The 72,089-nt window shown below is 31.0% G+C and overlaps 7 protein-coding genes and 1 pseudogene across 10 annotated transcripts; 5 read left to right on the forward strand and 3 right to left on the reverse strand.

Annotated features, from left to right (window-relative positions):
- Window positions 1–5,383: 5,383 nt before the first annotated feature.
- Window positions 5,384–7,005, reverse strand: LOC11417249 (40S ribosomal protein S25-2-like; annotated as a pseudogene).
- A 1,851-nt stretch (window positions 7,006–8,856) lies between these two features.
- Window positions 8,857–10,489, forward strand: LOC11417250 (uncharacterized). The gene has a single exon (XM_039832202.1). It carries the CDS (start codon window positions 9,228–9,230, stop codon window positions 10,026–10,028), a length of 801 nt encoding a protein of 266 aa, XP_039688136.1. The 5' UTR covers window positions 8,857–9,227; the 3' UTR covers window positions 10,029–10,489.
- An 11,363-nt stretch (window positions 10,490–21,852) lies between these two features.
- LOC11415340 (probable caffeine synthase MTL2) lies at window positions 21,853–24,020 on the forward strand. Its single transcript, XM_003603913.4, has 4 exons — window positions 21,853–22,023; window positions 22,108–22,512; window positions 22,743–23,003; window positions 23,509–24,020. Exons 1-4 carry the CDS (start codon window positions 21,949–21,951, stop codon window positions 23,875–23,877), a joined length of 1,110 nt encoding a protein of 369 aa, XP_003603961.1. The 5' UTR covers window positions 21,853–21,948; the 3' UTR covers window positions 23,878–24,020.
- An 8,696-nt stretch (window positions 24,021–32,716) lies between these two features.
- On the reverse strand, window positions 32,717–39,337 carry LOC11415341 (bifunctional dihydrofolate reductase-thymidylate synthase). 4 transcript variants are annotated; one of them, XM_003603915.3, is made up of 12 exons: window positions 38,938–39,337; window positions 38,534–38,718; window positions 36,328–36,845; window positions 35,846–36,242; window positions 35,730–35,774; window positions 35,495–35,560; window positions 34,831–34,892; window positions 34,665–34,739; window positions 34,413–34,578; window positions 34,183–34,306; window positions 33,292–33,398; window positions 32,717–33,161 (listed from the first exon to the last, which is right to left on the reverse strand). In XM_003603915.3, the coding sequence occupies exons 2-12, from the start codon at window positions 38,570–38,572 to the stop codon at window positions 33,051–33,053; spliced, it is 1,710 nt and encodes a 569-aa protein (XP_003603963.1). In that variant the 5' UTR covers window positions 38,573–38,718; window positions 38,938–39,337; the 3' UTR covers window positions 32,717–33,050. The 4 variants fall into 4 exon arrangements, with proteins under 4 accessions (XP_003603963.1, XP_024635005.1, XP_024635006.1 ...); XM_024779237.2 differs by lacking the exon at window positions 38,938–39,337 and adding an exon at window positions 38,807–38,934; XM_024779238.2 differs by lacking the exon at window positions 38,534–38,718 and having other exon boundaries at window positions 38,938–39,336.
- A 7,951-nt stretch (window positions 39,338–47,288) lies between these two features.
- Window positions 47,289–53,237, forward strand: LOC11422791 (phosphatidylinositol/phosphatidylcholine transfer protein SFH3). Its single transcript, XM_003603918.4, has 14 exons — window positions 47,289–47,427; window positions 47,603–47,757; window positions 48,096–48,348; window positions 49,130–49,229; window positions 49,337–49,603; window positions 49,890–49,967; window positions 50,525–50,626; window positions 50,725–50,774; window positions 50,934–51,033; window positions 51,138–51,296; window positions 51,489–51,585; window positions 51,923–52,284; window positions 52,661–52,738; window positions 52,836–53,237. Exons 2-14 carry the CDS (start codon window positions 47,712–47,714, stop codon window positions 52,851–52,853), a joined length of 1,710 nt encoding a protein of 569 aa, XP_003603966.1. The 5' UTR covers window positions 47,289–47,427; window positions 47,603–47,711; the 3' UTR covers window positions 52,854–53,237.
- Window positions 53,238–54,236: 999 nt separating this feature from the next.
- On the reverse strand, window positions 54,237–58,962 carry LOC11421532 (phosphatidylinositol/phosphatidylcholine transfer protein SFH8). Its single transcript, XM_003603920.4, has 14 exons — window positions 58,593–58,962; window positions 58,205–58,508; window positions 58,015–58,114; window positions 57,417–57,683; window positions 57,247–57,324; window positions 57,015–57,116; window positions 56,874–56,923; window positions 56,687–56,786; window positions 56,501–56,599; window positions 56,265–56,378; window positions 55,864–55,993; window positions 54,983–55,380; window positions 54,697–54,771; window positions 54,237–54,598 (listed from the first exon to the last, which is right to left on the reverse strand). Exons 1-14 carry the CDS (start codon window positions 58,624–58,626, stop codon window positions 54,578–54,580), a joined length of 1,872 nt encoding a protein of 623 aa, XP_003603968.1. The 5' UTR covers window positions 58,627–58,962; the 3' UTR covers window positions 54,237–54,577.
- A 4,112-nt stretch (window positions 58,963–63,074) lies between these two features.
- Window positions 63,075–63,732, forward strand: LOC11420439 (lamin-like protein). The gene is made up of 2 exons (XM_003603922.2): window positions 63,075–63,276; window positions 63,369–63,732. Exons 1-2 carry the CDS (start codon window positions 63,096–63,098, stop codon window positions 63,689–63,691), a joined length of 504 nt encoding a protein of 167 aa, XP_003603970.1. The 5' UTR covers window positions 63,075–63,095; the 3' UTR covers window positions 63,692–63,732.
- A 3,421-nt stretch (window positions 63,733–67,153) lies between these two features.
- On the forward strand, window positions 67,154–68,536 carry LOC11420440 (bZIP transcription factor 11). Its single transcript, XM_003603923.3, has one exon. The coding sequence runs from the start codon at window positions 67,759–67,761 to the stop codon at window positions 68,224–68,226; it is 468 nt and encodes a 155-aa protein (XP_003603971.2). The 5' UTR covers window positions 67,154–67,758; the 3' UTR covers window positions 68,227–68,536.
- The last annotated feature ends 3,553 nt before the right edge of the window (window positions 68,537–72,089 follow it).

The following is a 72,089-nucleotide window of genomic DNA, read 5'->3' on the forward strand; positions in this document are numbered from 1 at the left end:
AAGACGGCTAGGAGGGCGATTTCTTCAACCTTCTATCGGTTCGTGTATGTTTTGATTCCACTATTGATTATGCTATTTGTAAACTCAATTATGAGTAGCTAAATCTCTTAGAGATTAGGTCTGAGATGATTCTTTGTAACCCTAATTGAACCATGTTGCTGTGAAACTCTATTTATTGTGAATGACAATCTAGTTTTTATTCAATTCAATTGTTCTTAATGCTTTTTATATCCTGATCAAATATAAACATGATTTAGTGAGAACGAATGACTACTGACCATAGCTTTCGACTTAGACCTAATTGAATTGTTCTAATAAACATGGTTAGTCTAGGAATGGATAATCGTTTGTTAATGATATTAGGTTAACGTGCATAAAACCTTCAAAGATTATTAGACCACCTAAGGAAATAGGGGCTGTAGTTTGAGAAGAGGGTTCTAACTCAAGGGATTGATTAGGACTATTTTGTTAACTATCGTGGAACTAGAAAATCATTCATAAGAATAGGTGCAGTATACCAATTATGGGAACATAGATGATTCGGAAGACCTGATCTCATCTCTCTCTTATTCTTTCCAAAACTATCTTTATATTCTGTTTATTTAATTTTATGCAAACCAAAACTACTGCCTCAGGCACTAAAATAATTTACACATCCTAAATATTAACTTTATTGCTAAATTGAAATTAACACGGTCCTCGTGGGAACGATATTTTTACTACTTCGATAATATTTAGTACACTTGCTAAAATATCTCTCAGTGTCCATTCTAGACTTTGTAGAAGGCTTTATGTTTAGGCGTTGTTGAAACGTTAATTGCTCGGTTGGAAGAATTCCAATTAGTTTGTTAGAGTTGTAATAGTTTGTTGTTGTAAAGTTACATTGACGCATGTACAATAGCTACTAGTGTAAATAGTAACAATACCCCTGTAACCACCTTTTGAGTTTAATTGAATAATAAATTTTGTCATTCCTCCCAAACCTTGAAAAAAAAATACTAATCTAACAACTATCTATTCAAGAAAAAAGACGACTTCGTAAATCAAAGCATCATATTAATTTTACTTTATGAAAAAAAGTTAGTTGAAGTGATACATATAACCTAAATAACGAAGTATTCTAACCATTTATAAGTATAATTCATGTATAGAAATAACTAGTTGTTGACTACTATTTTTTGTTCTGATTAATATATACTATTTTTTCTTCTTCATACAATAAGTTTTAAAATATTTTTGTCTTTGTATCTAAACTTCACGGTTAAATGTGATGTTGTATAGACAGATTAAAAACAAAAGATGGTATGTTTTATAGAGATAAAAATTCAGCCTAAAAAAGTATATCTCATTTATATATTGTTAAAGAATATATCAGCGTCAAGATAGACATTAACATGTCCGTCTTTCCGCTTTTATTGGCAAGTAACGATGAAATGGTAAAAAATAATTAAGTGAAGTGTAAAATTGAAAGAAAAGATATATTATACCAAAATACAATATATATTTTTATATAAGGTCAAAATAAGATTGTCCAATATTGTTCTATTGTACTTTATGTTGTTGTGAATTGTTCTTATTTTAATAAAATTTAACTCATTTTTTAATCGATAATTTAAATAATATTATGAAAATGATAAGTTAGTTTAAATGAAGAGTAAAAATAAAAGAAAAAATCCAACCTAGCTAAAATAGTGTATCCCCTACTAATTTTCCAGGTAATTGAGCATATTTATCCAACATATATAAGCATTTTTGAGTAAAAAAAAAATGGTTATTAAAGCATAAAATGGTAAAGTATAATAAAATAGGAGTTAAATAGTTAATGCATCAGAATTGATAAATTTCTTTTTGTGAGTTTGTGAGTGTCGTTCAATCCTTTTTGATTGGTAGATGTATGAATTATAATAAGTATTGGTTGACACTCTTTTTTAGTGTACCACTCATGTACACACCTATATAGCATGTGCATCTTGGTAATTTCACCTTAAAACCACAATATCTCTTTCATCCACTACTTCTTTCTCTCATATCCTTAGGGGTGGTACAAAGGTGGTATGCCACCTAAGGATGTCAACCTATCATCACTCTATGAATTAACATAGCAGATGAAGAGTACTCCCTCCGTCCTATATTATAAGAAAAAAAAGAAAATCACACTTATTAAGAAAACTAAAACATAGGAGTTTGTAATATTGTTTCTTGTGTTAAGTTTTATAGGAAGATGTAAAAACAATTTTCATTGGTTATTGAGAAAATAAAAAAGAGAGCAAATTGAATGCACTTTGTATTTAATTTTCTTTTGAAAAAGATAATTTTTTGAAAAAATATAATTAAATATGATAAAAGTAGATCTTTTTTGCTTATAATTTGGGACAAAGAAAATGATTTTTTTTTGCTTATAATTTGAGACGGAGAGAGTACAAGGTAGTAAAATCGACCCTTCAGCTAGCAGTGTAGTATTTCTTAATACTATATAGAATCATCAATGTTAAAATCATCAATGTTATATAGACATCAACAATTTACACCCGCTCCACGTCCCGTTTATGTAAAAATTGTCGTTATTATTGAATTCAAGACTCAAATTATGGTTAATTCAACTCCATGGACCATGATTAAAATTATGGTTTACTCCCTCCGTTTTTAAATATAAGCAAATTTTGATTTTTAGGTTCATTCAATTAATAATATATGTGGTCTATATTATAAATCACATATATCATTAATTAAATGAATCTAAAAGTCAAAATTTGCTTATATTTAAAAACGGAGGGAGTACATATCTCTATCCCATTTGATTGTTAGATTACCAAGACATTTTCTCCTTGAAAGCTGGATTATTTTTTAAAAACGGAGGGAATATGTATCTCTATCCCTTTTGATTGTTAGATTACCAAGACATTTTCCCCTTGAAAACTGGAGCATTGACCCTCAATAGCATTGGAGCATTGACTCCTTTGTCTCACAATAATTATCTCTTTAGTCATTTTGCTTTTTCTCAAAATAATTGCAACTTTAGAATACTAATGCAACATTTATTAGTTTTTCCCATTATAATACCCTTATTTATTAAACTTCATCTAACTTAACTACTCCATTAACTACAATTAATAAAGATGTTTTAGTAAATGATATTAATTTTACCATCAAAATCAACACATTTAATCATTTTCTTAATAACCGTGCATCAACCTTAACACCATGCAATTAATTAACCTTCATAGTATTTGACACCATGCATGCTTCCCACACGGTTAAACTATACCTTAATTTTGACAAAATATTTTTCTAACGCAAAGTCACATTAATTTAATTTCTCTTCAATTTAAGGAAAGAAATAATGCTATAAATTGAATTGATATATATGAAGCCAGTTCCATTCCATGAAAACCAATATCGATAAGAAGAAGAAAATAAAAATACTGATTCTTATATTATGGCAAAAACCACTGCTTCATTTGTTCTAGTTGTCTTTGTTGTGACATTATTAATTCTGAATGGGTACAGTGCTGTTGAGGGTGAAGGAAGAGGTAATCAACATGAGAAAGATGAAGTTGGTGGTTACAATTCTAGGTCACACTTATATGAATGTTACAAATTGCTTAAGTTGTGTTTGCGTGATCCTTCCAATAATTGTCCAGAGTACTATGAGAAGTACAAATAAATCTCAAAACCATCGTAGCTAAAAGCGGTAATCCAAAAGCTGAAAGTCTTCCGTGATGAGAGAATGTATGTGGCCATGGTTTGTGTGTTATTGATATTTATATCTATATATATATTTGTATCAAATAAATTTGTGACTGTAAAAGTATATGTGTGAAGGATCAAAGCTATATGAGTGTGAAAGTGTGTGTGTGTGTTAATTTTTCATTATATAATTGGCATTAAGCTGTTAAAATTAAAATACTATTTACTAATTTAAACCATTTCATAAAGCTGTGTAGCAAAGATAACCTACATTATGCATTTTAGCTGTGTACGTAGCAAAGATAACCAAAAAGCTTTAACATTACTTGCAATTCTAGAACTGAATTGAAACAGATCCGTTGAGTTTGATTCATGATTTACCAGTCCAGTTCAGTTTGGTTTAATGGTTCGGATCAATTTAACTATTTGGATCGATTTTGGTTTTTAAAACGATCTAATATTTGATTTTAATCGGTTTTTTTATATTTTTTTCAACGATATTAATAATAACAATTTGGTTTTAAAAAATTTATTCGGTTCAGAATCGTAATTTTGAGTTTTTAAAAATTAATTATTGTTCAGTTCATAACCATATGATAAAACCAATATAACAATTTGGTTTAAAATACTATTCGGATCCATTATTTGAATTTTGAAAACGGTTCGATTTGGTTCAATTTTCCTCCTAAACCAAACTATATGCACCCCTATTTGTTAGCCCAGATTTATTATCATACATAACTAAGTTCTATATATTTCATCCTTTTTCAATATATATATATATATATATATATATAAAAAGAGATCTCACATAAAATGGTGAAATTAATATAGGTTTCAACCAATTGAAGAATGAGTATTAGAGAGGATGCTAGAAAGAGAGTGTTCAAACATAGTAACATTTATCTCCTTCTATAACCATCAAGGCCACGTTAATTAATATAGATCTTGATAATATTCATTCATATATTGCACACTATGACAAAAAACTACTGCTTCACTTGTTCTGCTTGTCCTTGTTGTGGCATTTTTGTGAATGGCTATAGTGTTGCTGCGGGTGTGGGAAGAGATAATCAACTGGAGAAAGATGAAGCTAATACTGAGGCAACGATAGGTCTAATACTATATTGTAAGAAATTGCAAAAGTTGTGTTTATAAATTGTGGTCATGGTTGTGTGATATTGATATCTATATCTATATATTGTATCAAATAAATGTGTGCCGGTGTGAAAGTATGTATGGTGATATCAAAAGTATATAGCTATTAAATAATTTACAATTCACGTTACGTGATTTGTACAAACAGATTGAAATAAATTCACATGTGTCTTTCTTGTGTCTCGGTACATGCAAAGTATAAATGTAAAAAATTGGGGGATAATTAACTAAAACTTTACTCAATTTTGTAGAATACAGTTGAATTTCAATTTAGGTGGGTTGAACTAAAAGTTTTCTCAACTTCACCCAGAAAATACTAATGAATTTGAACTTAGATGATTTGGTTTGGACATGTGAAGCAATTAGATGGTGGCTGAATAAAGAAAAATGATGAGATGTATGTAAGTCAAATATATTACAGCAACCAAAAAGAGAAGAAAACATTAAGACATCAATTTAGCAATAAGAAAATTACTTCATCAGAGTCATCCTCGACAAATATAGATCAATACAACATAAACTATGAGTGGTATAAAATTTAGGTGTTTGTAGCTCTGGTATAAATCTGTTGGCTTGCATGGGCAGATAGACACCAACCTGATCAGACCTTTAGCCATCAGAGCTCTTTCTTATTGCTCTCCTTAATTGCAAGATGTGTCCAATTGTACAAATAATGAGAATCTTGTTTTACATAAAATGTTGGTTAATTTGCATTCATCTATATCCATAAGAAATTATAAACAACTAAAAGATGACCACAAATTAATACTGAAATATTGTTAACATTGTCCCGTCCCATCCCATCATATAACTTCAAAGAAAATATATGTTTACAATTTACATGCATGCAAGCATAACATGACAGTAAAAGTTGACAACACGGATATAACATCATGAACACATTTGCATTGAAGAACTGAGAAATCAAAATGAACTTATATATATAATGAAAATAGAGACATTATTTTATTATCTATTGGCGCCGCAGTCCCCTGCTAAATTTATTTCTGTTTTCTATGCTGATTTTTTGGGAGTTTCATCTCCTAGACTTGTAGTTTCTTAGTTTTGTGTCTTTGGGCTTAGCAAGTCATCAAGGAATGTTAGAGCTTATACAAGATTACCAATCAAGCAACAGCCGTAAACCTCCTTAGTAGCATCAAAATTCCAACAATTAATATTGCAATATACATAAAATGTATCAAAATACTACTTCCAAATGCAACTAATCCATTAATAAAGATAAAAAGGGTAAAAGAAGATTTACCCTCAAACGATCAGAAAGAACAGAAGGAGTAACGAGCTTATCATAAGTAGCCTGATCAAACAACACCATATTATTTACCTTCTCCTTTTGCTTACCCTTGCTCCATTTCTATAAATTCACAAAATTTGACATTAAAATCACAATCACACACAACAAAATCATTCATCTCTTATATCTAGTGCTATCCAATTTGCATAATGACAAGTACTTGCAAAAAAAAATTAATTAGAACTTTATGAAGAAAAATGTGAACCTTCTTCTTCTGTTTGCCACCACCGGACTTGGCGGGTTTGGAGGAAGGTGGAGGAGCCTTGTCCTTCTTTGGAGCCTAAGAGTGCCATCAAAACATACACAGAACGAAAATTAGTAGCAAAAAATTGAAGAGAATCTAAGGAATTCAAGTTTGAAGAGAAAGTACGCAGATCAGCGATCACAAATTCACAATCACAAACCTATATCATCTAGGGTTTTACAAAAAAAAAAATGTTACCGTATGAAAAAGCAAATTTTTTGGGTCAATATAATATGGTCCGATTATGTGTTAATTCGGGCCACAACGCACAAATTTGGGCTAAGATGGTTTACGATTGTTTAAATTTTTTCATCCTTACTTTTCTGGTGTGTCTTATAATTTTCTCGTTTTCTTTTTTCAAATTTTACAAGTTGAATCATAAAAACACGATTTACATTAGATAATTTGAACAATGTCAATATAAAAGATAACTTAGTCTCCTTTCACGATTTTTGGTTAAATCTAGCATAATTAAGTTAAATCTTCACAACTTGACAAATCAAAATATAAATTTCACTCTCTAAGAATGTTTACATTTAGTGTATGTCATTGTCTCAAATATAATTACCTTCGATGAAATGAATATAGAGAAAATTTGTGACATGTATATTTATACTTGAAAAATCATGTTATATTTTTAATATTGCAAATTTATATATAATTTTACCCCCACGACATAAAATTATAAACATGGTTCAAAAACTAATAGCATAAATCACTAAACTATTCTCTAATGACAGTTATTTTTCTCCCAATATAGGAAAATAATTTAGCTTCTCCAATCCTATTATATTATGGAGAATGTTAACGAGTGTTCTTAAGACATTGTGAATTTGTGATTTCTCCTACATTTTATGAGTGTCCTTAAGGCTTGTATTTTAAATAGATAACTTTGCATCAAAAAACATCATAAAATGATGTAATTATTATTAAGATAAAAGTAAAAACTTATATTTTCTAAACAAGAGTTTTTATTAATGAATCTTTTATTTAATCATTGCTCTTGAGATACTTGTCAATAGAATATTATTATTATGAGTACATGTAGTACAGTAGTACTTCCACTACAGAAGGACATGGCCCCCAAAAATTAAACATATGATTTTTGGTGTGGGTTTTGGCTTTAACGTAGGACATTGATCAGTTCGGTACAGCTTCTACCCATCAAAGTTCAAACAGAGAACCGAAAAGTATACCTATAGAAATAATAATAGTGGACCCTTCAGTCCATGCCATGGCTACTTGGCTAGTGCTCCTTCTCGTTTAAGTAATGAGCCAGACTTTGATATTTCATAGTATCGAATCTTGATCATTCTAGAACCATATTGATAATTGATCCATGATAAAACTGGACATTAAATGTCATTGTCACAAGAAATAATTGAAAGATTTTTATATATATTATGCCAGTGCCAGTACAGGTATCAAACCTTATATTAACGACTAACAAATTAAATCACATTAACAAATTCTAAAGAGCAAACGTAACAAATTGAAAGTGTCCACATATGTATCAATTGATTAACTCTATTATTGTATTTCATGGGTCCATTGAGGACAAAAAGTTACTGAGGGACCATGAAGGCTTTGGAGGGTTGACAAAAAAGAGATGAAGGAGAAAGCAATTAAGCAAAGAGAGTGGGTGGCATATTTTTCTTATAGAGTAAGGAATGGGTTGCAAATCTTTGTGGTTTCTATATTGACCAACTGTCATGCACTCCAATAAGCTACTGCCAGGTTAATACAACTAGTTGTATTATGTAAAAATAAATAAAAAAATTGCATTATATTCTTTGAGGTGTTCTTTCAGGAACTTATTTTATTTATTCACACATTGTAAACCAAATGCTGTATATGTAAAATATTGTATATTCATAAAATAATTATTTAAAGTAATGAAGATGATATATTGGTTGAAGGAAAGGCAAACAGATTTTGGAACCTAAAAAAGTAGGTATAGTGAAAATATCACGATAAATAAATCGTATGAGGAATCATGTAAAATAAAGTTCAAAGATAGGATATGAGCATAAACGAGTTGAACCGTGTTGATTATTTAAAATTTGAGTTGTCTGAAGAAAACAAATGAATCTAAGGAAGGGTTAGGCTAACGTGTGCAAGCAAGAGAAATCTCGCACCTTGCAATCGTCACTTGGTTAGAAGAATCCCTAACCAAATGACGAAGAATCTCTCACCATTTGGTTAGAAAAATTCCACGATACAATCGTCAATTGGTTAGAGGAATTCCTTGCCAACTCATATACACAAATACAATTAGAGCACTAAGTTGTCAATTCATTCAATATATATATGTTTGCATATTTTAAAATAAAAGAATGAAAAGAAAAAGCATTGTTCAAAAGGAAAAGAAAAACTAAAAAACGAAAGTAGGAAAGGAAATGGAATATTGGGGAAAAGTAAAAGGACTAGATTTGTGTCTCTAAATTAATTTATTGTTGTTAATGACCACTTCATTTATGCATGCTTTTGATTCAAATCTCTATATATTAGAGTAACACAAAACCACCCATTTCCGAAAAAAAGACCAAAACCTAAAGGAAATACATAACAAACAGAGAAACTCTATTCTCAGATTTTCACTTAGCCTCCAATTTTTTCATATTAAAAACATTCACTCAATTTCCATGCTTCTAAACCTAAATACTACTGCAGTGTCTATTATAGCTGCAGTTTCTCTATTGGTATATGTTTTCACATATATTTTATATGTGCACAAATTTTCAGTTCCCTTTATTTAAAAACATAACAGAGTAAGAAAACAAAAACAGAACCTGTTCTGTTTCATTGCTCTTTTATTAAGAAAAAATGGGTACAATCAATTTACACAAACACAAAGCAGAGAAATCCAACAAAGTTCAAAAACATCGTCATCTTAGAATGATTGCAAAAATTTTTCGGTATGCAGAGATGTGTGTTGTGTTGATTTTGATTTCAAGGCTTTCATTCCAACAACTACCATTGGCTTTGAAGAACTCAAGCGAATATTTTCGAGGTTTCGCGGTTAGTCCTGCTTTTGTTTTTCTTGTTGGAAACATCATCATCATCATACTCATTGCTCAATCTGGTCACTTCTCACAACATGATTCTGCAAAAAGAAGAAGTTCAGAACATGATCTTTATCTCGAGTTTCTCAAGAATAGCAACATGTATCAGAAAATCCAAGGTTTTGATCAGAAAAAACCCAGCGTAAAAGTTGAGAGCAACGTAAAAGGTCGTAGAATAAACGATGGATGCATGGTGAAATTCTCTCAAAAAGAGAGTATAAAGAGTGAAGATGATAACAAAATGAAGTTGGAAGAGAAACAGGAGATAAAAACAGAGATGGGTTTGGAAGTGAAGGGATATAGGAGGTGTCAATCGGAAATTGAGTTGGTGAGGGGTGTGAATAGTGATGATGCGAAGGATCAAAGAGTGTTGCAAAGGTGTGAGAGTGATAATGATAAGAGTAAGAGGAAAAACATTGAAGTTGATAAAGAGAAAAAATGGAGTTTATATCCTGAAGATGGAATGAGCAGCGACGAATTTCGTCGCACGGTGGAGGCATTCATTGCAAGACAACGGAAGCTACGAATAAATGAAGTACAAACCATATTTATTCCTAGCTAATCTGTGTATGTAATTTGTTTGAAAATTGGATTGTAAACTAAGGTTAAACCTTTATGTGTCTTCTTCTGTTTAATGAACAAACAACTATGTGAATAAAGATTAGGGCAAGTGAGTGAATAAGTATTTGGATTATAAACATTTGAGTCTATTAATCTAATTTTGTTGGGTTTCTAGTTAGAAAACATGGTGGTGTTTTCCAATTTGGTTTTTATGGTAGTGTTATGTGCTTCACGCAGAAATTTCGTGTCTCCTAGTACGTAAGATTTAATGTCTGTCTTACTGTGATGCGGTTCAACAACTTGTCACCATGGAAAATAATTAGTTAGGTTGCCTCAATGGGGAGAAGCTAAACACACTCTTATTTGGAATTTGGAATGGTGCTACACAAGCCAAAATACATTATTATGTTAACTTTTTTTTGGCTCTAGGTCTAAATTTGATGTTTTAGCTTTTGCTTTTTATATCTTTGCTTTTAATTAGCTAGGAATTGTACAAGATTCTCAAGAGAAAAAAGATATTATGATAACTTTCCCTCTTTGATGAGCTTCAATTCAACAGTTAAAAATGGCTCAATCCACCTTCCTCTATGATTGAAAATTAAGTTAGGGAGGGGAGAAGGAAGTACTGGTACTCATGATTTCAGTTCAAATTAAAATTATAAGTTAGCATAGGAATGAAAAATTAAAACAAAAAATGTGAGTTGAAAGTAATTTACACCGAATAATATCAACATTTTCTGTAGCATTACCACTCTTTTTTCTTTGGTCGAATCAACATCACCACTCTAACAAAGAAACACGATAGCTTCACGGCCCATTACTTTTTGTTGGGAGTTCATATTAGCATTTAGCACTCTACTTTTTCCTAACACACCCCTGCAAGTTCATGTATATCTATTATCTATATATACAATAATATTTAAAGGAAATAAAAGATTTTGGACTTCCTTAAAAAAAAAAAGATTTTGAACTATCTTTTTCATTAATGATAATTTGTTATTCAGAAGAATTGCAATTGCAAAGACGAGACCGCACAAGACTGGTTTGCTTATTGGCAGTCTAGTTTTGCATGATCTGTGCTTGTTTCCAACTCTGCATAAGCTGGCTGCCACAACTCCAAACCTGCTAAGATATTTCAGTGGTGTGCTCCAAAACCTTCCTTTTCTTTGCGTCCAAATCCTACATTTTTCGGGAACAATATATAAAGTAAAATACTTCAATTTTCGAAGTGATAAGGTTTCAGGTCATTATACCTTCACTATATTGGACGGACGACAATGACGTCGCGCGTGTGATGATCATATTGAAGGCGTCATCACCCGTTTACAAAATCGTTATCCCAGGGCACATACCTTCACTATATAACCACTAGTGTTGCGTGTAAATTCTCCAATGTGGGGCATCTAGGAATTTTTCAATTCACATTCACACACATAGTTCCAACAAAGATGATTGGTGATATATAAAGACCCACATGTATCATCTTGTACGTACAACTCAATTGATAGCTGTGAGGACATTGATATGTATGAGTCGGAGTTCGAACTCCATTTTACACTTCTCCACACTTAAGGTGTGCGAACCTAGTCGTTATGCTATTTTGTAAAAAAGAAAAATGATACATACATTTTTTAAATTGATGATATATATATATATATATATATATATATATATATATATATATATATATATATATATATATATATAGAGAGAGAGAGAGAGAGAGTTAGGATCCGTTGACACTAAATCTCAACCTTCAATTGAATTTGATCCTACGGTTGAAATTAATTCACTCAAAGCACTACCATGTTGTCCTCTCTCTGGATATGTTTCTTGCTTCTTTCAGAAATTTCACTTTGCCCTAGTGCCTGTGTTTTTAACGGTGAAGAATTGGCTTCACCTCTCATGACATATTCCTTTTAATACAATTTCGCTCTCTTTGATTTGTGCTCTCTCCATTACTCTTTTCATGTCCTTGCTCATATAAACATCTTATTGGTATAATATACAACATAAACGTTACTGTTTCTATTTCATGGATTCTGGTATCTAGTTTTATTTTGATTATTAATTTTGCAGATGTCGAAGATTCAGATATTTGCAATTATGGAACAATTAAAATATTGGCTTCAATTGGACCTATAAAATCAATTTGTGGTTTACGATAGAAAGTCATTAAATTTTGTGTAGAAAACCCTTTGTATTGAATTGAATTGGATTGCTAGCCAATCTCGGTGTGCAGAGGAATCATGAATCACTATAATTGTTGTCTCTGAATAAAGAGGCAATTGTAAAATTGATATTAGAGAGAAGACACATGCTTCAATGGAATTTTTAAAGGAAGCAAGCAACACACATATCAGGAGAGAGGGTACACGATGGGACTTTAGCAAAATAGTATAATACACCATGAGGTTCATGTTACTAAAATATTCATTCTGAAAAATAAATGAAAGTAAATTTTGATATTCTCTATAGACATTTGTTAGAATACACCACAATTTTTGTAAAAGAGTATTTTAATATGTGATAAACTTTTAGCAAGTGTATTAAAATTATCGAAGTTATAAAATAAGTTCGTATCCACGAGGATTGTGTTAATCTCAACTTAGCAATAAAGTTAATATCTAGGATGTGTAAATTTTATAAGTGCCGAGGCAGTAGGTTTGTGTGCAATAAAAAGTAAATAACAGAAAATAAAATGATTTGATAATTGGATTAAAACAGATGATCAAGCGATTAGTTTTGATCAATCTCTTGACTCAAAAACCCTTTCCTAAGTTATAACCTTTTAATCTCTTAAACCGATTGAATAACCGCCTTCCGCGATGTCAGAACGTTAATTCATATGTCATAATCCTTAATTTCCTATCTCTAGGTTCCTATATTGAATTAAACAGAATTACTATTTCAGGATTAAAAGCTAGGATTAGTAGCGATTCAATTCTTAAGATCAATTTATGTGATTCCTTCCAAAATCGTGATTCCTGTGCCAAAGCGTGAATGTGAATTTGTTTCACTGTTTCCGATTTTTATATGTGCCTCATGTGGACTCTTTTTTTAGAAACATTGCATGCATCTCCTTTTAGGTTACGTGACATAGGCCCATTAGTGCCTATCTCATCATTTTTATATTCATACCACCTATCAATTAAAACTCCTTGTGGCTCTTTTGTCTCACATATTCTTAAAATCGTGTCACGAAATAGACATCGTGACACGTTTTAACCAATACCGAATGAACCTCATCCTATGCTTCAAATTGTGACATGTTTTTAACAATCGTGATACAATGCCCTCTTTTCAGTTTCTTCAGTTTTTTTTGCTTTTCTTGTTGCTTAAGCTTGCTTGTGAACTCAAAAGTATCATAAAAAGACTCTAAAAATAGTGAATGATTGACGATTATCAATATGTATTCTAATTAATTAAATGCACCATTTGTCAAACTATTTCTTGCAAGGTAGGTAGCATCACCTACGCAATACGTATGATAGATGGGGAACGTGACCTTAACTTTTGAGAGAGAAATATTTTTGTGTTTAGATAATCGAAATAATAATAGGTATAGAGAACTTACACATATAAATGGAGAATTTGAAGTTTGAACTTCGATCATGGTGTTGGGCAGTCGGCACAGGAATTACAACATTTTTTTTTCTTTCAGTTGAGTTAAAAAAAAAAACTTTTGATATATAGAGAAGAAATGCTATGCATGTAGTTTTTACGGCATTTTACATCGGTTGAAATCGACATTTCACATCGGGTACCAACCGATGTAACTAAGGGTGAGGTTGTATGTCATTCACTTTTCACATCGGGCGAAGAACCGTTGTGATATGTCTCAAACCACATCGGGCGCGAATTAACTGATTTGATATGTGAGGTAATAGTCTGAAAACATAGGATTTCACATCGGTTTCACAAAGGCAGCCGATGTCACATAGGCTTAATTCACATCGGCAGTGAAAGAACTTGTGCACAGGTTATTTTTTAGCAAATGAATATTGAATGATCAAAAACAAATTTATAATAATAAGCTATATGAATGATTTAAAACCATGTTATGAAAAATATATTACCATTCATTGCTGCTGTGATAGACTAGTTGGTGCAAAGGTTGTTTTAGTACAATTGAAGATTGAATTTCAGCAAAATCAGCTTATGACAATAAGCTACATGGATGAGCTTATGAAAATAGCTAAATCAGGTCTTATAAGCAAAATATTTCCACTCATGTACTATAAATCCTCATAAAAATACCTATGCCATAAGACATAGCCAAATAAATTATTTAAAAAACATAACCAGAACACATGGTATCTTTCTTAACTAAAACATTAAGAGAATCACCAACAGCACAAAACAAAATAACAATGATAATTAAAAATGTACAAAATTGTATAAGATTCGTTAAAAATAATGACAATATATGGCTATAATTGTTGTGAAACTCCAATAAAAACGACTCACCTGTTTCAGAGAGCGATGGAGATCGACCTGGCGAGATTCGGTGAGTGAGTTAGCTAGAGAAAGCCAGAACGAGTGACTGAGAGGGAGATTCGCGATTCAAATCAACATTAAGTGAGCGATTCCGAATTAGAGGGAAATTTTTGAGCTGAAGGGAGATTCAAAACGATTTTTGAGATGAAAGGTGATTCAGATCGATTGAGAGGGAGACTGAGTAAATGATTCAGTTTGGGGGAAGATTGAGTGATTGATTGAGTGAGTTTGGGGGAAGGGTTTGTGTGATTGAAGAATGAGTTTGTTGTTAGGGTTTTGTAGTGAAGAGAGAAAGGGTACGAGATTGTGAAAAGTGTGAAAGGGAAAGTGAAATTGTAGAAGTGAAAAAGGATTTTCCCTACAGGTGTAATGAGACTGATGTCAAATAAGGTTCATCAAAATTACAAACCTGCCACCGCGTTTTACTTTCTCTACAGGTTTAATTTCCAACGATGTGAAAAAGTTTTAGTGACTAATTTTCCCCTCAGGCATTTATTCCACCGATGTGAATACCCCACCATTGTACCTTTCCCATCAGGTATTTTTCCACTGATGTGGAAATCCTGTTGTGAAATGTAAATTTTCTTGTAATGACATGCAGTTGGTATACTATATTATTAGTATTTTTAAATGATTATTTTACCTTCTTTTTGAAAAGAAAAAAAAAAGTTAGGCACCAGAACGAGTCGAAATGCAGAATGTCATAAACTCATAATCCTGGATTAGAGGAATCTCATAATAGTCTCTTATCTGTGTACAGATGTCTAGAAAGACGATACAAATTATAATTTTCACTCAACATACTTCACACTAATAATTTATGAGCTTATCCTTTTTTTTTTTTTTGCAGAATGAGCTTGTCCCTTGATATATATATTTATATATCCACTCAAATTATAATATGAATAAACATTCGGAATACCTAGATTTACTCAAAAAAAAAAAACAATAACAAACTTAAATTTAATCTAGAAATCAAGGGAGAAGCACAAAACCACAAAAAAAATAAAAATAAAAATAAAAGAGAGAAGAGAAACAAACTAAGAAATATTTACCTAATTTCTCCAATCCACTATCAATGAGTTCTTTACAGAGAGATATAAAAGAGTTACATAAATTAGTTTCAACAAGCTCACAAAGAACAAACACTAATTTCTACCATTTTTTCAATCTCTCTAATTAGGGGTGCGAATAGGCGAGGCCGCTCGTCAGGGGTCTATGGCCCGGCCTACTGAAAGTTTGGTCTGGCCTAACTCGTTTAATAAATAGGTCAAACATGAGTTTTTTAAAAAGTCTATTTATTTAAATGGGCTAGGTTTATGCTTATAAAAAAATTCTATCAGGCAGACCCATATATGAGTATATTACATTTCCCCACATTTATTATTTATATAGTAATACAAAAAATTAAAAAAAAATAACAGTTCCTTCAAATTCTCATATTAAGTTGATGATTTTTTTTATCACATTGAAGATTTTATGCTTTTTTTTCATGCTTATGTGTTAATTTTTTTTCTTCAGTTTCTTACCGTATAAAAGCTTGTTAAGTTATCATTAAATGCCCATATTGTTATTTGATTTGTGTAAACTTTTGAGGCTTAGTACTTATATGTCTAAAGTTAAGTATGGTTATCAGATTAAGTTTGAAATCCTTCTTGTTATCAGACATGATTATTCTTGAGTTTATATCCATCTATAAATTTTACGATTGTGTTTAATTAGTTTAATGTGTATTTGATTAATGTTTATCTCTACATTAAGTATGTTACACAAATTGAAAAGAGAGAAAAATGGATGAATGGACTCTGTTTGAAATTTGTAATACAAACTAGGCTTTTAGACAGGCTAATAGGTCAGGCCAGACATTTAAAAAGGCCAGACCATGCTTAAAATAAAGCATTTGACAAGTAAAAGGCCAAGGCTTAGGCCTTAGTTGTTTCAACTAGGTCAGGCCTATTTAAGCAAAGGCCAACTCGGCCAGACTCATTCCCACCCCTATCTCCAATGAATAAGACATTCAATGATATTCACTTATCCAATGTGTTTGCAAATGTTCCCAACACAAAAGAACCTCACCAAAGACTTTCAACCCTAAAGTTACCTCCTTTAATTTCTTAAGTTTCTTTCTCTTGAAGATCTACCTCAAAAGTGAACAATGAAGGTTTATTTAGTACCCAAAAACACTCAAAATCGTGTCACGATTGGCAGAGCTGTGTCACGATAAGTCTCGTACACAATACAATACTACATTCTTAACCGAAAATCGTGTCGTGTCTGTCAAAATCGTGTGACGGTTTTCCTTCCAGTAAATACTTTGCACAAAACACTTGCACCCAAAACATCGTGGGTGAAAAATCGTGTCACGATATGAAAATCGTGTCACGATTGTTAATTTCAAAATGTTCACAATTTTGAGTCATGCCACAACAATTAATAGTAGGTGAAAAATGTAGTTGACGAAGGTTGTTTCAAAGTTATGTATAGTTCTAATAGAAAACAATGTGGCTACAGTAATTGAAGTGGTGGTTGATGTTAATCAAAGATTTGAGTGGTGATCAGAGTGGATGTTGACGATGATAAAGTGGTGGTCGAAGTAATGACATATGGTGTACATCAGTGGTTGTCGTGGTGGATGGTGATAGTTAGAGTGGTAGTGCGTAAAACAAAATAAAAAAAAAATTAATACTTATATAGTTATGTGATTTTGGAATTTAAATGAAAACTACTTTTAAATCAAATAAAATATCAATTCAACCTATTTTACCTGAATATATTTTGATTTCAAATTTAGCTTTAAATAATAAAACTAAGGTACCGTTTGGCCCGGTTTTTTTTCAGCTTTTCTACGTTTTTAAGGAGAAGTTAGGCCAAACACAATATCAATAAAGTACCTTCGAAAAAAAGTATTTTTTTTAGAATGCATAAAATTGAATGGAATGAGCTTTAACCAAAAATTGTTGAATGCTACTTCAAAAAACTATTTCTCCCCAATTTATTTCACAAGCACCTCTCTCCACCTCCCGCCGGCAACCTTTTGTTTTATTTTTTCAATATGTTTTTTTCTTCCTTTTTTTTTTTAACCGGTACATTTAATTTTTTAATGAGGTTCCATTTAAGTTTATTATCTATTTTTTTAAGGAATTTTATTATCTTTTTATCAGTTATATATTAATTTCAATATCTTTTGATCATCACAACCTCGCAAATATTTGTATTCACGATGTCAATGAATGACACCGAATATTTTTATTCCCTTTCTTCAACCACAGAAATACACACACACGTTAGCGTTTAGAATAATACTTTATGTTCCTCTTTCTGTTTTTTTTGTTATGCTAATGCGTATAATTTTTGTTAGTGTTGTGTAATGCGTATAATTATTTTTATAAAATTTTGATTTTAATTAAAAGTACAAGTGTAGTTGCCTAAAAAAATTATACTTATATATAATTTACACATTTGTATTGTAACAAACTATGCATATCTTTTTCTTATTAAAAAAATTAAATATATCTTTTTCAATGACACCAGCAATGTAACAAATATAATATTATATAATATAAATTCTTATCTTTTTGACCAACACTAAAAATATGGTATTCTTATAACAAAATTTGTTATAGAGTATAATTGGAAAAGATATTGTACAAATTTGTATTCATGTTACACAAAATAAACGTCATTGAGTAAATATAATATTGGTAAAAATATATCTTTTATATTTTAAACATTTTTTCCCTTCAAAAAATATTTTAGATATTTTTTTATTTATTATGTTAATTCATAATGAATTCAAAGTTTTTTTATTTATAGACAATGCATAAATATATGCAAGGTCCCGGGTTCGAACCCCAGACACCACCAAAAAATAATAAATTTAAAATTTTGTACAATATTTTGCCAAACAGCTTTTAACTCAAAAATAACTTTAGAACTAAAAAAAAAAAATAAAGAAACCAAACAGCTTTAGCCTTTTTCTTAAAGAGCTTTATTTTAACTTTGTTTTAAAGTAGCTTTTAGACCGAAAAAAAACCTGGCCAAACGGTACCTAATAACTTAGTTTTTGTTTGGCAATACCAATTTTCAAACTTGTACAAGAGATAGCTTATAAATTCATATTATCAAAAAAGATTTGTTTATCAATAATTTTTTGTCACGAGCTTATGAATTTTCAAACTAGTAAATAAAAAAAAATAAAAAAAACTATCAATAAGTTCAAAAAATTAAAACTATCAATGTTTTTTGTCAATTTTACCTTGCTTATTTTAATTAAAAAATCAAATATTAATTAAAATACTCATTTGTATAATTTCATTTTTTATTTTTTGTCATGATTGGAGTTTGAATCCTAAACCTTGCATATTTTATGCATTGTCTCAATCAGCTTAGTTAAGCTCATGAGACATTTATTTTTTTTGCTTTGATATAATTTCATATTTATTAGGTAATTCAGCCGCTATTTTTAATCAGAACTACAAATTCAATTCGCTAAATTGTAACCAAATTACCTTTTTTTTTTTTAAAGGAAAACATATAATTAACTTATTTACTATCATCAACTAACCAATAAACTATAACAGCATGGCCTTACAAATTAGAACCACAAGCCCTTATTTGATTAAAATAATCAGTGGTTCGCTTCGTGGGAGCAAGTAGGTAGGTACGCTTAATAATCTATAGCAGTTGTATATTTTTTTTCCCCTAAAGTGAGCTGGTCAGAATTAATCAACTTTATCTATCTAATATAGAATTATTTGACAGCATTATGGTTTCGTAGTTGTTTGTATCTCCACTAAAAAATAATAACATTTTGCAAGGATGAACAAAGTTTGGTCTAAAATCGATTTAAAATCTTATCAAAAACTATAATTAAATAAAGATCAAGTCCACTTTCCTTTCTTATTTTTGGCACAGACATTCCTATTTTAAGAGATGCTTAAAATACATTACGTCACTTTCTTATTTTAAAATAAGGTAAATTATATTAGAGATCCTTTAAGTTTTACGATTGTATCATATTGGTTTTTGAGCAAAGCAGATTCGTCTTTGAAATTGAACAAAGCATATTAATTGTTGAGAGAAGAACAACCGAATTCGTCCTTCAAATCGATTTTATCTTATTCGAGCAAAACATATTGATGGCTCGCATATTAACCACTTCCTATTTTTTGAGGAACCAAATTTTGTGTTTGTTTGATTCTGATTCGTAACAGCCAACTCATCATTTTTGTGACATCACTGTAACAGAAGGGTAATTTACACACGTTTGTAAACTTAAAAGACTGATATACGACAAAAAAAAAATTAAAAGACTAATTGTTACAAATATCAAACTTAACATTTAAATAAAATTTTACACCATTTGTCACTTTTTTATGCAAATTATATTAGGTAAAATTTTACATTTTCCTTTTATGTTAAAATCTAAACTCTACTCTCTTGTTAATCATTTTGGTCCATTTAAGTATAATCAAACTTCTATAGCATATCTAGTTTCTAACCCTATAATATTATAAATTATGAAGCAATACAGGATAAAATAAAAATCTAACACAAATCATTAAAGCTGGTAAAGTAGGTTGTTTAAAATTAAATTTGTATTCTAAAATCATAAGATTAATAATAAAATGTTCAAAGAAATATGTATATTTTAACATAAAAATAAAGGAGAGTGTAATTTAAACTCTTTTTTTTTTTTAAGAAATAAAGTGTAATTTAATTTAATTTACTCTTGAAATAATTGTTCCAAAAGTAACAAGGTATTATTCTAAATTTCTTACGTAGTAATATCAGTATGCAAAGGAACTACTCTTTTTTTCACCAAAATAAGTGTCACAGTTTGATGATATATACTACTCATATAACATACTTCAGTCATATATTTTTTCATTAAAATGAACGCAAATGTTAGTATATAAAATGTTGAATTTGTCTCAAAAAATATTTTTAAAATATCAATATTTTATAATAGATAACTAAAGATATAAATAGTCAAAGTTGTGCATTGTCATATATGAAAGTTAAACGGTGACATTTATTTTGAGACAAATGAAGTAATATTTTATTAGTTAAACTTGATATGAATCACCATTTTGATCTTTTTTTACTTGACTATTTTGGTCTATGAAATTATATAAGTCAGTACATTTCTTAAACCCCCAAATTAATTTCCAATGTTGTGAATTCGAGACTCAAAACTCGCAGCAATAAACGTTGATGTGTGGAGCAAGGGTCACTTGCAACCAATAACCAAAACAATTGCAAGCAATAATAACAATGCAAGGCAAAACCACATTTGAACCAAAGAACAACAAGATAAAAAAGAGAAGAGAATATAGAACAATGCACTGATAATTGTTTTCAATCCACTATCAGTAAGTTCTTTACAAAGAGATACAAAAGTTACAATAAATTAGCCTTCAACTAGCTCTCCAAGAGGAAACCTTAATTTTTACCCTTCTCATGAATGTCTTCCTCTGACAAAGCGACTCATTTCATTTTCCAAAGTATTTAAAACTGTTTCAAGACAATATACTCTACCCCTGAAAGGAATCAACCCCTAGCTTTTGATTTTTTTAAGAATAACCTCTATTAGTCTCACAATATTCATTCAGGCTGCATACCAATATCTCACCCTTTCATGATTTTTCCATGTGTTTTCCACCCCATAAATCCCTCCCCAAAACCAACCCTTTTCCAAGAATCGTTTCTTTTGGTTTTCCAAAATCCACATTTTTCACACTCAAAACCCTAAAACTTGTGTTGCCTATTTATACAATAGCCACCATGCGCATCGCGCAGCAAGTCGTGCAATAAAGAAAATCCAACATTGAAAGATTTTGCGCATTCATATGAGATTTCAAGGCACATTTCAACATTTAAAATACACATTCCCTCTTATTTAAGTGTCCATTTTAAAATATTTTATTGTCTCTGTATAATTTGTCTCTTTAAAACACCAATCACAATTAAGTTTGATCAAGTGGTTCTTTCTTTGGTCATGTTAGATCAAGAAATTATATAGAGGTTGGATAGCTTAATTGTTTAAGTTAAGGGAGTCAAGTATTCTGAGTTTAAACTCGGGTGAACGGGTGAATATTATTAATCTAACAACTAATTTAGTAATATTTGTCATTAAAAAAATAAAGAAATTATATATTTATTTTAGTTTTCATGATTTGTGTTAACTAACGATAATGACATTGGTAGTAGGTGAACTTTGTACATTTGCAATATGATCGCTGTTATGTTTCATATTATTATATATTACATTACATTTTATATTTATTTATCATGTATTATAAAAGGAATGCTCTTAAGATCATTCACATACTCAGGAAATTAAGAAGTGCTACGTACTTCGCAATCACACATTTCTTTAATTTTTTCCATTTGAAGTGTATCGTACGTACCCTTTAGCAATGGCAGTTGAACAAGTCCTTCACATGAATGGAGGTGAGGGAGATACAAGCTATGCAAATAACTCCACATTTCAGGTAATAATGAATTAATCTACCTTGCTCCATTGTTTTGTAGTTTTTTTATAGTATTAAACTATATATATATATATATATATGCAGAGAATGGTGATGCTGACGGCAAAACATATACTTGAAGAGAGTATAATGAGGCTGTATTGTGACACTTTTCCAAATTGTTTGAAAGTGGCTGACTTAGGTTGTTCATCAGGTCCAAATGCACTTTTGGTAGCATCAAATATCATAAACACTATTGATGCTGTGAGTCAAAAATTGAGTCATGAGTCACCCATGTTTCAGTTTTTCCTCAATGACCTATTTGGAAATGACTTCAATACCACTTTTAAGTTACTACCTGATTTTATAAAAAGACTACAAGAAGAGAAAGGACAAAAGTTTAGTCCATGTTTCTTTAGTGGAACACCTGGGTCTTTTTATGGGAGACTCTTCCCCGACAATTCCATTCACTTTTTTCATTCCTCCTATAGTCTACACTGGCTTTCCAAGGTATATAATTTTGATATTCAATAGTTTAAAGATTTTCAACAAAAATAAAATTAATGGAGCTATTTTGTGTTTATTTGCTGCAATAAAAAAAAATATTTTCTTTGACCAAAAAAAATGTATGTATATTAATTATATCCATAATATACGTATATGATATTCCTTGCAAAGAGTAGAGAATATAGAACAATGCACTGATAATTAATTGTTTAATTTAATTAATTTGGCAACAGACTCCAGATGCATTGCAAGATGCTGCTATAGAACCATTGAACAAAGGGAATATTTACCTAACAAGAGCAAGCCCTCCAGCAGTGCAAAAAACATACTTTGAACAATTTCAACAAGATTTCTCATTATTTTTAAGATCACGTTCGTCTGAACTGCTTCCTAGTGGTGCCATGGTCCTAACACTTATTGGCAGAGATGAGCAAAATGAACTTATGAATGCATGGGTTGTCATTGGCATGGCACTCAATGACATGGCCGCAGTGGTAATTAATCAAACAACATTCAACTTTAGAAAGTTCACTTGATTGATTAAAACAAGCTTTAATTTGTTCATAATGTATATTTCATTGATCAACCCCGCTCATATAATTTTTTTAAAAATAGATCTAATCTTATAAAAATTTCATAAAATTCTAAATTATTTGATACTTTTACCATATCACTTTATTTCAATTTACTTATATCATTTAAAATATAAGTAAATTTGTATTATTAAATCACATTAATTACTATGTTAATATTATTACATATATTTTTCAAGATATACAGAATAAGTCAACTTTTATATTGGTGAAATTTGCATTCCACACAAAATTATCAAAATATCATTATACTACATTTGGTATATGATTTCAATATATATATATATATATATCCTGGCCTTAATTATTTACAAAGTGTGTGTGAATGTAGCTTAATGTTTTCTTTGTTAATTACCTAACAAAACAAAACCGTGTATGTATGTGTTATTTTATTTGGTATATGCAGAAGTTGGTGGAGCAATCAAAATTGGACTCATTTAACATACCATCCTATTGCCCTACGTCTGATGAGATTAGAAAAGTGATTGAAGAAGAAGGGTCTTTTGATGTTCAAAGGTTAGAGACAATTAGAACGGATTGGGTGAAAAACGTCGATGTGATCGATGATGAGTACACTGTTGTTGATGAAGAAACAAGGGCTGAGGGTGTAGCAAAGTTTATAAGAGCTGTTGCAGAACCAATTTTGAAGTCAGAGTTTGGAGAAGAAATAATGGATGAATTATTCATTAGGTTCAAAAATAAGATTATTAAACTTTATGGAGTTGAGAAATTGGAGGTTGCAAATTTAGTCATGCACATCACTAAACGTACTTGAAGCATTCATCATCAAAGAGTTGACTTCTATGAACAATTTTCTATTTTAAATGTCGTTATTATTATATTCATGAAATTTGATGTAAGTGTTTTTAATTTGTTATTTCGAAATTTTAAGTTTGGAGTGAACTGTTTTATGTTTTATTTATTCCCTTTTGTTAAGCATAATTTTCTTTTTTGGTAGTTCTCTATATCTACCTGTATTGGGTTTTATCCATGGAGTACGTGCGAGTTTATTAGTCAAGAGAGAGAGAGAAAATCATCTAGGTTGTGTTTGTGAGTTTTGAGGAATAAGCAGGTGAGGGTTTGAAGAAAGAAAAAAAAAAGGAGTAAGTGGAATAAATACTAATATTGGGAGGAGGGGCTTATTTTTCTTCAAAATATAAAACCTTATTTATTTGGGAAACTAAAAAAACACTCCATCCGTCTCAAATTGTATGATATTTTGAGCATTTCACACATATTAAAAAATATAATTAATATTGTGTGAGAAAGAGATATTATGAGTTGTTTTACAAAATTGTCCTCAATAAATGATATGAGAAAGATAAATGAAGGAATTGAAAGAAGATAGCAATAAACAATTAAGGATATAATAGAAAAAATAACATTAATTTTTCATTGGTATTGTAAAGCGACATATAATTTGGGACAAATATTTTTTCTAAAGTGACATACAATTTGGGACGGAAGGAGTAGTACTCCCTCCGGTCCTTTTTATTAGAAACAAAAGTGAGAATTTTTTTGGTCCTTTTTATAAGAAGATTGATCAAGTTTCAAGTATGTTTGAAGCTAAATTTCATTTGTGCCCTTATTGATTATGAGAGAGAATATTAAAAGTAAGTAAATTGATGGAATAAAGAGTAATTAATTTAAGGGTATTCATATAATTTTTTTAAATGTAGAAGTGTATTAAATGAAGATAACTATTTTCAACGTATTTTCTTGGTGTTGATGTTTTATGTCTTTTGTTTATTGTATAAAGGATTGGAGGGAGTATTAGAGAGTATTTTAGGGTTTGGAAGGGTTTATATGAATTCTTCAAATTTAATATATTGTGTTTTTTGACAAGTTTAATATATTGTGTTTTTTTTTTTACAAAGATTTAATATATTGTGTTATAATATTTTAAAATTAAAAATATATTAATCATAAGCATTAATTTATCACTCTCTAAAAAAATTAAATACTCTTTCAAAGAATGTGAAAGATCTCTCAATTATTCCCTATATTTCTATGCTCCCAAAATTCTTCCTTCCACTCACCTCCAAACTTCCAAATTAGAGAACCAAAAACATATTTATCGTGTTTGGGGATGACACTAAAATTCATAGCATATGTATCCACAGATGAAAACCAATACATGTAGATAGTTTAATTTTGTCAAAAAACAAAATTAGTATTTTATTAATAGTTATATTTTTTAATATATTATATTAATTTATTTATTTTGACAAATATATTATATTAATATTATGATGTATATTTATATTTATATTGCATATTAATATTTGTGAACAGATTTTAGATTCTTAATTAGTTGATAAATAACTTTAATTATTGAGTGAAGATACGATATATTTACAAAATTCATTTTTTTAAATTTAATTATACTCACGGATACCTATTGATATCTAAAATTAATTAAAATCTAAAGGATATATGTGGCGCGAATGACATTTATCTAACCGAGCATAAGACTACAACTCATGGTTGGGTACTCGTTGACATCTTACTTAAATAAAAAAATTCACATCCATTTTTTTTTTATTTCCTTTCTAACAACATCATTGTTTATTAGGTAGTCCAACAAGAGACAGGTTGGAAAAAACTACGGCGGGGCAACTCAAATGCAATATAGACTGGTACAATGCTCTGGTTTTGAACGATTTGAATATGATCCTGATCATTTTTCATTGTTGACTTTGTATCTTTGATGTTTGTCCATTGTTCCTGTTTGGTTTACCTCTAAATTGGTATAGTAGTGGTTTGTTAGACGCATCATTCTCCACCACTTGCAATTGTGTGGATTTTGGGATGTGCAACGGTGAATCAACAACAGCTAATTATGTCTCCCTTTCTTCATCTTCTTCAATCTTTTTCATCATGTTCATATCATTTTCACCAACATTGATAATAAAAAATCCAGAAGGAAAAAAACCTCATAATTTCTTCTTCTCTTTACAAAATTTACTCCCCTCGTGACTCTTCTTTCATTTACTTTTCTTTCTTCCTCTTTACAAAACCATACACTCCCTCTCCTCTTTTTCGGCCAAACTTTCCGGCCACCTACCATTGTGTTTCCGGCCATCTTTTCTCAAACAAAATACATAATATTCGTCATCTCTTTGTTCTCTATCTCATCCTAAAATTTAATTTTGGATCGGAGACATTTTTTTAGTGTACAAACCCTCACTTTCATTGTTAGATCTAGACCACCACAAATTGTTTCGTGACAAACCACCACCATAAACATACTCTCCTTCATATTTTCTACAAAACCCACAAAGAAAAACAATGATCGGATGAATTTTCTCCGGCAACCACCGCGCCGGAAAATGACTCCACCGCGCCGGTCCTTTTTTCTTTGTTGTGTGGTGTTTTTTATTTCTGGATTGGTTTTATGAAATGGATTTGAATTTGGATTGATTTTTTTATTTGAAATGGATTTGAATAATCCATTTTAGTGGATACGCAAATCTCTTCCCCACTCCACTGTTATTATTATTTCACTTCAACCTGTTTTGCAATACATTTTTGTCTTTCACTTCAATTAATTTGGCAGGTGAAGTTGAAAAGAATTGCATGTCATTGCTTTCTTCTTTGAGTTTCGATGGATTCTATCTGTTGAAATCAAATCTAAACAATTGATGTATAAACAATTTTTTTTCCTCAGTTGTTATTGACAGAAATCGATGGTGACGATGATGTTGTTATTGTTGATGATGGTTGATGTTTATGTATTTTCATGGATTTAATTAGTTTCTGGATTTATTTTTTTTAAAATTCTGAAAAAGGTTAATGAAGATTCAAGGAAGAAGAAATGATGAAAAGTGGAAAAAAATTAGATGTTGACGGTTCACTGTAAAATACATTGGACATACAATCAAATGGTTAAAATCAAATCAAAAATTTAGACATTAAAAAATTAACGGAGTAAAAGTTGAGGGATCAAAATGTTAATTTTTAGCTTGTCCTTACATCTTCATTGATGTTCCACCATTTATCTTTAAATTGATACTTAATGAAATACTAAAAGTTTTTTTCTTAAAAAAATCGTTTATTAGGTAGACCATCAATTTGGATTTGAATTTAGTTTAAGTTAATGTGCATTAAATGAAAGTAATGCTCATTGTTGAAAGGAAGAAATAGTCTATTATATTCAATGAATGATTATACAACTGCATCTTATAAGATTATATAAATGTTCAACCACTATTCTTTTTACACTACGTACTAGTGATCTATTACTGTCTAATACCAAAAATCAATGAATATATTCAATCAAAAATAACATAAACTTATCAACCACTTTTATTTTTTGAAGGGTATCAACCACTTTAATTATTACTACTAACGGAAATACGTACGTGCATTTACGTGATTTCTGTTAAATTTTATATTGCATTTGATCATATATTTTTGTTGTTGTACTTGATTATCATGTAATAATATTATTACAACGATATTTAACTAATTTAAAAGTTTAATAATATTATAAAGTTGATAAAATTATCAATGCAATAGTTTACATAAATTGTATAGTTGGAATAAAAAATACAACACCAAAACTATGTATTCCCATATATTGGTGTAGATTATTATTTTATTTGAAAATACAATGAGCACACTTTACAAGTTTTCTCCGAGAATAAAAAAATAATAAGGGGGAAAACGAAGAATATATTCTCTGTTAGGTGCTAAAAGTTTTTAATTCATAAGCATCATTTTCAGGTATCCGATTTATTTTTTAACGATTATAGGTAGGTCTTTTTCTTCTTCTTTATTCAGGTAGGCCTTTTTTATATTTGAAAAATGACCTAAAACTCTTAAGTTCATTCTGTTTTAGCAATTGACTATGCCCTCCTCAAATCAGGTCAACCCCTCTCTTTTTTTTTCTTAGAAAAAAAAAAAAAACTACCATTTATAGCTATATAGTGATATTTGAAGTCTTTGGACCTGTTTAGAATTTACCTTCTAACGTAATTTTTGTTAGACTGTTTAAGAAAATTTATGAAAACAACTTAAAAAAATATATAACGAAGTTAATTGGCAGACATTTTTGTATTTTTTTTTCCTCTTTTTTTGAGACAAAAACAATAGAGAGGGTGGAGGAAGAGAGAGTAAGACCACAATGTGAGTATGAGAGAGAATTGTGAAAAAATGGTTACACAAATATCATTTATCTGTTTAGGGACACACACATAAATGAGAAAAGGTAGAAAAAGAAAAAAAATCAACTAATGAATATTTTTGAAATTAATAAATGATGTATAATTTTATGGGTGGATTCTAGGATGAGGGTTCAAATAAGTCTCTCATCGGTGTACCATTAATTTTGACTTTTATATTAAAGAAGCTCACATGATTTCCATATTCATTACCGCACTGGATATCATGTTCCTCTCTCTTCCCCACCAAATTTCATATCTCTCTCACTAATGTTTATGGTTACATTTTCTGCGAATAAAAATGGACTTTTTTTTTCTCTAAAATTTTTTACCTCAATGTTTGCAAGTTGAGAATTACTTAACCCAATTGAATTAAAAAAAATACAAAGAACTTAAGAAGGATCATAACATAGAGAGGAAATTAGAATACTACGTCACATCTTAGGGGCCATGATTGAAGCCCTCCTTGTATATATTATTGGCTAAATTATCTTTTTGGTCCTCTAACTATTTAATTGGTATAAGATTGGTCCTGTAACTAAAAATTGATTTATTTCGGTCATATAAGTTTCTCACCGTTACTACATTTGATCCTTTCTGTTAGTTTTATTCAAATAAACATTATGGTTTGTGTTATGTGGGTCCTCTAACTTTATTTATTAGTATCATTTTGGTCATATTCTTTGTTAAGGTATTATGATTAAATAGTGACTGATATTATTGGTAACTGTTATGGTTCATATGTATGTGTGAAACAGGAGGTCAGGTACCCACATAACACAAACTCTAACGTTTATTTGAATAAAACTAACAGAAAGGACTAAATGTAGTAACGATGAGAAACTTAGAGCACCGAAATAAATCAATTTTTAGTTAGAGAACCAATCTGATACCAACTAAATAGTTAGAGGACCAAAAAGGTAATTAAGGCTTAATACATCATTTGGTCCCTTAACTTATTTTTCATTTTCAATTTAGTCCCCTAACTATAAAGTGTCTCAATTTGGTCCTGTATATCTTATGCCGTTTACTATTTTGGTCCTATAATTTGGTCCTATATTTCAATTGTAATTCTTTCTTTAAGCAATTGACGCTGAGAAAAGAAAACTATGTTCCACGACTATGGATTCCTTAATTGCTCCAATAATGTGTTAAGTACGATTATTTTGGAGTTTTTGCCACTAGACTAAGAAATGCACGTAACTAGATATAAAGATAGAACGACAAAAGAATAAAATAGTGTAAAATATCTTGTATTTGATTGACCGCGTCAAATACATTGTACAAAGTAATTTTTATTGGTAAAACTATTCCTATTAGGCAAAATGACATGACTTACAGCTTCCAACCTTGCTCGGCTATTTTCGCGGATAGTGCGTGGTTTTTCCCTTGTTGAGGAGTTCGTGGTGTCCCACATTAGGCTGCCAGCTTCCCACGTCATGGTGGGTGATCCGTTGGAAGGTCCATAGTGTGCAGTCCTTCCTTAAATGTTCTTCTTCACTTATGGCTTCTTGTGGTCAATGACGCTATAAATAGAGAGTGTGGGTTTAACGATTCATTATCCAGTTCTAATTAACTTTGATTTAATTTGATGTCTTCAAGATCAACATACTAACAAATTGACTCAGAAAAGAATTGACAATCTCTCATTTGGCTAAAATAGAACTCGCAAAATCTTCCATCGACAAAGTTTGTCCTTTATGTCACTTCTTTGTGTTGATTGTGATGAAATGATAATTTTAATGTAATAAAATTATTTTTATCATATCTAATTTTTACTTAAGTATGTATATGTCATTTTATAAATACATCTTTCTTATTGATCATCGTTTTTTCCCTTTTCTTTTCATATCTACTGATTTCTTTTTTCTAAGGATTTCATATCTACTAAATAGGTGAATTCTACGGTGAGGGTTCAATTAAGTCCCTCACCAGTGGTTCATTAGAAAAATAACGTTGGATTTAATCAAAGGTTTAGATTAGTTGAAAATAAAATTAAGAATATGTGTTCATTTCCATACACAATCCTCTGATCATCTTCTTTGTCTGATTTTTTTCTCCAACAAAAATCAAAACAAGATGGTTGCTTGTACAAAATAATGTTTGATGCATCAAACTACAAGCCATGGTAGATTATTTTAACCAAAGACACACTCCAACGCCCAACATAGGCTTCAAGATTTAATTAAAGGCACAACTAAAATATGGAATTACATATCTTCTGGAAATCTGTTGTACCACTATTTTGTTACATCTCTCTTTGATTGGGACATGAGGTGACAGTTACTACCATGGAGAAGATAACAAAAGCATTTCCCTCCTTCAAAAAAAAAAAAAAAGCATTTCCCAAAATCAAAAGGCAACTTAACTGCTGAACAATAACAAAATAGAATAGTTCTTCGAAAAATTCATTCATCAATCTCTGATAATCGAATTACTAATTCCAATGAGTTTGTCGTCGATGGAGAAGTTACAGATACAGTGTGGTTACTTCAATTCAACTCCTGCTTAGTTAGTAGTCACCAATAATGACCATGGGATGAGATAGAGGCAGGATTGTATGCGGAAATGTATACATGTTTACATTATTATTTTCAATCAAGATCAACCGTTAATTAAATTTAAGGGTATTTTGTTCATGTTCCACCGGTGAAGGACCTAGTTGAACCCTCATCTTAAAATCCACTACTAAATGATGATCTCAGTTTTTATTTATTTTTTCTTATTTTAATTTTTTTCTATCTTTCACTCATCAAGCAAATAAAGTATAAACAAGAGTTGGACTAGGTTAACCCCATTTTCAGGGACTAAAAAATATTTTTATTTTCTATGGGACTACATTGGATCTTATCATTTTTTTGGTCGTTAACACTTTAATTTAATCTATATTTTTACTATTTTACATGTTTCAAACATATCCGTTATTGTATTTTGCATTAATCTTGTTTACAATTGTATTAATAGATTATGTTAAATTTGTGAATGACATTTTATTGGTTTGTGATTGGTTGCATAAGGTTTTTTTTTGTAGTGAGTTGCATAAGGTTTGATTATATACTATCTTTCGCCAGCCCTATCTATAAAGTATAGAAAAGAACAAATACGAAAACTTTACATCTCCACCTAGTACATGAAATGTGGGATTTCAATGATTGGAAGTGAGAAAAATGTCAAATATCAACATTCAAGAAATGGATATTCAAGCATCAAATTTCCGTTAAGGTGTGCACTATACATTAATTGAACATTAGAGACTAAGAGTAGTACACATCTCCATTGCTTACTCTTTAAATGATTGAGGTAGGATTAACCATAAGCTCGGTGGCAAGTTCATGACGATAGCAATTGTTGCACATATATTTTAAAGTGTGGAGACACAGGTAAGCTTTATATTCGTGTCACCACCACCAATTTAAGCAAACCGGATGCAATGAGAAGAAAAGTGAATCCCCTCTCAATAATATTTTACAAAATCAAGGCACCCTAATAAGCTTTCACATGCCATATGTTTGAGTTCTATTGATTGAACATGATGCACCATTTGATGACGAGAAATTACTCTTCATACAAAGTTTTGATTCTTCATGAAGTAATTCAAACAAAAAAAATGTACTGATTCATGGATAAACACATCCCAGACATGAGACATGAAAGAATAATATCGTAATAATTTGAATTTAAAATCCTTGAAGAGAGACAACATTTGGAATAAAAACACAATTTGCATAGCCTCTAACCGAAAACCCTGTATCTGTCACGAGGCAGATGCCAAATGCTAGTTGGTGCACCTTGCGCTCAGGGGTCTTGCATCAAGCCTTCTCTTTTTACAATCCAATAACCTGTCTGAGTCATATTTCATGTTTCAAAGTGCATAGTTTGATTGCACTATTTTAGAGATTTCTCACAACCTTGTTCATCTTCATCAATGAGAGGAATTGAAGTGCATATCCATTTATCCATTCTTTAAAGAGAAACAAGATGGCACCACAGAGCTCAATATTAAGAAAGTCCATAGCAACCTTCGACTTGTTTCAAAAAATACTCCACAATATTTTCAAGAGGATACTAAAATGTGGGTGATGCAGGAGATAATTTTGAATCACTTGATGATTGCATAATTAATAGGAGATAATTTTGAATCACTTGATGATTGCATAATTAATTCTTGAAGTTGCTAATTTGTCTTCGAATGCACTAGATTTAGATGTCTTTTCAGAGATAATGATCAGTAAGAGGTGAAAGACCTTATATTGATTAGATAACATGTTGGTGTTGGAGTCTATGGTTTTTACATTTGCAGTGTGTGTGTGTGTGTGTGTGTCAAGGGTCTGCTCAGAGTCCATGCTTCATAGGATAAATGCAATCACTCTACAATTCTGATGTGTTCAAAATAAATCTAAAAACAAAGTTTTGAAACTAGCCTATAAATATAACTACTTGAATCAAAAGTTTGAGACTTACAAGATATTCTAAATAACATTTGATGATAAACTAGTTTGAGACAAAATTTGATACAGAATAAGAATAATTTTAAATCCATTCAAACTTAATATAGATTTATATAAGCCGTTTTTAAATACAAAAAGTTCTAAACATGTCATATAGCACTTGAGCATACATGATCACCAAGGCTTTGAGCTCACGAACCACTAGAAAGAAAGCACCATTCTGCATTCTATAAAAACTGAATCACCTTAATGATATCCAACAGAACTAAATTGCATACTTGCCTCATTTCAAACAACAGAAACAACCTGAAGTAGGGCATAAGCTCTCCCATATTTTAAACAGCCATTTTCATCTCAATCTTCTGGTGAGGATCATAGTCAATGAGCTTGAAATCAGTAGCCACAAAAGAATCTATATCTTTCTTCTTTGGATTGATCTTCAAAGTCTGCATTATAGTCAGTTTAGTCAGCAAGTAAAGGAGTAAAATCAAACAAAAATCTAAAGTAGGGCTATATGGTAAAAAATGTGTGCTTAACAACATTAAAACCAATCATTTTCTTAAACATTACACATACTGGAAAAGGTTTTGGTAGGTTATGAAGCTGCTCCTGCAAAGGCCTCACATGAGTTTGGTACACATGTGCATCCCCAATAGCATGGATAAAATCACCTGGAACAAGTTCTGACAAGAAAAAGACAATATAAGAATTGATGGTTTCAATTTCAAATTACTTCTTGATATCTTTAACGATATTATCAACCCAATAAACTTTGAATCCAAAGTCCAACAACACCCAACATAATTCAACAGAAACAAAAAAACACCACTGATTGGATCAATAGATCTCATAAAACCCTGCCAAGTATTAGATCCGAAGACCATTTACCCCCTAAATTTGTCTCTTAATGGTTTAATGGTCTGGCCAGTAGTTTTCTTTGATCTAACTCTAGCTATTAAACTATCCTCCATCTGTTAAACAACCCTCTTCAAAAGCCTTCATCTGGTTAAGGAATGGAGTTCAAATCCCCTCATGAAGACCATTTCTGTACCCCTAACTTTTTTATCCAACCTTAACCAGTGAAGCAAAAACTGCTTAATACATTTTGTCTAAAAGCAATTCTACTCAAAAGGCTATAAAAAAGTTAAAACTTCAAAAGTAAATCATATGATAGAATATCGGAAAGAGCAACAACAGAAAATTAAGAGCTTTAACCCTTGTATTCAAAAACATATTCATGTTACTAAAAAAGGATACATAGAACTGTTGTTGTATCAACCTCCACAAATGACTCATGTAAAAACGAAATGAAGAGTTTATCTCATAAACCTACTTCCCCAAAAAGTTCAGTGAAAAGTTTATCTCATATGGAAATTAATAGTTGTGTAATTTAAATCTATGAACACCAACACCATACATATTATAGCATATTTTACTTTACAGCTGTACTTAGATAGATTTGCATACCACAAATATGAGCAATCATGCATGTCAGGAGGGCATAAGAAGCAATGTTAAATGGCACACCCAGGCCCATGTCAGCAGATCGCTGATACATTTGACATGATAACTCCCCATTTGCTACATAGAACTGCAAAAGTTAAAATTCAGAATATAAATTAAAAAAGGATGGAAAGACTAGAGAGGGAGGGGGGGAGGGGGAGTTTTCAAAGAGAAACCAAAATAAAGTTGCATACCTGTGCAAACATGTGGCAGGGTGGAAGAGCCATCAATTTAAGATCTGCTGGATTCCATGCAGAGAGAATGATCCGTCGATCATCGGGATTATGCTTTATCTTGTTGATAACATCTAAAAGCTGATCAAGTCCTTGGTTGGCATAGTCACCATGCATGTTAGTATACCTATAAAATTTAGGATGGGGAATGAAGGGCATACTACAACATAATAATCTATTGACCTAACGAGAGAAAGGTACAAATCCACTTACTTGGCACCAAAGTGCCTCCACTGAAACCCATAAACAGGTCCTAAATCACCCTCTTCCCTCTCTGACAAACCAATGCTGTAATAAAATGTAAAGCCAGTCAATAAACAGAAGAAGAGAAATGTACAATTTGTATTTAAAAGTTACAACAATTAACAAACATGCTCGCCTGTCAAGGAACTCCCTGGATGCATTATCATCCCATATATGAATGCCTTTTTGCTGCAACACCTGTCAATATAAGTATAAATAGATGTTATATAACATGCTTTGATAATAATTCATATTCACTATACCAACAAAAAATAAAACTTCTCATGCAAGTTAAGTATTATGATTGAATAAAACTTTAAGTAATTATTAATTATTTCAATGCTAACAAAGAAATGGCAGAGAAACAATCGCAAACTTTATTATCATCATATTGTCTTATGTTCTATAATCCATAGCATCACCATAAGGATCTAATGTTGCAACCAGGCAGAAAGCCAGCCTAGGAATCCTTCAAAATGGTGAAAGATATGACCCAGCAGCATACAAGTTTAGAGCTGTTAATTCTGTGTAGATTAACAAGAATCCATGCATATTACAAATTTCTGATAAATACACGAAGAGGCAAAGAAATTTTAAAAATAATAACAGAAATTTGAGTTGCCTTGGATTGGAAGCTCTTAAGCTGGCAATAGGTCTGCTAGTCAAACCTAAGCTCGGGTAAAATGAGGTACCCCAGACCCGAGTTCCGCAGTATTTGGCTCAAGTCAGCTGGTTAGTGACCAAACTTAGAAAGGTGAGGATTTATATGCGTGTGGATAAGATTGGCAAAAGATAATTACCTTGGCATTTGTTGAGCCGCTGATAAACCAAAGAAGCTCTTCAACAACCCCTCGCCAAAATACTCTCTAGCAACCAAATGCAAAGATCATTTCAACTTCTTTATCAAAATATACAAATAGATATTTCACTTCCCCAATAAAGACCGAGAGTAGTAAACAAAAAAAATGAGTAAACAATAACAGGTTAGTTTGCACAGTATACTAACACATCTTAAACAATAATCTTGCTACATACCTTAGTTGTTAGAAGAGGAAAGCCTCTGCGCAGATTGAACCTCATCTGTGGAATTATTACAGACGACATAAGCATATAAATTGCATCAACCCACAACACACTAACTGAAATTTTACCTGGCAACCAAATGCTGACAAGGTCCCAGTCCCTGTCCTATCACCCTTAGTGGTACCTTGAGATATGATTTCTTGAACCAGATTAAGATACATGTACTCCGCATGTCTCTCGAAAATCATTTTCGGAAGAAAAGAAAAGTTCTGAACCTCAAATTTTTTAGAAGCCGAATTACTATCAAAGAAAGAATCAGTATTCTTCGGGTACTCTGCTGCAGAACTCCTTACACGCACATAAGTGGTGAATGAATATCGGATGTTGTTTTCCACCTTAGTGAAGGACGAGTACCATGGCTGAAATATAGTGGTGTCAATTGGAGGCATAAAAGTATCACACTCAATGTTTGATTGAATTTCTGTGAGGTGGATAGCTTCACATTCAGGTGCATTGAGAGCCTCCCTGTACATGGAAATAATAATCTATAAGTCTAGAGCAGAGAAAGAGCTTAACATGAAAATGAAGGAGAATTAAAACAAAGAAATACCTAAATATCTCACCACCCCCTATAACAAATATTTTCTCAATCGAAGTGTGATAAGGAGAAGCTGCTAAGAGTTCCAACGCAGACGACATACTTCTACATATAACAACATTTTCTGCTGCTGCAATATCAAAGGTACCCGAGCGAGTCAAAACAACATTAAGACGACCAAGAAGAGGTCTGAATTGAAGAGGGATACTCTCCCATGTTTTTCTTCCCATAACAATGGCATTTTTCTTCCCAGGCTCGGATGTTGTAGTAGTTATCTCCTTGAAAAACTTGAGATCGGTAGGTAGTCTCCATGGTAATTTCCCATCCTTACCAATGCCCATTTCTTTGGTGGCAGCCACAACTACTTGGTAAGTCCTCTGTAGGTTGATGCTGCCATTGCCATTTCCATTGAAGATTGCAGAGGAATCACCAGCCATAGTAGAACTAAGAAACCGACGACACAGACTTAAAGATTGGTTCGGATGAAAATAAGGACTGCACAACCAATTCTTTTGGAAGTGCAGTGCAATCTGAAAACCAAACATTAGAGTTAATTAATTAATTAATTAATAGCCAAAACTAATAATGATATTGTCACTACTCATATAGAAAACATTATGAGATTAAATGTATACAGCAGTGATGTCAAATAGCGTAGCGGAATTTGAATAAAATGGTATTGTTCTGCCATATGCTATCTCTCTTAATATAAGAAGAGAAGATGTTGTGGAAAATCTATTATTACCCTATGCCGGTTGGTTGACAAATCACATAATTGAGGGTAAAAGTTGTCCTAAAATTACTTTATTGAACTAAATGACCATAACTAACTACGATGATGTCATACAGCTATTAAAAGCATCAGCAATGATAACTGAACACATAAATTTGGACACAATACAGACACTATGGGCAGTTTAGACATTTCAGATATAAAAGCAGGGGCATTTTTGTAAAAACAACACACTCCATCTTCTTCCTCTCTTCTCTGCGTCCTTCCCTCTATATTCTTCCACCATCTTTTGCTTCATCACCACGACCGCCCTCTCTCACCACCGCCGTCCTCATTAGTGATCACCACCACCGCGTTGTCCCTTCCATTTGTTCGGATCTAGAACTCGCGGCGTTGACGGCGTTGACGACCTCCTCTTCTCACTCCGCCGCCGGAGATCTGTTCACCACCATCATCCTCATCAATAACGAACCTCGCCGTCCCTTTGATCCGTCCAATTCTGGAGACGTCGCGCCGCCGACGATCTCCTCACTTCTCCCTTATCCGACGACGATCTTCTTTGTCTCGGGTCTGACTCTAATCTTACGGTGTGGTTCCGTGAGTGGTCGCCGGAGAGAGATTTATGGTGAGATAGAGTTGTAGAGGAGAGAAGAGTAACGGAGAAGAGGGAGGGAAGAGAGAATTGAACACTGAGTTGCAGAAGTGGAGAAAGGAAGAGGGAAAGGAAAAAAATAAAAAAGAGTGCAAAAATAAGTATAGTTATACGGTGTTGATTTTGTGTTTAATTTTTTGTGTCACTTTATCATTTTTGTAAAAGCATTTGGTTTAGTTTATTTGCTCTACAAAAACACCCTTTCCCTTATATTGCAATTGGATAAATTACTTTTGCTGGTATTATGTCATCAATACCAATGCTCCAAGTTGTACTCTTAGGAGTAAAATTTGAAATTTAAAATACTCTTAGAGTGTGTTTGGATGAGGTAATTTGAAAATTTTACAGAATTTAAAATTTTAGACAATTTACTTTAAAGTATTTGAATTCCTTCATAACATTACATTTCCTCAATATTACATTACATTCCCTCATCCAAACAATGGAATTTACATCAAAGTATTTGAATTCCCTCAAAACATTCCTCCATCCAAACACACTCTTATATCATACAATATTCTTTCACTATTATACCATTATCTCTTTCTCCTCTCTTTTACTGGTTTTTATGTTTACTTTTTTTTTTCCTCTCAATTTTTTCTAACCTCCATTTTATTTTCATCTCTTTTGCAGAAAGATTGTTCTTGAATAACACGGGTAAGTAAATGGAACTCCTTTTATCTTCACAAAGGTATAAAGATGATAATGAACTCTTTTTTTTTGTTGTGCATTATCTTTAATTTTTTTTCCTTCATATAATATCTCTAACAAACTATGTTAAATGAAGCCTAAGAATGACGGTAAAAATATACCATATGTATCAAATAACTTACATTTTCAATTACATACATAGTATAGTATACAATATACATTTCTTAAAAATGATGCAAACATTCTTTTTATTGTCCAACATAAAGAAAGCTTGCGTAATGTATCAGGTATATGCTCTGCAAAATCATGGATGGGATGAAGGCGATCAGAAATATCTATAATTGCATCTAAGCTCCAACATCAATTTCTACAAAAAAAAAAAAAAAAATCAACAAACATAAACAAAATTTTCACTCTACAAAAAAAAAAAAAAAAGTTAGATAGCACAATTTTACCTTTTTCATTCTTGATTTTTTTTTCTTCACATTTTGAAAAAGAAAACCATATATTGAAACAGCGTTTACGCCAAAAAAAAATTCCTGGAAGTAAAGAGGTGAATAGAGACATAAGATGTGAAGAACTTTACCTTTATTGATACACCAACCCATAAATTTCATACCCTAACGGTGGAGGATGCATTTTCCGGCACGGTGGTTGCCGGCGAAGGTATTTCAATACATGATTTTCTTTGTGGGTTTTGTAGAGGGGATTGAGGAGAGTCTTTTAATGGTGATGGTTTTTCAAAATATTGTTTACGTTGGTCGAGATCTATCAGAGAAGGCGGTGGTTGGAATGTTTAAAAGTCTATCAAATAGATGAAGATTGTGAGGGTAACTCGACCAACGGTGGTCGGAAATGGACTAAAAATGTCGTGAACAGTGTGCGGCGGCTAGGGTTTGTTGGGGAGGAGAGCTTCTCAAATTTAATTTGTTGAAGAGAGAGAAAGAAAATGCTAAATGAAGTGAGTGAGTGTCGGTGAAAAATATGGAAGAGTAAGAGAAATAAAATAAAATTGAAAGCTAACAAAATGACGCTTATCGAAAAAAAAATTAAAATGGCACTGAAAATGGCACGTGTACTACAATTAGATTTAAATTAAATTAGATACTATAATAATTTAAATGGCCTTTAAAAAATAATAATTTAAATGGCATATGTAGTAGTGAAAAAGATTATATCAATAAATAATATCTATAAGTAAATTAAACATCACTTTACTTGAACAAAAAGAATAATTAAACATCACTTTTTCCATCTTGAGTCATTGTGTATCTGTCTTTCCGCTTTTTTTGTTACCCTAACGTTTAAAAATTATTAATGGTATTTTTTATGAAATTTTCACTTAGATTAAAACTAATAATATAAATTGTTGCTTTCAAGTTACAAGTTGATCAAGATTATTTATTTCAATGACACCAACAATATAACAAAAAAAAAATCTAAAACCTTTTTTTAAGACACAAACAAAGATCTTTATTATAGAAAAAAAAAATTAAGGGTATAATTGAAATAATAAAAAATTTAATATAAATATACTCATATAATTTGTTACACTATTTAAATGATATATGAAAATTAGAATATATATATATATATATATATATATATATATATATATATATATATATATATATATATATATATATGCGTGTGTGTTATTTATATTTAAAATTGAGAGCATTTTTGAAAAGAAAAAGTCAGTCCAAAAGAGATGAAATGGATTGTTTCCTTTATATGGAGTATAGATATCACGTCACTTTAATTCTACAATTATATTGAACCCTCATCAACTAAAATGCACGAGATAAGTGGACATTGTCTAAAAATTCGTAAATATATAAAATGCAGGGGAGAAGTGGGCAATGCCTAAAATTTCAGAATTAACTCAAATGTACAAGAAGATAAATTGACATCGACTAAATTAACTTTGATACCTGGAACAAGTTGTCATTTATAAAAATTTGTTCATGATAAAATATTTATACTATCCAGAATATCACTTCGCTTAAATTTTACAATGATATAGAACTGTCATCAACTAAAATGCACGAGATAGTGAGATTGTATAAAATATCGTAAATAAATAAAATGAACGGAAGAAACGGGCATTGACAAAAATTTCAAAAGTAACTCAAATGCACGGTATAAGTTGTCACTGACTAAATTAACTTTGATACACGCGAGAAGTTGTTATTACGAAAACGTTTATACTTCTTAGAATATCAGATAACTTTAATTCTACAATTATATTGAACCCTCATCACCTAAAATGCAGACGTTGTATAAAATTTCGTAAATATATAAAATGCATGGGAGAAAAGGGCATTGACTAAAATTTCATAATTAACTCAAATGTACAAGATAAGTTGACACTAACTAAATTAACTTTGATACACGGAACAAGATGTCATATATTAAAAGCAATTCTTGAAAAATGTTTATACTATTTAGAATATCACATCATTTTAACTCTGTAATTATATTGAACCCTCATCATTTGTAAATATTTGTAGATGATAAAATGTTTATACTCATCATTTATAAATATTTGTTCCTGATAAAATGTTTATACTATCTAGAATATCACTTCGCTTCAATTCTATAATGATATTGAACTGTCATCAACTAAAATACACGATGTAAGTGTGATTGTATAAAATATCGTAATTAAATAAAATGCACAGAAGAAGCAGACATTGACAAAATTTCAAAAGTAACTCAAATGCACGGTATAAGTTGTCACTGACTAAATTAACTTTGATACACGGGAGAAGTTGTTATTTATAAAAAGTCGTTCTTACGAAAACGTTTATACTTTTTAGAATATTAGATAACTTTAATTCTACGATTATATTGAACCCTCATCAACTAAAATACACGCGGGTAAATGGACGTTGTTTAAAATTTCGTAAATATATCAAATGCATGGGAGAAGAGGGCATTGACTTAAATTTCATAATTAACTCAAATGTACAAGATAAGTTGACTGTGACTAAATTAGCTTTGATGCACGGAACAAGCTGTCATATATTAAGAGCAATTCTTGATAAAATGTTTATACTATTTAGAATATCACATCATTTTAACTCTATAATTATATTGAACCCTCATCATTTATAAATATTTGTAGATGATAAAATGTTTATACTCATCATTTATAAATATTTGGTCCTGATGAAATGTTTATACTATCTAGAATATCACTTCGCTTCAATTCTACAATGATATTGAATTGTCATCAACTAACGAGATAAGTGCGATTGTATGAAATATCGTAATTAAATAAAATGCACAGAAGAAGCACACATTGACAAAATTTCAAAAGTAACTCAAATGCACGGTATAAGTTGTCACTGACTAAATTAACTTTTGATACACGGGAGAAGTTATTTATAAAAAGTCATTCTTACGAAAACGTTTATACTTTTTAGAATATCAGTTAACTTTAATTCTACAATTATATTGAACCCTCATCAACTAAAATGCACGGGGATAAATGGACGTTGTTTAAAATTTCGTAAATATATAAAATGCATGGGAGAAAAGGACATTATAAAATGCATGGGAGAAAATGACATTGACTAAAATTTCATAACTAACTCAAATGTACTAGATAAGTTGACACTGACTAAATTAGCTTTGATACACGAAACAAGTTGTCATATATTAAAAGCAATTCTTGATAAAATGTTTATACTATTTAGAATATCACATCATTTTAACTCTATAATTATATTGCACCCTCATCATTTATAAATATTTGTTCATGATAAAATGTTTTTACTATCTAGAATATCACTTCGTTTCAATTCTACAATGATATTGAACTGTCATCAACTAAAATACATGAGATAAGTGCGATTGTATAAAATATCGTAATTAAATAAAATGCAGAGATGAAGCGGACATTGACAAAATTTCAAAAGTCACTTAAATGCACGGTATATGCTGTCACTGACTAAATTAACTTTGATACACGGGAGAAGTTGTTATTTATAAAAAGTCGTTCTTACGAAAACATCGTAAATAAATAAAATGCATGGGATAAATGGATGTTGTCTAAAATATCGTAAATAAATAAAATGCATGGGAGAAGCGAGCATTGAGTAAAATTTCAGAAGTAACTCAAATGCACGGGATAAATTATTGATTAAACTAACTATGATACACGAGTGAAGTTGTTATTGGGAAAAACACTTGGAACAAACCAAACTGGTTAAGTATTCTAGATTTCTACATTTATAACTTTTGTTATACCTATAATAATTATTTATAATATATTAACTTAAGCTGTTTTATGATTTTTTTTTTTTTTTTATGGAGAAATTTCCATGTGAATTTGCAAATTTTCTAAAGCATGCGACAACCTAATTCTACGTGGAGACAATAGAGAAAACCAAATTTTAAACATCATTATCAATAATAATTGCAAACTAACTACACAAATTGGACCTAAGTGAAAAAAATTCGCCCGAACCAATGAATTTCAACCAGGGTGCACTGTCAAATTTAAATTGTCGATCAATAATTGTTATGTTTATCATGTATTTCGTCTAAAATAGGACTATGTGAATTATTTTATATTAGTATATTTATGACTATTATAATTGAAATTATGTGTTTTCTACTTATTCCCAGGAGTATATATTATATAATCAATACAATTTAGTTTATGTATATATTATATAATCAATACAATTTAGTTTATTATAGCATCAAACATGTAATACACAAATAATTGGATAACACATATAAATTATTCACATATATAAATAATTAATTTACATTAAAATTCTTATACAAAAATTTAATCACCTTTTACAAATAACAAAGTTTACTGTACCCGTGCGTCAGCACGGGTTTGTTACTAGTTTAATATAAAGTGTTGTCAAACAGCTGAATCGCGGTTGACAACATTATGTTAGCAATCAATGAGGAAAAAAAAGTAACCATCTAATATGATGCAACTTGCTTTCGGAAAATATAGTGAAGAATACTTCAGCAAAAATTGAAGCAGAACAAAAACAAACACACATTTGAATGATTAATCTTGTTTGTGAAAGGAAAATGCAGAGAGAGAATTAATTAAGCATATCTAATATGAAGGAATTAAGAAGAAAAAAGAGTACAGAAAATGAAAGAGCGAAAGGGAGAGAATGAAGAAAGAACTAACCGGTACGAAACCAAGGCGCGGAATTTTGAAATAGTTGTTATGAGATGACGACGGTGAGAAAGCTGCCGCCGGTACGACGGCGAGGGGAAGGAGGCAGATACACGACGATAGGAAAAGTTTTAGTTTCTTTCTCTGATAGTTAGCGGCTAATTCCAAAAAAATAATCACTTTCAAGCGTTTGTCTTTTAAAATTAAGGGTTTGTTTTGTAAAATGTCCTAAATTTTCAATAGGCTAAAATATGGTTTTATTCTCTGAAAATATATTTTCTTTTGGTTTTAGTCCCTGTAATTTTTTGTTGTTGTTTTTGGTCCCTGCAAATATGTCTCGTTTTGTTTTTGATCTCTGACCCCACTTTTGTGATGATTTGCTCACGTGACACATGATGACTGAACCCATTCATTAGAAAATAGTCCCTGCAAAATATTTTGATTTTTAAAAAGGTCCCTACAAAATATTTTACTTTTAAAAATAGTCCCTGGAGGGACTATTTTCAAAAACAAAATATTTTGCAGGGACAACAATTTTTTTTACAGGGACTAAAATCAAAACGAGACATATTTCTAGGGACCAAAACCATATTTTAACATTTTCAATATAAATAACATATAACACATGTAACAAATAGATAAGAATAAAATTAAATATTAAAAAATTTGTAACAAACACGATATGAATATATATGTTTGATTTTTTGGTTAATTAAGTTTTTAGTCCCTATAAATATTTACAGTTTTCTTTTTAGTCCCTACAAAATAAAATCACACTTTTTAGTTCCTGTGACATTTTCCTTAAGCATTTTAGGGACCAAAAATGTTGATGAAATTTTTTGACAGGAACTAAAAATGATGATGGAAAAATTTTATAGGGACTAAAAATGTTGATGGAAAATTTTATAGGGACTAAAAAGTGTGATTTTATTTTGTATGGACTAAAAACAAAATTCTGAATATTTACAGGGACCATTTACTTAATTAACCCTTGATTTTTCTTATCATTTAAAAAATGTAACAAATTAGATGAATATTTACTTTTTCGTTATTTCAATTATACTCTTAAACAACTTTTTCAATAATAAATTTGTTATACTGTTGATGTCATTGAAATAGATAATCATGGTTAATTTGGTTTGTTATAGCTTAAAAGCAACAAACATTTATATTTTTAGTTTTAATCAAAATCAAAATGTCATAAAAAACATCGTTCATAATTTTCAAACGTTAATGCAATAAAAAGAGCGAAAAGACAGACACGTGAGTGCCCATCTTTTCGCTAGTATATAAAGGGCAATTCAGTTCAAGTGAATGGGAGAAGAGAGGAAGGATTTTAATCGAGTGGAAGGGAGTTATATGTTTGATTCAAAAGAGAGAAATTGAGGGGACATAATATATTTTAATTAAAAATGTGATTGGTTCACAAGGGATATGAGAGATTTTAAAATTAATTTATTGTTTTACCCTTAAACTTAATTAAATATTCAAAAATATTTGTTTTTACAATAATAAATAGGAGTGATAGATAACATAATAATATAAATTGTTTCAAGGATAATACAACCTAATAATAATAACAATTTTTACAAGAATAATATTGAGATTTTAAATTAATCTAAAGATAATTTTGGTAATGCAATAAAATTTTATAAAGATCTTCTCTTCTCCCCTCCCCTTCGAAAAACTCAGATTTGGGGAAGATGGATTTCGCTCCCCTCCTCTCCTCTCTCTTTTAAAAAATTGAACAAAACACGTTAAATTAAAAATATTATCCCGCCTTCTCTCCCCTCCCCTCCCCTCCAAAACTCTTGAACCAAACGGATCCTTACGGGGATAGTTAAAGTTTTGTTTTATAGGAAGTAAAAGTTAACTATTTGTAATCATTTTTAATACTCATTCCTCCCATTTTATAAAAATCACGAGTAATAAAAAAAATTTAAAGTAAAAAATTTATTATAAATGTATGTTATTGTTATTAAATTGTCATTCTTATATTCAATGTTAACTTTTCTTATTTCAATATACATTTATATTATTACTCCTTTCATTCTAAATTATAAGACGTTTTGAGCATTTCACACGCATAAAGAAATATAATTAATTTTGTATGGAAAAAAATGTTACGAGTTGTTTTACAAAATTGTCCATAATAAATGGTATACGAAAGATAAATTAAATAATTGAAATAAGATAAAGTAGTAAGTATTTAATGCTATAATAGAAAAAATACCATTAATGTTTTATATGTATTGTAAAATGACATATAATTTTCGACAATTTTTTCACTCAAAGTAACTTATAATTTGGGACGGATAGAGTAATGAAAAGTGTATTTCAAAAACAAAAAACAAAAAAAAAAAGAGTCACAGATGCTTTTAAAAATTTGTCGATGATCTTATATCTAAGAACTTTTTTTTTTAAACGAAGTCAACATGTCTTATATTTAAGGACAAGAGTCACTGGACCAAGTCAACAGCGCTTGAATTCTTTTGTCTCATCAATGCCTCCAACGGTCAGTTAAATTCACCCATCTTGTAATGTCTCAGCATGTAACCGAAAAAGCTCAACATTAATGGTGTGCCCCTATGTAATGGTCCCCATTAACCGACCAACGACTCCAAAACTGAGTAGGCACCATTCATTGTAAATGCAAGGGACACATTATATGTTGGGTCACGCGGGAAGTTTGATGGATGACCCACATTAGGCAAGAGCAACCACATAAGTAAGAGAGACACCACCACTTTTATCTAAAATTTTAAAGCAGCGGGTTTAACTCACTTATAAAGTGATCAACTTTCACTTTTCTATTTGATGTACGACATATAACTCACATTTTTTTTGAGCACAAGTAGCCTAGTTGCTAGAGCTCACACAATTAAATGTGGAGAAGTGGGGTGTCCGTGGTTCGAACTCCGGCACCTGCATATAATATGCAATATCCCTACCAACTAAGCTAAGCTCACGGAGATGTATAACTCACACTTATACACAACAATATCTATCTATTTTTTACATCTCGTTCTCATACAGCGCTTGAAGTGCTTACATATACCCATAACTCACATCTGGACGGTTGTTGTTCGATATCAAACCAACATTTTGATCACCTCATATAAAATACCAAAGAAAGATAATTTGTAGTTGTAGGGAATCGTAGACAAGGTCTCTCTTTTTATTAATGTTTATGTTTTGGATCCCTCTCCTCTCCTCTCCTCTCCTCTCCTGTAGGGAACGACGTTGTTGGATGTGCTTGTTCATTTTGGTGAACGTGGTGGCAGGCAAAGGCATGAATAGTCGGTCGGACTTAGTGGTAGAGCACCATATATCACATATATTGACAGCTAAATTTCAAGAGATCAATAAAAACCAGACTATATACACACTAGTTATATACCCTTTTCATTAACAAGTTTTGGACCATCGTAAAAAAAAAATATATCCAACATTTAATTTCTTAAAATAAAATTGAGAAAAATGTTAATTTAGACAAGTTACTACGATATTTATTGTATGTAATCCTCTAAATAAAAAAAAACGTAGATTCATCTTGTAGTTCATCTCAACCAATGATTTTAGGGTGCTAATGTAACTCTTGCACCAAATCTTTTTCATGGTCAATGGGAGTGTCTATATATATATATATATATATATATATATATATATATATATATATATGATGAGTTGGTAAGATTGGGTAGGAATTTGATTGTGAAGGAACGGAGTGGCTTGCATTTCGCCAATACCAAATCAACAACCATTGTCTAAAATTGCAAACCAACCTGGCTGACTTTACCATTTTGACCTTACCATCAATCACATCATAGCCGCATTTGTTTGAGATTTATTCGGATGATATATTTGCATTTTTGTCTTCCTTTTCAAACCCCTAGCTACATTCTTGTGTCAAAGGTACGTACGTATCAATATTCTCTATCACCTTCATCTACAACTATTCTTGCATTTCTATTTGCATAATTCATCTGCATTTCATCATTAACAATAAAATGTTTTGCTTTGTTGGTTATGTACATAATTGTTTTTTCTAAGTTTCTAACATGTTGTTCACGTGTGATATAATTAACAGGTGCACATAAACCTCAATTGTGGGGATTTGATGTATGCTAGAGCTTGATTTTCTCCTGCCTAAGGGCTGTATTTGATCATTCGAGTTATCTTGCAATATTCGATCAATCATGTGTGATGTTATGCCCGCACCTCTTGACCGACCTGTCAAAATTGGTGATTAGTCTAACTAAATTCTTCAATTTTATGTTTCATCAAATGCATAACTCTGCAGGTTTTGTTTGCAGTTAGGCATTTACATATATGGTTCATGTTAATGTTATGATTGGAAAACAGAAAATTATATCAAAATGAAGCATTTTAATCTGATGTAATGTTATGAAATAAATGAACAATGCATTAATGTATATAGCTCTATTCCTGTCTTGCATTCTATGTTATTTATTGATCATAAAAAAAAAAAATTATATTTTCCAAATTATCCATTCAAAAAAATAAAATAAAAAATTGCCAAAACTTTCTCTGAATTAATTTTCTTTTTCTTGTAAACACAGGTCATGAGATGGAACATTCTGAGGATGAAAAAAAGAAAAAAGTTGGGTCTATAAAGAAGGTGGCATTGAGTGCCTCGAGCAAGTTCAAAAATTCATTCACCAAGAAGGGGAGGAAGCACAGCAGAGTTATGTCTATCTGTATTGAGGATAGTTTTGATGCAGAAGAGTTACAGGCAGTTGATGCTCTTCGACAAACACTTATCTTGGAAGAGCTCTTACCCTCAAAGCATGATGATCCTCATATGATGCTAAGGTAACATTTGTGACATAGACTGTGTTTGATTTGGTCAAATATGATTTGACCGTGAGCTGTTTGGTTTGACTTTTTCCTTTATAAATTGATTCAACTTTGAATATCAATTCTATCAACAACAAAAAAATATTTCCAACTAACGTGGTGATGGAATCAATTCTCAAATTTATTGGGATGCATGCACACACACAAACAATTCTTATCCAAACATAAATTGATAAAAATAATTATTTTATGAATATATTCAAATATGGATCACTTTACTATCATGTTTGTACCTTTTAGAATCACTTTTAGATTAGTAAAATATGATTTGTCCGTGAATTTATGTTTGGTTTTCCACTTTATAATTGGTTCCAGTTTCAAAATCAATTCTATCTAAAAGCTAATATTTTCAGCTTATGTATGCACGCCCACAAAAAAATGATCCAAACATCAATTGATAAAAATCAATTTTTTATGAATATATCTAAATATAACTCACTTAAATTTTGTCAATGTTACCACATAACCGAACAAGTGCATAGGGTATTTTTCAGTTATATAGTTATAGTTATCTCATGAGTAGCTTTATTTAATACCTTGATTTGATTTCAACCAAAATAAACTTTACAAATTCAATTCAATCAAAATCAACTTTTGTCAATGTTATCACATAACCGAACACGAACATGAGCATAAAGTATTTTTCAGATTATAGTTATCGCATGAGCTTTCTTTAATCGCTTGATTTGATTTCAACGCTATAATGGACCTGTAATGTTAATGTACCATGGTCTAGATTTTTGAGGGCAAGAAAGTATGACATAGAGAAAACAAAACAAATGTGGACAGATATGCTTAAGTGGAGGAAGGAATTTGGTGCTGACACTATCATGGAGGTATAGTCCAATGAAAAATAAATAGATCATGTTCATGTCATGTACTTTAACATAACTTTTTTATTTATGCATCTTATCATAAATTGCTTGTTTTATTTTTGTATAAGGATTTTGAATTCGAGGAACTAGATGAAGTTCTAAAATGCTATCCACAAGGACATCATGGAGTTGATAAGGATGGAAGACCTGTTTACATTGAAAGATTGGGTCAAGTTGATTGTAACAAGTTGTTGCAAGTAACCTCAGTGGAACGTTATCTCAAGTACCATGTACGAGAGTTTGAGAGGGCTTTTGCTGTTAAGTTGCCTGCATGTTCAATTGCAGCAAAGAAGCATATTGACCAAAGCACAACTATTTTGGATGTGCAAGGAGTGGTGTGTACAAAATTCTCACTAATTTATTTTTCAATTCTTCAATGGCTAAAAATAACCAATAAGAGGGAAAAACTATTTTAACACCTTAAATGATAGTCATCATAAATCTAACCAAACTGGATCCTTTACCGTTGCAGTATGGTACTGCAGTGGTAGAGGATCCAGGTTTAAATCCAGAATGATAACAAGTTCTATTACGAAATATTATTATGGATATCATTTCAATGGTTATGTTCATATGGACATAAGTTTCACATAATTACTGACTGGCATGATTGGTAATTAGGGTCTTAGAAGTATGAACAAAGCTGCAAGGGATCTCCTCCAAAGGCTTCAGAAGATTGATGGTGACAACTATCCTGAGGTATACTGATTTATCCATAAGTTGTGTTATAAGAACATAAATTAGACAAAACTTTTGTGAACAGTCTAAGTGGTTAACGTAGTTCAAATAGTTAGTTAATGAATATATCAAGTATCAAATCTCATCAATCATTAATAGTGCTTCATTAACCACAAATTTAAACACGATAAACCACAATTACCAGGTGTTCAAATCCACACGTAGTTTAAAACCTTAAAACAATGGTTGACCGCGTCCAATTTACGTTTTCATGAAGAGGAGTGTTATATGAATAACCAATTTGGTGACAACTTATTTGACAACCATACTTTACAAAGAAAAAAGTGGTATTGACACGGAAACCATAGCAAGAGAGAGATAAAGTAAAAAAATAATATGAGTATGAGAGAGAAAGTTGTTATAAAAGTTGTCACTAAATGGATGTTCAAATATCATTTCTCTTTCATGAAAGTTGTCTAAAACTTTTGTAGAAAAATCATTTCTCTTCTATCATAGTCATGTCAATAGTTTAAATGGACTTCCAAATTTACCCTAATTGAACTTTTCTTTCCACACAGTCCCTGAACCGTATGTTCATCATCAATGCTGGTTCTGGATTTAGGCTATTGTGGAACACTGTAAAGTCATTCCTAGATCCCAAGACCACCTCAAAAATCCATGTAAGCATTTTCAGACTACTTACACATTTCTACTAATGGTTCATTTTTAGTTAACTTGTTAAGCAAGGAAATGAACATGTTAATGATTCATTGACCAGGTCCTAGGTAACAAATACCAGAGCAAGTTGCTTGAAGTAATTGATGCCAGGTAAAATTTATCTCCTTTCTCATTGAAAATTAGTGTGACTTATTTAAGAAGTCAGTAAAGCTAATTCTTCCTTATAAAATTCATTGATATTTTTTATTTATGATGACTACTTATAACAATGAATAACACTTGATATGTTAATGTAAATTTATTTACCAGTGAACTTCCGGAGTTCTTGGGTGGTACTTGTACTTGTGCTGATAAAGGTGGCTGCATGCTATCTGACAAGGGTCCATGGAATGATCCAGAGATCTTGAAGGTAGTTTTGTTGTCAAAATGATGAATTTCGTTTGTGACATAATTTTTTTTTTTAATAAAGCAAAGAAAAACAATAAGGTAATTATATTTCCTTGGATGGATTAGATGGCTCAAAATGGTGTTGGCAGATACACAATAAAAGCTTTATCCGGGGTTGAGGAGAAAACAATCAAACAAGAAGAAACTGCATATCAGAAGGGATTCAAAGATTCATTTCCAGAGACACTTGATGTTCATTGTTTGGATCAACCCAAATCCTATGGTGTAAGATTTAGGAAACTACCTTCCTTGTTTGCTTGTCTTAAATTTGAGACAATGTAGATGACTGCTTAAGATATATGGCACAATTGGACCTTTTTTCAAGCAGAATTAAGACCAAATATCATTAGTTAATGAAATTAAAGTAAAAAATTTCCAACTCCATTGCTACCTTTTTATAAATATTGTGTGTTGCAGGTTTATCAGTATGATTCCTTTGTTCCAGTACTTGACAAAGCAGTTGATTCTTCGTGGAAGAAAACAATCCAAAACGACAAATACGCGCTTTCGAAAGGTAGACGTTTGAATAAACAGCTTAATTAACCACATATAGCATAAATGATTATCATAAAAGTGCTTACGTTTAAGTTATTTCTATAACAAAAGATAAAATAAAGTCAAACCATTTTTATATAATTATAAGCTGTTTTCGTAAGTTATCATGGAGAGTTTATGAAAATAAGATGAAAGCAGCTTATGGACATAACATAAGTTATTTCCATAAACTCTCGGATATAGTCTCGCAAGTGTTTATATCAGTAGATAAAGTCAATTCAAACAGACCATTTTGTTCTTTCATTTCTACCATTATTAAAAATTAAAAAAAAAAAAAAAAAAACCTTATGCTGCAGATTGTTTCTCCAACAATAATGGAATGAATTCTAGTGGATTTAGCAAACAATTTGTTGGTGGAATAATGGCACTTGTTATGGGAATTGTGACCATAATTCGCATGACAAGTAGCATGCCAAGGAAAATCACAGAAGCAGCACTTTATGGTGGCAACTCAGTGTATTATGATGGCTCCATGATAAAAGCAGCTGCAATTTCAAACAATGAGTATATGGCCATGATGAAGCGCATGGCTGAACTTGAAGAGAAAGTCACTGTTCTCAGTGTTAAGCCTGTCATGCCTCCAGAAAAAGAGGAAATGCTTAATAATGCTCTAACCAGAGTCAGTACTCTTGAACAGGAGTTGGGTGCAACCAAAAAGGTACTGGTAATGCTTCTTTAGTTTATTTTGGGAAATAAACGAATAAACCATCAATTTAGTCTTCAAATTGTCAATGTCTCTCCAATTTATTCTTTGTTGCTAGAGACTAATACATGATTTTTCATCATTTTTAGATGTTAATTGAATGTTTAGAATCACATAGGGTTTAACAAAATTACCTTATTAAAACTACAAAATGTAGCTTTTGCAAAATAGAAGTGGTTGGTCGTGATTCTGACAAATTCACTATGAATTCAAACATACACTAAAATGTTGCATAACATTACTTTTATATGCTTTAGAGAATTGAAACATTCACTAAAATACAAATGTTATGTTATATGTAATTAAATTTGACTCCCTAATTGGACTTTAGGCACTAGAAGATGCCCTTACTAGACAAGTGGAACTTGAAGGTCAAATTGACAAGAAGAAAAAGAAGAAGAAGAAGTTGGTACGTTACATCTGCTGTGCATTTTCATAAAGATTCTTCTATAGACTCTCGAGTTCTTTTGTTCACAAACTTTACTTTATTTGATTTGTGCTTACAGTTCCGCTTCCACTGGTGAAGTGATAATTGCGTTTGTTACGTGACCTTCAAAAACAAGGAGTTGTAAAGTTGGAGGCTTTCTATATTACATGCCCTGCAGCATTCACCTATCTTCTAAAGAGAGTATTGTTATTGTTATTCCTTTAAAAAAAAAAACTAATAAAGTTTGCCATCTTTTGACAATTGTGTACATTATTGAGTCTCAAACTCATTGAGTAACATTTGGGTTTCATAATATTATTGTAACCCCTTGGCCTCTGCGCAATCTTCAAACTTAATGTAAAAGATGTTTCTCCATGTACATTATGCAATCTAAGTACTACTTCCATATAAGCATATGTGTATTTCTCTTGAGGTCACTTGGTTGTAAGACGTGGTTTTCATAATTTGACTATTTACGGAATGTTTCCTAGAAATAGAAAAAAGAAAAAAAAAGAAGCTTAGTTACACTTTTGACCCTCTAGTTTATTAATTATGCAATTTGAACCTCTAATTTCATACGAACTAACAAAAAAACTACTATTCTTAACAATTAAAAAATGTTAATGAGTGTTCTTAAAAAATTATTTAATGAATGCTAACGATTAAAGGAAAATAAGTTGAGCGGATTTGGATTCTCTCCATTGAAATTTTTCTCAAGTTTTCTCCATTTTTAATCTCTACCACTAAAACCCACTAACCACTTTTCTTTATAATTTAATTCTCATTTTCTCTTTCATATTTGATGGTTGAGATTATTTTGAGAAAAATTTCAATGGAGTGACAAAAGTAACAACAAAATATTCTTTTTTATACTTTTACCAATGTCTTTAAAGACACTCTTTTAACGTCCTTAGCATAATATTTATCAATTACCCGAGACAACTATCTCATATTCATTCTTACTGTATTTTGGTTTTTCATATCAATACTCATGGTCTACTTTTTATTGTTCCAATAAGTCTTTTTTTTTTTTTAAGGGAAAGACAGTCTCTTAAAATACTATACTACCACTCTATTGTTTTTTTTATTCAACAGTTGAAATAAATCTTTTACAGTTACACTGTTACTTAAATTATTTATCCTGACGCATATGTTTTGGCATGGCAGTCATTTCGGAAACAGCAATTCATAAATGCAGCACATGTATGTCGCATAGCCTAGTCTCCAATATATTCTTTTGACCAGCTCTCTCTGCAGCTGCAGCTGCAACAGCAACAGCAACAGCAACTGCAACTAGATCTTATTAAAGATATTGACTTTTGATACCAACCAACTTCTGTGTTGTTTTTCGGTGCCTCAAAAGCTCCGCTGTATTATAAATAATTAAAAACACTCCTTTTTTTTTCCTTTTGTACGCATTAGAAGAACGCGTGCTTGTAAACCAAATAACCAAAACACACTGGAAGCAAACACGCATGAATAAACAATAGGGCAACGTTTTACTTCTGTATATACAAAAACCAGTGGACAAAGATAAGCAAGAAATCGTGCAAACAACTAAAGCTTTTCAACCATGGAAAACAAACCAGATACAAGGACAAACAAAAACTGAAAGAGCTTGTGTTTCACAAGCTAGCAAAGATGCTATTCTGGATATACACACATTTGAAGTAATTATCCGCTTAGTTTTACTCATAGTACACTGAAAAACAGTGGATAGAGTTACAACATCGGTACAACGGTTCGAAGTATAAGTACAACTGTGATCGTGCTGGGAGAAACATCCTCCTCTGTGGAGCATCTTTCTATCAGCCATATAGCTCACCAGCAAAACTTCTTTTTCTGATTGAAACAAAGAAAATGAGGCAGAAATATCAGAAATCTGAAAAATGCACCTTTAAAATGTTAACTTTACTAAGAAAATACAGATGCCAACTTACCCGTAACTTGGCTTCTTCTTGGCGGTCTATGTAAGCAAGCAGCTCTTCTTGCCTCATTAACGCTTCGTAGAGAGCCTGTGCATAATCCAGAAAAAAACATATATTAGGGCCCATCTTTGATAACAAACCTAGGAGTATTTTGTTCACATCATCACTATACCATGCCATCTTGAAGATAGTAAGAATAAGAGGAAAAGAAGAAAAACATGTATCTTATGTACTCGGCTATTATAAAACTCGTATCCATTACTTCGCTTGATGTTAAACAAAAATATTGCCATCCTACCTTTTTAGTAGCAATTAACTCTGCTTCCAAAGCATCCACCCGGCAGACCGCAGCATTCAACAATTCCGCCTTCTCGTAAGGCATTTCAGATGGCTTAGATTGTAGTGTGTCAACCTTCTCTTCAAGCTCACCTAACCTTTTCAGCAAGGAGGGAAAGAGATTTTCCTCTGTCTGTGCTTGGCTTGTTGAAGGAAGAACTTCCATGTTTGTTGTCTCGAGAGTTGGTTCTGAAATTCTCTGATCATCATTAGATGATATTGCAGGAAGTTTGTTGGTCATGCGGCAAGCAACTTGACGGAAAAGAGCAAATAATGTCAGGAAGAAGGCAGCGAGGGCTACCCAAGCCCGAGCTTTAATTCCTTCTGGAGTGTTTTGTATGTCAGGAAGAGGACGAGTTCCTGCATTGGAAATCCGATTAAACTTTTGCTGGAGAAAATTACTTTTAATAATTAAAATCAAGAAACCAAGCATGGCTATCAAGCACTACGTCTCCTAAAAGCTCGAACTCTTTTATACAAGTCAAAGAATGGTTTAGACCTCTAACAGACCCACTCATCAAAAGCCTTTTTGAAATTTACATGCAAATGAAATCCAGATACTATATGAATGATCCATAATTGTCAATCAGCGTGGAGTAGCCAACCCCAAAAAGGCTATAGCACAATATAAATAATTCATACTACAACCATGAATGCTAAATTGAGGTTGTAATGGTGTGGCATAGTCTAGACCACAGACACAATCATCAAAAACCGATGTCATAATTAACAAAATATCATACTAGTAGAACTATTTGTCCAATTGGGTGAAATTTTAGTGAATAAGCAAAATAAGAAGATTCATTAAAAGGGTGCGTCAATAAATACAAAGAAACCACCAACCTTTGAAGGTGTGAGACCTCTGTAGAGATGTTTGCCTCTTCCATTCAGCATCAACAGGTTTGTCTACCATTGGAACATATTCATCGTACCCAGACATGTTAGCATAACTTGCCTTTCCTGCTATCTTAGCCTGACAAATAACAGAATGTGAACGAGTATTATAGCTGAAACAGAAAAGGGAAAATTCTCTGAACAGGTTTTCTTAATGTTACTTTGATTATCATCATCATCATCACAATATCTGCAAATATCGTGGACTGCAACAAACAACAACCAAGGTCTTTTTTTCACTATATGTAATCAGCTACATGGATCAAGAAACACCACAATGTCCTGTCAGATTAGTTATTTATTATATATTTTGAAGTAAATAGCAATTTGTAGAATAGGTCAAGACTTACCTCCTCACGAACAGGGGTCAGTCTAAGGTGTGAATAGCTCTTCATTGCTTTTGGAGAAGCTATATCTTCAGCTTCTGACCCTGATTCGGCGGTAGATGTATCACTTCCTTTTACCTGTTAGGTAAGAGTAACAAAAGTAAGAATGATGTATGATAAATAGACCACTGAGAAAAATATGTGAAGCACCAAATTGGCTCCACTTGATCAAGGCAACAATCAGCCATGCGAAGAGTTACCATTGGGTATCGTGGCTTTGCATATGCAATAACCTTCCCTTCACTGTTGAGAACCTTTACTACTTGTCTTGCCCGCCGTGGTTCGCCATTGAGAACCATCTACAAAAAGTGCAAACACAATCAACTGTCAGCCTATTACAAGTCAGACGGGTATAGTATAAAAATCAACCAAGAATAGCATATGACCTTCAATATTTCAGGATTTTTCCATGGTCCTTTATCAGATCTAAGGCATCCTCCCTCATCTGCACAAGAGCAGGTACCTCCGAGAAATTCCGGCAACTCACTACATTAAGTGCTCAATGTGTTAGGTTAGGCTTTAAAAAAAATGCATTTGTCAATAGAAAAAAAAAATCATGGAGCCATAATGTACCTGGCATCAATTACTTCAAGTAATTTGCTTTGATACTTGTTTCCAAGAACCTAAGTAATGTTTCCAACCAAGGGCAATGTCAGCAACTTATACTATCATCGAAAAGAATTTAAAACAGCTAGAAGATGGCATTTAACTTACGTGGATCTTTGAAGTTGTTTTAGGATCTAGAAAAGACTTGACAGTGCTCCACAACAGTCTAAATCCAGGGCCGGCATTTATGATAAACATTTGGCAGAGTGTCTGTATCAGCACAAACAAAAAAAAAACAGTCATCACACTGGGAATAGTAACAGCTGGAATTCCAAAACCTAGTCATGTAGCGTTCAAAAAGAATAGCAAAAATCAATTTACAGACAATGAGATATCGCACCTCGGGGTAATTGTCACCGTCGACCTTCTGCAGCCGCTGAATGAGTTCACGGGCTGACTTTGTAAAATTCTTAAGGCCCTGAAAATTGAATCATAAAATTAAAATGAATTGAATGATTTAGAACTTTGGCTTTCAGTGAACGCAAAAAGGAATAATTACTAGAAACATACCACTCCTTGAACATCTAAGATTGTGGTGCTTGAATCTATGTGCCTCTTTGCAGCAATAGTGCAAGCAGGAAACTTTATTGCAAAAGATTTCTCAAACTCTTGCACATGGTACTTTACATATCTATCCATAGTTGTAACCTGCATCAGTTTGTTCGGATCAACTTTTCCAAGTCTTTCAATATAAACAGGCCTTCCTTCCTTATCTACACCATGATGGCCATGTGGATAATACTTCACAACTTCATTTAACTCCTTGAACTCAAAATCCTGATGCAAAAGACAACATTAGGTAAGGCAATCAATCACTTCAGGGTATGCTCAAATCCAGGGCTTTGGAAAGGGAAGCTTTAGAGGGCTAAAGTCTATATTCTAACATAACAACATAATAGATGATCATATAACATTTCAACCACACTAAATTCATTTTTAGAAATATATAAATAATAACTTCATTAATTTAGAAAAGAAAAACAAGTTCTCCTCTCAAAAATCATCCTTCCAAACATACCCTAAAAGTCTACATCTTGTTCCATGTGATTAAACCTTGATAAACAGAAGCCAAACAAAACAAAATCCCCAAATTCTATATGCATTTTACCTGCATAATGGTGTCAGCACCAAACTCCCTTCTCCATTGTAGCATGTCAGCCCACATATGCTTTGCTTTTTCAATATCAAATTTCCTTGCTTTCAGAAATCTACAAAATCACAAAAACAATAATTAAACACAACTATATTATAACATCATTAATCAAAATAAGTCGGAATGTAAATAAAAAAATGATCACCTTAACATCATATGGTAATCATCAAAAGCTTGAGGAAGCAACTCATCCATGATCAAAGACTGACGAAAAGCATCAACAGCTTGAAGCTCCTCAACATCTCTAACATCCTCAATTGAAACAGAGCTAACACGTCCATCACTCTTTCTCCTACTACTCTTCTTTCTAAGAGAATGCTTAAACTTGGTTGATGCACTTAAAGCTTTCTTTTTTAAGGATCCAATTCTGGTTCTCCTTTCATCTTCTGAATTTTCAAAATCAGATCTTCTCTCTCGCTTCTCATCACTGCCAGAAAACCCCTCAAAACCTGAAAAAATTCACAAATTCAAACATCAATTACACGAATTGAATACAATCTATGGCGAGAATTGAAAATAGAAGAGGTACTTACAAGGTCTAGCGAAACGATCAAGGGGTCCAGACATTGTAGGAGAGAGTTGAATTAAGAATTGAGAAACCCTAATTTGAATTTGATTGGAAGATTATTGATTTTGTTGTTGTTGTTGTTGTTGTTGTTGTTGTTGCGGGAGAGTAACAAAGTGAGAAGAATTAATTAAATAAAAAAAAGAAAAGAAAGGATGGATGGATCGACAGACAGCTAAAGACAGAGAAAGAGAAAGGGGCGCGTGATTGACGACACTGCCTGCCTGCAGCTGATCAAAGAGAGGCAGAGGTGGGTCCCACTTTCGTTTTGGTACAGTACAGTGTTGTTGTTTCAAATGATAATACTAGTAGTATCATTATAGGGTCAGAGAGAGAGAGTATCCTAGATGAACAGTACTTTAGGAATACTTTGGTTTGTTGCCTCATTCTTCATTCCCTTGCCCTTGGGAGGGACGTTTTCTCAAACTAATTGCACTATTCATGCTTTCAAGTCAATCACCGATCCAAAGATTTTTAATAAATGAAGGTCAAAGTTACAATTTGGGTTAAATATATTTTTAAAATTTTAAAGGTAATTTCCTCTGTCTCATAATAACTAAGTCATTTGTTAAAAATAATATCTTAAAATAACTGAGTCATTTTACTTTTTAATACTCCCTCTGTCCCTATATATAAGACCCTTTTGCCAAAATTACGGGAATTAAGATAGTGAATATTTGTATTAAAGTTGTTTGTAATCACTATTGTTTTTACAATTTTATCCTTTAAGAAAAAAGGTTAGTTTATGTTTTCAACATGTTATTTATTGTTGATTGAAGAAAAAGATGTATAATAAATAGGGACATGTATGTAAAGAAATAATTAATGTAGTTGGAAATAACAAAGGGGTCTTATAAAAAGGGACAAAAAAAATTCTCAAAAGGGTCTTATAATTAGGGACGAAGGGAGTACAATATTAATTACTGTTTTCCTTTTATAACTATATCATTTCCAATTCAATATATTTCACTTTACATTTATGATAGCGCATAATGCACCAATACTTAAGAAGTGCACTTAAAACTATTTTTCTCTCTCATTCATTTATACATTTTTCTTAATACGTGTGCAATGAGTTTTTGACTCGGTTAATCTGAGACGGAGGGAGTAGTTTGTAAGAATAGTCCCTATTTTTTTTTATTTTTTACATAAAATGAATATATTTAGTCATCTAAAATAGTCCCTGTAAAATTCAAATAAGGATTAAAAGCAAATTAAAAATTGTAAGGACTACACTTAAAAGCTTGTAATTTTGTAAGGACTAAAAACATATTTAACCTTAAAAATTTATATAAAATTATTATAAACGTGTAAGTGTGCAAAAATTATACACCTTTCAGTCACTATTATAAACAAAAATTAACATTTTAGATTCATTAATTAATTGATGTATGTGGTCTATAATAAAGATCTTATACATCATTATAATGACTGAAGTTTTGTTTATAATTGCTCTAAAATGTTGATTTTTTATAAATATTTTTCCATTTCTTGCCGAGTATAAAACATACAACCATAATTAATTATTTTTCAACCACCAATGCCATTGCATAACATTTTTCAACAAATATAAAAATAGTTAAAATATAATAGTAGTTTTATGGTCTTGCTAACGACATGTTCTAAGAGAATTGGTTAAATATTTCATAAAAGAAAATTTTATCTTAAAAATAATCGTTATTTTTATCGATATAATAATTTCATCTTAGTTTTGTAATTTTATGTACTATTATGAGTGAACTATGTGAAGACAATAATATCATATAAGTAGGGTCAAACTGTATAAATATCTAATTTTAGATTAAAAATACAATAAACAAGTGGAGGCAAGTAGGGTCGGCCCATTACCTCCTAATTGAATCTATCCTTGTTTATAGTATCGTAAATGTCTATAGAACATTGGTGTTTTTTTCTTTTCTTTTTCTGCTAACAAATGTCTTAATTACATTGTTTCAGGAATTAAAAAAAAAAACTTCGACTTAAAAATACAAATTAAACACACATAATGATTAATGATCATAAGTACACAATTTTTAATAAAAAAAATACTTTTGGATGTTTAAACAATGTTTTAAGAACACTTGTTAACAATTTTTTTCCTTGTATGTTTGATTTCAATTAAAGAGGGGAGGTTGCTTAAACTATCTTAAGAACATTTGTTATATTTTCCTCTTTTTCTTGTATGTTTGATTTCAATTAAAGAGGGGTTAAAATTGATTCTATATGATATAAAATCAATTTTGATATGTATGGATGGGTTAAAGTAGAATTTGTTATGCATGAATCTAGAATTTATAACTTTTGATTTTTACAATCTATTTTATCTTTAAATTTATTGTTTAATTTACTTTTACATAAATATATTCAAACATGGATAATTTTGTATTTAACTCACATTTAATCCCTTAAAAAATCATGTTTAACCAAAATCAATTTTACAAAATCAATTTTTTTAAAATTAATTTATATCACCGTGAAACTAAACAAACACTTAATTTGTTATAAAAACTATGAAAAATGCTAAAGAGCTTATAATGACACAAGTTAAGAAAATCAATATATTAATATTCTCTTGGAAAATGTGAATTCAAATATTTTTTAAAAAAATTATTTTCAATAAAAAAACTTATACTTTTAATATATATAGAACATTTGTTAGCATGATCCGAAAACTATTAATGTCGACTATTTTTTAAATTTTTTGACATTTTTCCTGATATTAGAGCATCACAATTCACAATGGTGAATCTTTCATCTATTTAACATTAAGTTAAATAATCACTTACGTTGTAAAGAAAATAAATTGGATGATTGTAGATAATGATGATTATGGAAGCATTTTATCTCACTTCACTCTTTTACAAGTGGTAAAAACTAAATTGTATTAAAATAAATATTTTTTTTAATGAAATGTAATAATTTAGAGTTCTTTGTGTGATCCATTAGATAGAAAAATTGAGGTGTTAAGTTGGATAAATTATATGTTTTTTTTTTTTACTATTAATAATAAAAAATTCTAAAATAAATTATATGTACATACATATTCCACTTAACCATCCAAAATGGATGCTCCGTTGTAGATAGTCTCCAAAATCTTGACAGTTTAATTAATTATAATTTGTGTGTCAACTATTCTCTTTTTTTGTTGTTGAAAGAATCAACTATTCTTGTGTACAAGTGAATTTAATATTATATTAAATGAGGAGTTTGTCCTTGTGAATTTAACTCAGTTGATAAGAACAGTGCATAATATAGGCAAGATTCGGGGTTAAAACTCGGTCACCATCAAATAAAAAAAATGAGGAGTTTGAGTGTAAAATGGACAATGTTACACTGCTGATGATGAAAGGGTAAAAGAGGAGCAGAGGTATCGTGTCTAACTTGTTTTTTAATTGGTTGTAGGGGTGTATGGTAAAATCTTCCAATCCTCAAAGTCAACATGGGCCTTAGGTACAACACCGCTAACCATGGGCCTAGTGCCAGAATTGGAAATTGCTCTTTAGGCATCCATGAAAGTTGAATCGTAGTTAACAACTGCTCATAACACATTTTAAATTGGGTGATCCAATTTAAAATGTAGCTCAACTATTCTCAAAATATTGACTAATAATCTATTGTTGTTCGGTGGGTGGGTGAGAGCAATCACTAGGCACTTAAAGAGCAATCATCATTCGATTTGCTATTAAAAGCTAATAGATATACCTTACCACTTCTATTAACATTTGGAAAATGCTAACAAATGTCTCTGATGCATTTGTTAATGAATGAAATATACTAAAATCTTCGGTGATGTCAATCCTGATATTGTGTTGATCTATATGATACACACCTTAAAGTTGGTATTTGTTGGTTAGGATGGTAAAAACGTGTTTTTTTTTAATAGTTCCCTAAATCACATTATATCGAATTGGTCCTCGTAGTCTATACGAGGTTTCAATATATTTTCATTGAATATTTATGTTCACAAAACATTATATTTCATAACGAGAGCCAAGATTATTCATGATTTATACTTAGGCCTGCTAGTAAAATATTATTATTTTTGTTGGATTTTATAAATAAAATGGCCACTTATAAAGATAAAAAAAAATCCCGTACATTAAAATTTGTTTGAAACCCTAAAAATTATTGGACCAACTCTAAAATTGATGAGATCCATGATTGAGACGACAGAAAAAATGAGCAAGTTTGTGTGTGATTTTAGCAACTAATTTGTGTGTTGCACCAAATCTGAAAGCATGATCAAAAGTTTGTTTTACTTTGACACAGTAAATAAAAGATGAACTACCCAGATCGATGTTAATTTGAAACTAGAAAAGCATGATGGATAAAACTGTTACAATCACATAAATTTTGGCTTCAATTTTCGTCACACTTGTGACATGAATTTTGCAACTAAATTAAGTTCTCTTTGTCCATTTGAAAATTAAAAAAACTTTAAACTATAGGAACTAGGAAGGTTTTGTAAAGAATGGAAGTTGGTAGAAAAATAATAGTTTGCTTGCTAATGATCATTACAATGGGGTCTTACAGAATAGAAGGCAGAGAACCTGTGTTGCACAGGGTTGGAGGTGGAAGGTATACTTGGGATCCAAAAATTAACTTCACAAATTGGGCAAGTAATGAGCACTTTTACCAGGGTGATTGGCTATGTAAGTTCGTTCCTTCCTGACACATGTTGATTAATATCATTGCAAATATTTATTTATTATTAACTGAAGTGAATTCTCTTTTTTGTAAATAGATTTTGGTTTTGATAAGCACATCTATAATGTTCTTGAGGTGAACAAAACAAATTATGAGAAATGTGTTGATAAGGGCTTCATAAGCAACATCACGAGAGGAGGAAGAGATGTTTTCCAACTCTTAGAGGCAAAGACATATTACTTTCTATGTGGTAGAGGCTTTTGCTTCCATGGAATGAAGGTTGATATTAACGTTGAACCACTCCCACCTGACAATGCCTCTCCAATAGTGCCCGAAAAAGCTTGTTCAACAAGAAAGATGAATCAAATTAAGTTGTCGTCTGTGCTTTTAGTCTTAGCTATGACATGGATCTTCTTGTAGAGAAGACATTAGACATATCAAATTTTATCATTTGCCTTTGATTATTGTTAGCATTTCATCTATATGTTTTAGTTATCATTTGACTGTAATAACAAATGTAATTCAAAATTAAATTTATGTCACTCTATTGTCGTATCATTTGTACATATGCATGTAGTAGTCATGAGAAGCAAAATTTTAATTCTAGACCACGTACAAATTCAAAAGAAACTCGTAACTACCAGTGAATAAGAGAACATATTGGTTGAAACTTATGCAACATGTAATAAAATGTTCTACTTCTACACATACTGAAAGATAATAAATGTTTTTATGGCATTACTTCAACTAAGCAACCAAACACCAAAGTAATTGTATAAGCCTTTGCCATTGTCTCGTGCACAAGTAGCTGAAATAAATTCTAAGCTTAAAATTTTGCAAAATCACTTTGTTTGCAATTTCTACAACCAATAGTAGAAGCCAGAAGGGCTCTTATCCACACTGAAGAAAAATTTATTCAACGGAAGAAAGAACAGCTCACGGAAGGAGTTTGTATGCAAAAGCAAATAAACCTTTTTTTAAGAAAAGTCCCAAAGTTAAACCTTAAGCCAAAAGGAAAAACACAATGGGACTTTTTTTATTTACAAAACATAATGAGACTTTACTCAAGAGTATTTTACTAATGTTGTAAATAAAATAAGGGACATGTTAACTTGTGTCCTTAAGGCACATGATAAGGAACCTAAAAAAGATAACTTTTCATTGAAAAATATAACATTTTAACTTTTAAGATGTTGAATGTACGATTTTTGATATGTATATTTTTATAATGAATTCCTTAACATATATCCTTGAAAGCACAAGTTAGCCTTTACTTTAAAATAAAGTTAGTTAACTTTACTCAAAATTTTCATAGCAAAAAACATTAACTTCTATTTTGGATAGCAATCCGTTAAAAAAAATTGGATAGCAAATTATATTTGAGACTGAAAAAAATATATGTAAACAGATCTTTTATCATTACAATGGTGACTTTTCCCTTTGTTGTTAGAGAATTGCTCTTCTTTCATTTAGAATTGCTAGTTCCCGTAAAAAAAGCCGTGAGTTAATTCACATAGGTGCATTTTTCAACGTGAGTTAACTTACGTTGGACAGGAATGGTGGCGGAACCAGGAGTGGCAAAGGGGAGCCACGGCTTAATTTTTTTTTTATACCCTAAAATTTGGCAGAATTAATTTGGTAAAATTGTAAATGATACCTTAATAAGGCAAATTGTATGGTACATCAAATATATTTGAGTGTACCGATACACCCACTCTTTAAATTAATAGTTAAATGAGTTGTATTTTGAAGAAAAATATATTTTTTTTATCATTTATAATTATAATAACTAAATCTTATTCATAAAAAATGTCAACAAAATAAAATTATTATTTTTTAAATTTTTATCGCTCATAATTGATAACATTCATTATTTTTTACGATAATATTTTTTTTTATGAAATGATGCTTTATAAAATATAACTGTTGACAAAGAGCTATTTATTACATAAAAAATGATCGTTAATTTATTAAATTATAAAGCAGGAGTACTGGTACACCTCACTTTGTGAGTGTACCGTACCGTAGAAGTTCCCCCTTAATAAACCCATTTTTCTTGTCTAGTACACTTAACTTTTCTTCCTTTGCCAATTTCATTTATTTTTGTTCGTTACATATTGTTAAATTGAGAAACAAGATGGGACCTGAGTTTCTAAGAGATAACATGTCAGATTATATTGAAAGTGAAATTAGTGCATGTATTAGTTCCGAGTCAATTATTGATGATTTCAAGTTATTCGAAAAGCGTAAAGTGTAACTTTAAGTATTTAATGATCGACTTTATTTATTACTCATATGTTATATTTAAATTTTGAATGATCGATTTTTGGTTTATTACAACTTAAATATGTTATATTCAATATGGTTTATATATTTTAGTTTATTTTGACGACGACCATCCCAAATTTTTTTCCCGACTCTATCACTTGACATGAATGAGAAAAACAAAAATAGGAGAAGAGCAATTCTCTTGTTACAACTCTGATGCGTGTGGTACCAAGACACAAGATAGCAGCTACAAGCAAGTTTCCAAAGTTGGGCCTTTATTGCTGCAAATAGGTCCAAAAGAGATCCAAAGCCCCATCACATCATATTAATTATGTTAAATAAATATAAAAACCTTCTTCAAGATCTACAAAGATGTGCGGTTTATGGAAAATTTTGCTCCGAAATCATCCTCTAAATTGTTTTTATTTCTTTTTTTAGTTAAATAACGGATTTGTTTTTACATATTTCTACTTTTCTTTCCTATGTTTTGATGATTTCGTCGTCTAAGCATGACGTTGTTTGTTTTTATTTTTTTATATTCTTTTTTTATTTTATGTCTAAGTTTGACGTTTATTTGATTCATGTTATAAGGTTAACTTTGATCCAATCTAGATTCAATCAATGAATTTAACGTCGTCAACGTTACATACCCTAAACCCTAAATGTTGTTATGAATTTACATTCATTTTTATGTTATTAACATAAATGTTGTTATGAATTTGTCCACAATTTTTTTATTTTCTATTCTTAGTAAATTTGAATTGATAATCTACTTTAATGAATGAGTATGGTTTATTTATTGTAAAAAGTGTTTTAACAAAGTGTGCTCAAGGAACAATCCTCGTGTCCTAGATACTAGGGAAGCACTTATTTTGTAAGTTATATCTGAAGTATGAACTAGTATGAATGAAAGAAAGAGGTTAGAAGTTATTGAGAAAATTTCTAGTCTTTCTCCATTTTTTAGGAGATGTATTGCTTCTCTAATTGGAATAAACAATATTTAACATGTTATACTGACTATCTCAAATTCACGCTCAGAAATAAAAAAAAAAATACTACTAAAAACATGCATCAATTTAGTGTTATTATTTTCATGAAAACATCTTTAATTGATAACATAAGCATGCAAGGTATGATCACCACTATGGTAATATAGATCAACAAAAATGAAGACCTATCTATATAACAGGCAAGTCTGACAACTTTATAGTAAAAAAAGCCAACAACTTAATCACATTTGTGGTTGCGAACACACCACCAAATCTTAAACACACATAGTCTTGAGAGTAGCTTTCAAAGGTTAATAAAGTAAAAATGTATAAAATAAGATCTATTGAAATCAACCGTGGAAATGAAACCAATTGTCTGTCTAATAAGTATCTATTTTTTTAATTTAACCGGGTGTTTGGATTTTAAAAAAATATCGGTAATAATGAACGAAGAAGATGCCGTATGGTTTGGAAGTATTTTCAAATAAGACATATTGCGTCCTATGTGATTGCTGGTTACCAGCTGGATCTCTCGATTCGATACTTTGCATTGCATTCTCTTCTTCCCCCATATTCTCTACACCATTATTTATTATTACTTCCTGCACCACTATACTAGTATTTCTTTCTTTCTTTCTAGTTACTTCTTCCACTACTCTCTCTCTCTCTCTATCACTCAAAAAAAAGCAAAATAATTAAGGACCCTCCCTTTTTCTTTTCTTTATTATCTTTTTAGATTTCAATGTACGACTTATATTATTTTTTCATCAACTTGTCTTCCTTTTTGTCCTATAAATTCACTGCTTCAAACTCATTCACTCCTCTTCCACTTTCTCTCTTTTCTTTCTTTTAAGATATTTCTTTTGCTTTTCTTTTTTCTCTTTCAAACCTCTGTTGAAGCTTATAGTTATTTGAAGAAACAATAACATCTTAAATGCATAACATATTGTTATTGATGTTTGAGATTCATGTATCAAATTCTGAGTGAAATCTTCTTTTCTGGTTGTATGATCAATTCTACTGTTAGGCGCAGGACCCATTTAGTTCAATCTTTCTCTGTTGTCTTCCTTTACTGGCTTTACTACGTTTCATGATTTCTATTTTCTAATCCATTTTTATATCTTTATTTTATTTTCAATTTTCTTTCTGCAATTTCTTTCTTTTTTTCTTATTAGTTTCTGGGTCCTGCGTTCTGTTTTTGTGCAAATAACTCTCTCTATCTCACATCACATGGCTTCTTCAAGTGGAACATCTTCAGGCTATTCAACACTTCCAAATTCAGGTTCAGAGGAAGATTTGATGCTTCTGATGGATCAAAGAAAAAGAAAGAGAATGATATCGAACCGCGAATCAGCAAGAAGATCTCGAATGAGGAAACAAAAGCACTTAGATGATCTTGCTGTTCAGTTGAGTCAACTAAGGAATGAGAATCAACAGATTCTAACTTCTGTGAACCTAACAACTCAACGATTCTTAGCTGTTGAATCTGAAAACTCAGTGCTTAGAGCTCAACTGAATGAACTCAACAGCAGATTTGAGTCTTTGAATGAGATCATCAACTTCATGAATGTTGCAAATGGTGTTTTTGAACCTGTTGATAATAATATTAATGAAAATTACTTCAACAACCCTTTGAATATGGGTTATTTGAACCAACCAATCATGGCTTCTGCAGATATGAACATGATACATTATTGAGATGAGAAGAGATCCATTGGGTTTGAAGTTTGATTGAATATGTTGTTGTTGGTGAATGAAGATTACTTACTGCCACAAAAGAAAAAGAGAGAGTTAAGGAATAATGATGAATGTGTACTATAAGTAGTAATAGTGTAATCATAAAAGAGGGGTAAAAGCTAAGCCTGTTAGTGTTAGGTGCTGCTTCTATAAATGTCCCTTCCCTTGTTTCTAGTGTTCACACTTCATGTCAGTATATTAAGGTTGTATTTCTATGATTGTTATTGTTGTTACTTTTCTTCATTATAATATATAATCATATTAATATTGACTATGTTCTCCATTTTATTTTATTTTTATTTTTTAAATTTATTTAGTGTCCCTCTTGCTCAATATGATAGTTTGATGAGTAGACAAAGTTTGAATTTATAATTCATTATTAAAATAGTAAGTTTTGATTTGATTGAACTTAGACATAAGGTATTGCATTCAATTAATCTTCCTATCAGTGGGTTAGTGCGTAAGCATAAAGTTTACTTTTCTAATTTCTCTTTACAGTGTGTTTAAAAAGTGATACAGGAATTAGGTAATTAATTGAGCGTTCACAATTAACACAAAATGATAATTAAGGCATAAGTGAAGAATTAATTAGTATGGGAAATAATTGAATTATTAGTGACACAAGTCAAGTGTATTAGGATTTTCAATAGATTATAAGTAAAATATATTGGGTTTGTATAGAGAGGGAGGGCTCAAGTAATGACTAGAGATACGAATCTTATTGGAAGGAAAAGTCCAAAAGTGAGCAGCAAAAGAAAAGGACAGGTGCTGAAGAGAGTTGGCCATGGCATTGGCACCCAACTTCTCTGATCCTTCAAATGGGAAACACAAACATCTACGGATGCTATGTGTCTTTTTTTTTTTTTTTTTTTTTTTTTAATGTTTCTAACTCCAAATAATTAAGATTATACAATTTATGTGCGTATATATTTAGCAATGCCTAACACTAAGAGCAAGTCCAACCTAAGTAACTTGTTATTTCTTTCGCTTTTAAAAAATTGTTTTTTATTTTATTTTATACTAGTTACAAACCCGTGCGAATAACGTATCTTGTAAAAAAATTGTTCCAAAGGAAAAATGAGCAAATTAATGAATATTGCACAAATTCGGATATTCTAAAAAATCACTTTTAATGTAATTTTAAAAAACTTTGTTATAAAAGAGAAATGAGCAAATTAAGGGAAAAAGCTGCATTTTTTTATGAAATTGTTGTCGTTCATAAATGTGAAAATCAAGCAAGCATATTGCGTAAATCTCAGCTATATGTACATTTCGAAAGCATTTATCAAAGCATTATAAAGATTTACCGTAGGAAAAGAACATGTTCTATTTGGTTCAAGAGATTAGGAAAACAACATTATAATTAACATGATACTAATTGGAACCAATGAAGGAACCAACAATGTGCAGATTAACGTTACATAATAGTTAAGTTTATAAAAGAGACTGCAAGTGTCATAGACTAACCAAAAAGAGATTTTTGCCAATATTTACATCAGACAAAATGAAAAGCACAAATGGCATCCCAAAGTCAATATAGATTACGATTACAGTCCAAAGCGATACGCCAAAATAGTAGAAGTTCAAATAGTTCAGCAACAAATATATATTTTGGAACAGCTCGAACGTGCAAGTTCTTCGATAACTTTTCGAGATCAAAGATGAGCTTACCACCTTCTTCCATCACACGTTCTCTGCAGAAATTGAACCACTGCGCACCTAAGTATTTTTCATAGCTTGTTCTTTCGGAGGTAATGAGGCGACACTTATACTTTCTCTGTGTCTGGTCATCAATGAGAGTGATTGTTTTGCGCTTTTCTTTCAGAATTGTTCTTAACACCTCGTTTGGGAAATGCTAAACAGGGATATAACTGCAATATTAGTCTGATGCATATTAACATGGATAAGATGTATGTGAATATAATTACATATAATTTATAAAATGAAGGTAGCACAACTCTCATAATACCTAAATATTAGTCTAATTTATCTTCCTATTATATTCCTATAAAGTCTAGATAAATGCATGCATGTGGATTATATGTACCCGTTGGCCAATTAACATTGTTGAAACAAATGGAAATTAAGCATCACTCCCGCATGTGCATTTATAGCTAACACCATTTGACATTGATGTCTTCGAACATTTGGTGCAACTCTCATAATACCATCCAAACTGGTTATGATTGAATTTAGTTGCTTTCCAAATAGTGATGCAATATGTATCCTAACACAAATTATGCACATGAAATAAAGAAGAATGCAATATGTATTTTTAATTTGTGCATAAAAAACTTAAAGCATGTTTGTGCATAAAAAAAAGCAGACCTTTACTAAGTTTATAAATTCAGCAATTGGCCTAACTTGAGACAGATTGGAAAAATCGTTGTACGAAGTACGTTGAGAAGAAGCCGAACTCTCACTTAAGTTCTGACTGTAGCTTTGACTCTGAGCTCGAGAAGTGTTAAGGTCACGACAACAACTCAAGAAACATGGTCAAAAAACAATCAAATCAGATTGTGAAATAATAAGTTACTCTAACACTGTATTGTGAAATCATAATGCAAACTTACTAAGCCTTAAACTTCTCAACAACCGGATGATGTAGGTTGATTAACAGCCTCAAACCTGACCAATTGTTACATATATTTGGGTTGCCATTGACTACAAAATGGAAGCAAAGAACTCAAGGTAAATAGATGGTAAATGATAAAGCTACGAAGTATTTTTCACATAGTGTTACATCTACCATATTCCCACTACATAGGGAAATACATCTTTCGGGTCATTATCAAACTTATACAAAATCCTATCATCTGATGCTAACAAATTAGAAAATAATACCTTTTATTTTTCAACACAATGTTCGTACACGGTTTCTTTCCAGTCCCAATTGGCGTTGTCTTGACAATCTCATGAAGAAGCCCGATGATATCTTAAAAAGAAAATTACATCTATAAGAACATTATACTCGGTGAAAACACAGAAATAAATTAAAGCACATAACTATACCATATAAAACGTCAGTTTTGAATTTTCCATCTTGAATTTCCTTAAATGACTTAAAGCGAAATTCATGAGTAAGGACGTTAGTTACCCTGTCATACTTCTGCACCTTTGTACCAGAATCAAAAACAACTTTAAAGGGATTAAATGCAATGTCATTATCAAACACATGACATTTATACAAAGTATAAGTCTTGTTTACCTCGATCAAAGCCTTCCAATGCTTCAATTCTCTATATCGAGTTATTACATGAACTCGATCACCCTAAATCCGAGAAAGAAATCAAAAAATATAAATAAATCAAAATGTACACTAATAAGTAACATTGATAAATCATAAAGGAAATTACGACAAATCTTAACTAACTCATCTAACCTTTGCATCACAAATAATGAGCTTCATGTGTTGATTCTCATTACTACCGGTCACAATCCAAGAATCCAACACTCCAAATCATATTTTCCAAATGTCGAAAATATGATTCTGATAACGAAAGAAGCTAACATATTTCTATGTTTTGAGATCCTTAATGTAGTCATAATCCCTTGACATTGAAAGTCCTATATGGAAATACAATAATACATCATTTAATTTTATTCCATTTGTTCATTCTGATATCGAAAGAAGCTAACATATTTCTATGTGACCAAATTTTGTATCATCAAATCAACCTGATCTTAAATGCACAAATTTTTGTATCATCAACTTTCTGGACCTCAATGATGTGACCAAAACAAATTTACACCAATCAACTTTCATACGGCTCAATGATATAGGAAAGAATAAACCAAATATGAAAATTGTTACAGCTTTAGGA

This window comes from Medicago truncatula, chromosome 3, assembly GCF_003473485.1.
Source record: "Medicago truncatula cultivar Jemalong A17 chromosome 3, MtrunA17r5.0-ANR, whole genome shotgun sequence".
In the NCBI taxonomy this organism is placed as follows: Eukaryota; Viridiplantae; Streptophyta; class Magnoliopsida; order Fabales; family Fabaceae; genus Medicago; species Medicago truncatula.

Excerpts from the sequence above, each read along its gene's own strand:
- LOC11417250 (XM_039832202.1), top strand. The coding sequence starts at position 9,228 with ATGGGTACAATCAATTTACACAAACACAAAGCAGAGAAATCCAACAAA.
- LOC11415340 (XM_003603913.4), top strand. The coding sequence starts at position 21,949 with ATGGCAGTTGAACAAGTCCTTCACATGAATGGAGGTGAGGGAGATACA. Across the intron at positions 22,513-22,742 it reads GTCTACACTGGCTTTCCAAG|ACTCCAGATGCATTGCAAGA; the intron begins GTATATAATTTT and ends ATTTGGCAACAG. Across the intron at positions 23,004-23,508 it reads TCAATGACATGGCCGCAGTG|AAGTTGGTGGAGCAATCAAA; the intron begins GTAATTAATCAA and ends TGGTATATGCAG.
- LOC11415341 (XM_003603915.3), bottom strand. The coding sequence starts at position 38,572 with ATGTATATTGTATACTATACTATGTATGTAATTGAAAAT. Across the intron at positions 35,775-35,845 it reads TGTCAGCATTTGGTTGCCAG|ATGAGGTTCAATCTGCGCAG; the intron begins GTAAAATTTCAG and ends ATAATTCCACAG. Across the intron at positions 34,893-35,494 it reads GCGGCTCAACAAATGCCAAG|GTGTTGCAGCAAAAAGGCAT; the intron begins GTAATTATCTTT and ends TTATATTGACAG.
- LOC11422791 (XM_003603918.4), top strand. The coding sequence starts at position 47,712 with ATGTGTGATGTTATGCCCGCACCTCTTGACCGACCTGTCAAAATTG. Across the intron at positions 48,349-49,129 it reads GATCCTCATATGATGCTAAG|ATTTTTGAGGGCAAGAAAGT; the intron begins GTAACATTTGTG and ends ACCATGGTCTAG. Across the intron at positions 50,627-50,724 it reads AGACCACCTCAAAAATCCAT|GTCCTAGGTAACAAATACCA; the intron begins GTAAGCATTTTC and ends TTCATTGACCAG.
- LOC11421532 (XM_003603920.4), bottom strand. The coding sequence starts at position 58,626 with ATGTCTGGACCCCTTGATCGTTTCGCTAGACCTT. Across the intron at positions 57,117-57,246 it reads ACGGTGACAATTACCCCGAG|ACACTCTGCCAAATGTTTAT; the intron begins GTGCGATATCTC and ends GTGCTGATACAG. Across the intron at positions 55,994-56,264 it reads TGACCCCTGTTCGTGAGGAG|GCTAAGATAGCAGGAAAGGC; the intron begins GTAAGTCTTGAC and ends GTTATTTGTCAG.
- LOC11420439 (XM_003603922.2), top strand. The coding sequence starts at position 63,096 with ATGGAAGTTGGTAGAAAAATAATAGTTTGCTTGCTAATGATCATTACA. Across the intron at positions 63,277-63,368 it reads TTACCAGGGTGATTGGCTAT|ATTTTGGTTTTGATAAGCAC; the intron begins GTAAGTTCGTTC and ends TTTTGTAAATAG.
- LOC11420440 (XM_003603923.3), top strand. The coding sequence starts at position 67,759 with ATGGCTTCTTCAAGTGGAACATCTTCAGGCTATTCAACACTTCCAAAT.